This window comes from Glycine soja, chromosome 17, assembly GCF_004193775.1.
Source record: "Glycine soja cultivar W05 chromosome 17, ASM419377v2, whole genome shotgun sequence".
Taxonomy (NCBI): Eukaryota; Viridiplantae; Streptophyta; class Magnoliopsida; order Fabales; family Fabaceae; genus Glycine; species Glycine soja.
Genome location: NC_041018.1, coordinates 36,820,357 through 36,892,445, shown reverse-complemented (window position 1 = coordinate 36,892,445; position 72,089 = coordinate 36,820,357). Strand labels below are relative to the sequence as shown.

Genomic DNA, 72,089 nt, shown 5'->3' with positions numbered 1-72,089 from the left:
TGAATTTTTTTATAGATAATAGCTGAAACCTTGTGCGCAGACTATGGTGGATAGGATTTTCTTGCTATCTTCGAATGGGCTAGTCACTTGTTTATTAAAGTTTGCATGTGGGTAGGAAGGTGATAAATTTCAGATGGTGCAGAATTGTGATATGGTTGCTATTAATTGGATTTCTCTTAGCACCTAGCATTTTGCTTGAGAGAATGAGTGGGGCAGGCTCATGGTGAGTGTCTTTCAAACTGACTTGGCAGCGGGCTCACCTTAGCTTCCAAGTGCTTTTTTAGGAATAAATGGTACGGCTTGAAAGTGATTTTAAAAAAGAATGCAATATGGATCCCTGTAAATTCGATTGGTTTTGAAAGGACAAGGAAAAAGATAATATTAGGAATTCAAGACTGAAACTATTTCTATGTAATGTGACGAAATAGTTAAACTATTGTGTGATTGAAACTAATGAATGCTTGCAGTGATCCTGAAATTATGTTGCTCTATTTGTGGATTTTTCCATAAATGATTTTTCCATAAATTATGTTAGCCACGTAAGTAAGAGTTTGGGTGCAAACAACACTGTATCCTTCTATACAAAAGCACAAGACCAAAAAAGTACAATGCAAAACAGTGGGGTTACCCTAAGGGCTGAATCTCAACACTTCGCTAGTGTACATGATGACAATCCTTGTGTAGCTTTCATCCCTTACTTTGGTTTCATTGAAGAAATTTGGGAGCTTAACTATGTCAAATTCAATGTCTGTGTTTTCAAATGTAAGTGGGTTGACAGTAATACCGGTGTGCGGACCGATGATGTGGGATTTACGTTGGTGGATCTTAACAAACTCGCTTACCAGAATGATCCTTTCATTATGGCAGAACAAGCGAAACAAGTATTTTATATCGAAGACCCTTGTGATCAAAGGTGGTCAGTGGTTTTACATGGGAAAACAATAGGTGTCAATGTTGAAGATGATTATTCATACATTGATACTTATGTTAGTCCTTTGTCCACACAACTGTCACCTAATGTCGTCAGAGAAGAAACTGACGATGTTCATGCTAATAGTAATGATCACGATGAAGGAGAATTAATTAACATCGTCTAATGTAATTTTTTTTTATTTTGTACTTAATTTCAATTCATTTAATTACATTCATACGCATTTATATTTTTATAACATATTGAATTAATGTTTTTTTTTTGTTTACAGCCAAATGGCTACACAGCCAAACTCTCCTCCGCCTCCTCCTCCTTCTACTGGTGTAGCATCGCATTCGTCGTCACCACCATTGAAGTGGACTAGAAAGGCCTCACGCCTAAGATCATTGGCGACTAGACCAGTTGGGGCAGAGAGACCCCTTGTCCATGTGGATCCTGTTACTGGCAAAGCAGACGGTCCCCACAACAAGAAATTTAGAACATATTTAGGGATCGTTACTCGTGATAAGGTGGATGTCACATACGAAAATTGGAAGCATGTCCCTATTACTCAGAAGGATTTGATATGGGAGGATATTCAGGTATCATGTATTATTTCATGTTCCATATTGTTTGTTAGCCAAATATTTGAATTTAGTATTCATAAAACCTAATTTACTCTTTGTTAGGCTGAATTTGATATCCCTGAAGCATCTGATTTAAGGACAAAAAAAATACTTCAGACTGTGGGGGAGCGGTGGAGACAGTTTAAGTCTGATTTGACGTCGAAATGGGCACTTGCAGCTGACAAGGATAGTGTCGATGACACTGTATGTAAAATGTACGGCATTAGCAAGGAGAAATGGGCCCAATTTTGTCAGAGCCGTAGAGACCCTTCATGGGAGGTAACTAATTTGTGATTTTCATTTTTTTTAACTTTAAATGAACTTATTATAATACATTGTAATCATGAGTTTCATTAATGTTTCATTTTTACAGAATGTGTGAAAAAAAGCACAAGCCGTCCAAAAACAAAACACTGCCCCTCACGTTATGTCTCGTGGGGATTATGAATATTTAGAAAAAAAGTTGATGGATGAGAAGAGAAAGAAAAAACTAGAGGAAGCTACTCAATCCGGAAGCACTGACACCGTCATTGATCCTCCATCTCCCATCAAACGACACGTGAAGTGAAAGCTAGCCTGCACCAAGAAAACTGGTGACATGACATTTGAAGCAGCAAATGAAATTGCTGACAAGATTGTAAGTCACTTTCAATTCATAATTGTAATTATTTTTTTTTATTGTGTGATTAAGTATAGAATAAATGTGTTCTTCACAGGATGCGCTTGAGGAGCAGGCCTCACAGGGTTCCTTTGTTACCCATGGACGTCATGATATGCTGACTGCTGCCATTGGGCGACCAGAACACCCTGGTCGTGTGCGTGTTGTAGGAGCCGGTATAACCATCAAACAATACTTTGGATCAGCTTCAAGGACCTCCTCCATTGCTCCCGAATACCTGCAACAGTTCACGCAACAAATCAAGGACCAACTAGAGGATTCAATCACAGAAAAAGTCACTCGACGACTAATGTTATCCCTCAGCCAAATGCAATCACAGGGACTCGCACTGCCTTCTGAACTTGATGTTGGTCCTTCAGCTGCTCGTGTCAGCACAAAGGAGAGTTGTGTTGATCCCTCAGGAAACAATCCAAACATCGGTGACTCATACAAATGCAGGTTGTATATTGAAGAATATCCTTCTCGCCTGGTTGCCCTAGGAAGAATTTATGAGGGATCCACAACCATTCACAACATTCCTTTGCTGCATGATCAAGTCAAGGTTGGTGTTGAGGAGATTAGAGATGCAGATGCTCCCATTCCTGTACCCACTAAAGAGGTTAAGGTCATGGGACAGGCTCTTAACACATTCCTTGCTTGGCTGACACATCTTGTCAAGCGTTTATTAGAACAGGTATTTTAGTGTAATTAAATTCTTATTTTTCCAATTAAAATGTTTATTGTGATTAAATTATGTCAATTAATTATGTTGGATAAACAAGGAGCTGTGAGACCCGCGAAACCTGCAGATAGGCTAGATGATGAGGTCGATGATCCGCTATATCTAATAACATTGACCATCCCACAGCTTTTTTTGAAGCCATTGCTGGTTATGTGGGATGCTACCTTGTTTAGTCTGTTTAATGAAAACTTCCCCTTGTACATAAAGCATGAAGATTTGTCTGAAATTGCACACGATGGTCAATGTCTCAGCATATCTGTTATATAGTTGTGGATTCTGTAAGTCAATTTAGATTATTGTTAATTACCTAATTTATTGTTTTACCTTCATGCATAATTTACTTTGTGTTAACAACAATAGGCATATGACTGAGACAAGTATGCGAGCCGGGAATATTGATGTGTATGGATTCCTCGAGCCACAGTCTATCCAGAGATCTGGCCAATCACAATTTGAATCAGAAAATTACATTAAGAATTGGATGCAAAATTCAAAACAGGATGTGTACCTAGGAGCCTACCTGAATGAGTAACTTAAACTCAACAAATGAATTTAAATAATGTATAATAGTATAATAACCTATATTGGTCTCCACTGCAGTGCACATTGGCAAATGGTAGTCATTTTGCCTAAGGAAAATATTGTCATTTGGTTTTGTTCGTTGCATAATAAGCCAGACAACTACCTCAAAGGCATAATTAATAGGTCAGTGTTGTTTTTCAATACATTTGCATTAGCATTAGTCAAGTAAATCAAAATTTTAAATGTACAATAAGAATCTATGTTTGTATTCAATAGTGCTTTGAAAGGACTTGACGATACTCAACAAAGTAAATCCAAGCCTCCTGCTAGGTGAATTGTTGTTAAAATAAGTTATTTAAACAATATGTTTATACTTATATTTTAGTACTGTGTAGACTAATTTGTACTGAATGTTGCATATCTAAATTTCATAATGTATTTAGTGTAATAGACAAAAAGGAAGCACTGAGTGTGGGTATTACGTCATGCACTGGATGTCAACTATAATCTTAGGAAATTTCCAGAATAATTGGGAAATGTTAATTTTTAATTCACCAAATTTAATATTATTATGATTGCTAATATATTATTAACTTATGTTTTATTATATCATGCAGTATTTCACTGATCCTAGACCATTGGAACCAGAAAGATTGAAGGCGCTTCGCAACCAGTGGGCAAAGTACTATTTGAAAGTGAAAAATGAAACTTAGGATGTTTAGACAATTTTGTAATTGTAGTTTATATTTACTTACTTAATTTACAATTCATGTCTCAACATTAAATATGTTTTAAATTCATAGTAATTAGTAAATTTCTCATTGAATTTTCTGGTAAAAATTGTTTCAAAACGGAATGAAAATTATATGTTGTGTGGTCTGATTTTAAAATTTGCAGGTTATTCTTGGGATTTATTGAAAAAACAGACATCATGTTAAAAAAAATTCTAAAACAACATCGGTTTTTAAAAAAACTGATGTGAAATGTTACTTACAACATCAGTTTTTTTAAAAACTGATGTTAAATGTCACATACCTCAACATTTTTTATCATCGGTTTTTCAAGTAACCGATCTTAAATGTGACATTTGACATCGGTTTTTAAAAAAACTGATGTTGTAAGTAACATTTCACATCAGTTTTTTTAAAAAACTATGTGAAATGTCACCTACAACATCAGTTTTTTAAAAATCGATGTCAAATGTCACATTTAACATCGGTTATTTTAAAAACCGATGTTAAATGTCACTTACAACATCAGTTTTTTAAAAAACCGATGTTGATTTATAGATTTATAACTTTTTTTTCATAATTCGTATCATATAACATCGCCTATTTAAATAACCGATGTTAAATATCACTTACAACATCAACTTTTTAAAAAAAAACTGATGTAAAATGTTACTTACAACATCAGTTTTTTAAAAACCGATGTCACATGTCACATTTAACATCGATTATTTAAAAAACTGATGTTAAATGTCACTTACAACATCAATTTTTTAAAAAATCGATGTTGATTTATAGATTTATAACTTTTTTTTCATAATTCGTATCATATAACATCGCTTATTTAAATAACCGATGTTGTATTTATTAGTTAACATCGGTTTTGAAAAACCGATGTTAATGATACTACTTTGCACATCGGTACTTTTAACATCAATTAATAACCGATGTTGAAAGTCTTAAATAATCGATGTTAAAACCTTATTTTCTAGTAGTGGCTTTTGCTGCCTTAGACGTCATTTGGTCAATTTTCTTGGTGCAGGTCATCTTCCACTTCACATGTTGTCTGATAGGAGATGGAGGATCAATGATGATGTCAGTGCTTTTGGATTTAGCAGCTTCCTCTAGTTGTTTCTTTTTCTTCTCCTCCATCAACTTGTTTTCTTGAAATTCATAACCCCCACGAGACAACACGTGAGCGGAAATGTTTTGTTCCTAAATGGCCTGTGCCTTATTTTGCACATCCTTTAAAAAATTAAACATTATCCAAAGTTATTATTACTAACAATAATAAGTAAATTTAAAGTTTAAAACAATGAAAATCACAAAGTTACCTCCCATGAAGGGTCTTTGTGGCTCTGACAAAATTGGGTCCACTTCTCCTTGCGGATGTTGTACTTTTCGCAAATAGTGTCATCGACATCATCCTTGTCGACTGCAAGTGCCCATTTCGACGCCAAATCAAACTTAAATTATCTACACCGCTCCCCCACGGTCTGAAGTATTTTATTTTTTGTCCTCAAATCAGATGCTTCAGGGATATAAAATTCAGTCTGACAAATGAAAATTACATTTTATTGTTAGTAAATTACAATTTTATTGTTAATCAACAACATGCAGCATTTAAGTAAAATACTTGAATATCCTCCCACAACAAATCCTTCTCAGCAGCAGAGACTAGTTTCAAATTCTCGTATGTCACATCCACCTCATCAAGAGCGACAATCCCCAAATATGTTCTTAACTTCTTTTTGTGGAGACCGTCGGTTTTCCCAGTTGCAGGATCTACATGGACCAAGGGTCTCTTTGCCCCAATTGGTCTAGTAGCCAATGATCTCATCCGAGTTGCTTTTCTTGTCCTCTTCATGGTAGAAGGTGAATGTGATGTTGAATCAGTAGAAGGAGGAGGAGGGGAGCTGGGTGATGTAGACATTTGTCTGTTAAGAAAAAATATTAATTTTAAAAATGATCATAAACTATTTTATGTTATGTAACTGAATAAACTGCAATGAAGTACATACAAAAAAATTACATTAGACGATGTTAATTAATTCTTCTTCATCATGATCATTACGATTTGCATGAACGTTGTCAGCTTCTTCCTCTTCGACGACGTTAGGCGAGATTTGTGTGGACAAAGGACTAACATAAGTATCAATGAGTGAATCATCATCTTTAACATTAACACTAATTGTTTTCTCATGTATAACCACTAACCACTTTTCATCACAAGGGTCTTGAACATAAAATACCTATTTAGCTTGTTCTGCCATGATGAAAGGGTCATTCTGGTAAGCGAGTTTCTTAAGATCTATCAATGTAAATCCTACATCATCGGTCCGCACACCGATATTGTTGTCAACCCACTTACATTTGAAAACATAGATAGTGAATTTGACATAATTAAGCTCCCAGATTTCTTTAACAAAAGATGTTGTATAGTTTTGTTCCTTGCGTAAGAAGTTTGACAATCAAATCAAGGTTGCAGTTAACAAGTTAATTTTCAATTTGGATAGAATTTACTTTATTATTAGTATGGATACATGAATCTTTTTATCTTACAATATACACACATATTTTTTCAACCAACTCTTTGAATAGATTGCATGGTAACCCCTGACAGATTATCACAATTCAAAATAGAAACTAAATAATTTGGGAAAAGAATGAAATTTGATTTGTAGAATATTTGATTTAAAAAGGTTAGGATTAGATAGAAGATAAAAAATATATTTTGAATAAGATTTAGGTTTGAGAAATTTTGGGATTAATTAATCTAATAATTTAAGGTTCTTCATAATTCTTTTCTAATGACGAATCAATCTAAGGTAATCTTCGTTCTCTTTCAAGAAATGGAGATGTGCAGAATTGAATTAACTCTTACTATCGTGGTGCTATGTTCAATTAAACCCTTTACAATCTTTACTAGCTAATTTGTTTTATCCACCCAGGATTAATTTATTGTCATGAATTAAAACTTAAGCTCTCCTCCTATGATTCCAATTCGTTAAGTTCACCTCTCATTTCATTCCTAAGCGTCTAAAATCATGAAAAGTGATCAAGCGTCTAACATATATAAATTGCAATAACAGAAGAATTAAACAAAAAAATTAAAGAAAACCTCAAAATAATTAAATTAACATAGAACAATTGTCAATAAAAACATAAAACCAACGTAGAGGGAGGATATCATAATCTTTGAGGTGATTTTAGCATGGGACCTTTCTCTCTCCTCTTTCTCCCATGAACAAATGTGAAATAAACTAGAGATTAGACTCTACTAGAACTAATTAATAAATAGAGATTATTGATATAAAAAAGGTATAGATTAGACCGGAGAAACTAGAGTGTTTTCTGATTGGTGTACAATATATGCATATACTAGACTTTGGCTCGTGCGGATGCATGGGCTCATACTCCTATTTGAGTATTGAAAAGTTGAAATAATTAATATTGAGTTACATGTAGGTAATAAAGTATGATTTTAAGGCAACATGTTAATACTATATATTGTTTGATATTATTTAGAATAAAAGAAAGGATGCACAATAAAAATATGTGAATCAAACGATTACATGATTGGATAATATGTACCTCACTAAGTCATGAAAGATTAAGAACACTAAATCATGAAACATCAAGAGGCAGAAAAAAAGATTTGAGAAAAAATATAAATCAACGAAATAAGTTTATAATTAATCAAAACAAACTGTAAACTGTTTAGTCAAAATTAAAAAGAAATTGAAAAATTGTTTGATACCCAAAGGTATTGAACTTACAACATTAATAAAAATATCAAAAGAAGACACATGAAAGAACCTCTAGGATGCACATGACTACAATCAGATATTAGTAGTGTCATACCGTACCTTCAAATTGTTGACTGCATTTTTTTTCTCTTCTTTTTGATCGAATCCCCTCCATCATAAATTAAAGAAAGCAATACACACACAAAAATTACAGAGCATAAACCTTTCGTCTGCGTTTAATCCACAATTAAAATTCATATAACATTACAAGTGATAACCGAAATCTTACAATATTAATAAAAATATGAGAAGAAGGCACATGAAAGAACCTTTGGGATGCACATGACTACTTGTGTCTTCAAATTGTTGACTGTATTTTTTTTTCTTCTTTTTGATTGAATCCCCTCCACCATAAATTAAAGAAAGCAATACACACACAAAAATTATAGAACATAAACCTTTCGTCCACGTTTAATCTACAATTAAAATTCATAGAACATTATAGATGGTAACTGGAATCTTACAAAATCAATAAAAATGAGAAGAAGGCACATGAAAGAACCTTTGGGATGCACATGGCTACAATAAGATATTAGTAGTGTCAGCCCATGCCTTCAAAGTGTTGACTGCATGTTTTTTTTTTCTTCCTTTTCATTGAATCCCCTCCACCATAAATTAAAGAAAGCAATATACACAAAAATTATAGAGCATACACCTAATAGAATATGCTTATTAATTTGAAAATTATGATAATTTCCATAACAGAATATTTAAAATTCATTGTTAAGTACCTATTAATTTGAAATGAAAACTAACAAAAATATATATAAAATATGCTTATTAATTAAGCGTTAATAAATTGACAATGATTACAATAAAAACAAATACAAAATTGAAGTTGGTTTGAATAATATGTTAAGATTGATAGTGTAATATTTAAGATTGACTCTTAAGTACTTACTAATTAGGAATAAGTTAACGACTAACAGAATATGCTTATTAATTTGAAAATTATGATTATTTGTTGTTAAGTACCTATTAATTTGAAATGAAAATTAACAAAAATACAAATAAATATGTTGATTAATTAAACGCTAATAAATTGACAATCATTACAACAAAAACAAATACAAAATTGAAGCTAATTTGAATAATATGTTAAAATTGATAGTGTAATATTTTCAATTTATTGTTAAGTACCTACTATTTAGGAATAAATCAACGTCTAAATTGTCATCATTTCAATCTCCTAATAGAACTTTAATAAAGAAAATCAAAGTTGATAAAATGCAAATTCACCACAAACTATCACACTGTAGAATCTAAAACAGAACCAAAAATCCAACCTTTTCAAAAAATTCTTGTTAAATTCAAAACCAACAATATCAACCTCATGAAACAAAAAAAAGGGTCACAAATCACAAAAACTAACCAATTCAAAACACTATAGCTATGGCAGCAACATTAACACTACAACTATACTCATGCATTTGAAATGAAAATTAACAAAAATACGAAAAAAATATGCGTATTAATTAAACATCAATAAATTGACAATTATTATGGAAAAAACAAATACAAAGTTGAAGTTGGTTAACATTGACGAATTTGATTTATTTTGATGACGAATTTGGTAACAAATCCAAAAATCTCCCGTGTTTTATTTGAATAAATTAAACTATAGTTTAATTTTTATCTTTGACATTTTTAAACTATATTTATTAATTATTTATTTATTTTTCGTTTGAAACATTAATGTTATGTTAACATTTAAATTTAAAAATAAAATTAATTTATTATAATGATGACAAAATGTACTGATATTGATAATTATTTATTTCCATGCAAATTGATTTCGGTCATTTGATTTAAAATGCAAATCCATCAATAATCATTGAAACAAATATAGAAAATAAATATAAATTAAAAATATAATCTTTCAAAATCCAGAAATTGAAGTGAAAGCTCAACAAAATTCAAACAGCCCAAGAATCATTCATTCATGGGAAACTGAAGCAAGTTAAACGCAAAAGATCAAAAATTAATAAATGTTGATTGACATTGACGAATTTGAATTATTTTGATGACGAATTTGATAATAAATCCTCACATCTAGCGTGTTTTATTTGAATAAATTAAATTTTAAGCGTTAATTTTTTAGCTTTGATATTTTTAAATTATATTTATTAATTATTTGTTTTATTATGATGGACCGTAGACAATGTTGTTTTTTTTTATAAAAAAAAATAATTTTCTATTGTAAAACCCTTCGTAAAGTCATAGGAATGGTGATTTATTACCAACATTAGTGTAACATCTTAAATTTTCTACACGGTATCTATTTCAACTCTCAACAATCTTACATTAATGAATACCGTACTGCCTCCACAATTTCAATCCCATTTGAAAAATGACTTTTTGGTAAAGTACAACATTAAATGTAGCAGTTGAGTGTTAGAACTCAGAAATGAGCGTCCGACCATTTAGTGCTCATTCACTTTTTTCCTAGCTTGGGTTCAACTATTTAAGTGTTCTTCACATTCTGATCTCACAAATCCATTTCAATCGGAATAATATGTTTACTATTACTATTAGCATCAACATTGAATAAATTAAATAAATTTTTAATTGATTACATGTTACTAATTGAATAAATAAATTAATAATAACAGTTAAAGTATTATATATTAACCTTAATGATACAAAAATTCAAATTACATGTTAATAATTGAATAAATAAATTAATAATAACAGTTAAAGTATTTTAGATTAACCTTAATGCAGTAATTCAAATTCAAATTAGAAATTTTAAAATGTTGCATGATCTGAGTTTGAATTCTATAGACACAATAAACATAAAATGTGGAGGAAAAATCTTTAAAATTGCAACTAATATATTCCAGATAACGCTTTGGGTGGCAGTTTCTTTATTTGTTCAATTGAAGATCAAATCTTCAGCACCACCGTTAGCCTGTCCCAAAATTCAGACCACAAAAAAAACGAGAAAAAAATAAATAAAAATGTCTCCTTTATTCTTCAAGACTTTAATTGTGAATAATATTGTTGCAAAAAATCAGCAATAACTCTTGTAGCAAAAATGGCAGAAGATCATTTAAAAAAATGAAAAAGAATAAAGGAGAAACAAAAAGCGGAGAAGAATCAACAACAAAAAAAATAGATAAAAATTAGACAAAAAACGGGAAAAAATAGATAAAAATGACACATTTATTCTTCCAGACCGCCTTGTGAATCATATTGTTGCAAAAAATCAGCAACAACTCTTGTAGCAAAGATGGCAGAAGATCATTTTCAAAAAAAAAATGAAAAAGAATAGAGGAGAGTAGAGAAGAGAGAACGAAAAGATACCAATTGGGGAGAGAGAACTGAGGGAGAACAGGGAGAGGGAATGCGAAAATGGAAAACGCAAAAGGATAGTCTTGAAAAGAACCCAGAAATCATTTTCCAGTCAACCCAAGCAAAAAACTGACAAACCAAGCAAAAAAGCTTCGGCCTTTGGGTTTTCCTCATGGAAGAGAAAACAACCAAGCAAAAAATTTAAACTTTTGTATAAAGGAAGAATAATACACAAACACGGTCAAATAAGGCCGAGGATCACAAAAAAATCCAAGTTTTTGTACCGACAGAATCCACAAATCAATGGAGAAAGAACCATGCAAACGAAAAAGGAAAACACAAAAGGATAGTCTTGAAAAGAACCTAGAAACTGTTTTTCAACCAACCCAAGCAAAGAACTGCCAAACCAAGCAAAAAAGCTTCAGCCTTTGGGTTTTCCTCACGAAAGAGAAAACAACCAAGCAAAAAAATTAAACTTTTGTATAAAGGAAGAACAATACACAACCACGGTCAAATAATGTCAAGGATCACAAAAAAATCCAAGCTTTTGTACCGACAAAACCCAGAAATCAATGGTGAAAGAACCAAGCAAATGAAAAACCAAAACACAGAAGGATAGTCTTGAAAAGAACCCAAAAATCATTTTTCGGCCAACCCAAGCAAAGAACTGCCAAACCAAGCCAAAAAGCTTCGACCTTTGGGTTTTCCTCTTGGAAGAGAAAATAACCAAGCAAAAGCCTTTGGGTTTTTCGGCCAAACCAAGCAAACGGAAAACGAAAACGCAGAAGAATAGTTTGGAAAAGAACCCAGAAATCAATGGAGAAAGAACCAAGCAAATGAAAACCAAAACGCGGAAGGATAGTCTTGAAAAGAACTCAAAAATCATTTTCCGGCTAACCCAAGCAAAGAACTGCCAAACCAAGCCAAAAAGCTTCGGCCTTTGGGTTTTCCTCTCGGAAGAGAAAACAACCAAGCAAGAGCCTTTGGGTTTTTCGGCCAAACCAAGCAAACGAAAAACGAAAACGTAGAAGAATAGTTTTGAAAAGAACCCATAAATCAATGGAGAAAGAACTAAGCAAATGAAAAACCAAAACGCAGAAGGATAGTCTTGAAAAGAACCCAAAAATCATTTTTCGGCCAACCCAAGCAAAGAACTGCCAAACCAAGCCAAAAAGCTTCGGCCTTTGGGTTTTCCTCTTAGAAGAGAAAACAATCAAGCAAGAGCCTTTGGGTTTTTCGGCCAAACCAAGCAAACGGAAAACAAAAACGTAGAAGAATAGTTTTGAAAAGAACCCATAAATCAATGGAGAAAGAACTAAGCAAATGAAAAACCAAAACACAGAAGGATAGTCTTGAAAAGAACCCAAAAATCATTTTTCGGCCAACCCAAGCAAAGAACTGCCAAACCAAGCCAAAAAGCTTCGGCCTTTGGGTTTTCCTCTTAGAAGAGAAAACAATCAAGCAAGAGCCTTTGGGTTTTTCGGCCAAACCAAGCAAACGGAAAACAAAAACGTAGAAGAATAGTTTTGAAAAGAACCCAGAAAAAATCATTTTTCAGCCAACCCAAGCAAACAACTGCCAAACCAAGCAAAAAAGCTTCAGTCTTTGGGTTTTCCTCACGGGAGAGAAAAGAACCAAGCATCAGCCTTTGGGTTTTTCGGCCAAAACAACCAAATGAAAAAAGAAAACACATAAGGATAGGAGACAAAAGAACCCAAAAATCATTTTTCGGCCAAACCAACCAAAGAACTGTCAAACCCAGGAAAAAATCTTAGAGCCTTTGGGTTTTTCTCACGTGAGAGAAACCAACGGGCAAACCAAGCAACAACCTTTCGCTTTTTCGACCAAAACAATAGGAGAGTGATGGATTCCCTCACTCCTGTCCGGCATTTGGAGAACAACAACACCAAAACATTGTCTTCGATTGCACTGGAATGAGAGAGAATGAAGAACGGGTAGGAAAAAAAAGAAAGAGAATGAAAGAGAGAATGAGAATAGGAAACGGTGGAGAGAGAATGTGCATTTTCTATCAACTAAGATAATTGTGCGTTTTCAAATTCTGAATGGAGATAATTGGTACCGCATTAATTACGGTTTTTGAAAATGCAAATGTCTTGGAATGGGTAAAACATCAAGTAACTCATTTAATTTTTTTTATTAAGAAAAACATAAATATTAAAATTTGCTAGACCGATACGTCACCAAAGATTAATGTTGACATTTTTTAGCGAGAAATGGAAACACTACGTTGTGACAGCTGACCATCTAGAGTCTTGTTTATATAAGTATAGTAGATTTCTTTTGTCAATTAAAGGGACTTGACTGCGTACTAGATGTCATGATTATTTGATTTTTAAATACGGTACTAGATGTCATGATTATTTGATTTTTAAATACGGTACTGGTGGGATGCAATCATTTTTCACTTTTACTACCTAACAAGATTGAATAAATGAAAAAGGCTGTTGGATCTACCTCACATGTAATTTTGCTAAACTTGCTGCCATACTCTAATTACTAGTAGTGATATGTTAACTTAATTGGTGAGTTTGCATGATTCATTGATTTGGAAATCTGAAAATTTAAGTGTTTTACGCTATTTTAACTTGATGTCATGCTCTAATTAAAATGATAAGACAGAATTGATTTTTATTTGGAGGAGGCAATATTATAATTTAAATTGGTGAAAGACTAATGAATTAAAATATACAACCTTACATATGATTCCACGAGATTTTCTAGTCATTTCTATCTCAATTCTTACTTCACATTGTGATGGATTACATTCAAAAGATTGGTGTTGGACAGACATAAAAGGTAATTACATTAATACTTTTAATTAAATATTCATATTAATTATATATTTGAATGAACTTGCTGTCCTTTTCGGGTTCAACTAAATTGAAGGTGGACAAAATGTTACTCCAAAATGTGTTAGATAAAACAGAAGTTTATGATGTTAATATATATATATATATATATATATATATATATTTCAATTTTAACAATATCAATTATTAGTGATTTTAATTTGGATGTTTTTTTGTTTCATAAAACAAGTGGCCAAAGCGAGATTGCTGAAGAGTAAAATATCAATTGAAGAATGAAAATTAAAATTGAAGTTGTTTTTTATTATTATTTAGACTTAAAGAATTGAATTAATATTTTTAATGAACTTATGTTTTAGATAGATTAATTTTATTTTAACTAATGTTTTAAAGAGACTAATGTTATTTGAATTTATGCTTATGCAATATATATATATTTTAAAGAGTCTAATTCTCATTAAATTGTTGAACATTATATATTTTTCTTTGTTTACTAAAAAGAGTTTTTTTTCAGTTTTAAATTTTTTTAATATTCATGGTATCTATGGGTAGTTACATATGCAGGTACCCACAAGTTTACGGACAGACATGAACGGATAGTTTAGCATGCGGGACGGATAGCAGTTAGCTACTCATGTCTGCCGTGGCCATGTCCGTTGCCATTCCTAACCAATGCCCTAATTCATGCAATTGAAAAATTTGGACATCAAAATTGGTCCTACTGTGGAGCTCTTGATGTGGGTATTCATGGATTGTGTCAAACCGTGGCTTGCATTGGATGATCTTCCAATACATGCAGCTGCTACCAGTTGGCTTATCTACTCCAGGTTTTACCGTGGCACAACTTGTTTCATTTGCAGCTTCTTATGAGGGTGCGTTTTTGTTTTGGTTTGAAAACAAGCATCTTGCATGTGAAGTTTTGCAAACGCCTTGATGATGAGTTTGTCAAGTTGTCAAAAGCGAACACAGTTGGTTTTCCTATAAGAAAGGTCGATCAAAGTATAGATAAACTACGTGAACCCATAAGAAAGTTGAACATGTATCTAGTATATGTACCATATCGCGCGTGTAAGATGATAATATTTTAAAAAGTGAGGAATGAAATGTCTTAATTAATTTAAAAAAATAAGAGATTAAAATTACGAATTTCTTCAAAGATAAAAATACTAAAATTATGAATTTTTTTAAAAAAATAGAAATTACATTTTAGTCAAAAGATAATTGTTGCACATATACGATTTAAAGTATTGGTATGATATGATACGGTACGATGTGTTACGCAAGAATTTTTTTAAAAAAATGTAGGATTGAGTATGTAAGTTGTATTAATTATAAAAAAATTATAGGTATATAAATAAAATTACTGGTAAGTTTAAATTATAATATTTCCTAATGTTACAATATAAATTAGCAAAATATTGTAATTCATCATTTCTTGGTTAGAATTTCTATGCATGCCACCAGGTTTGCTGAAATTCAAGTGTTTCTCTATTTTTCTCCTTTGCTCTTCCTGCTTACCCTCAACCCTCAAGCCAAAGAGAATTGAAGTTCTTTTTTCATTAAAATGTAAAAAGAAAAAAGAAAGGAAAAAAAATTCCATAAATATGGTTGCTGCCATATGATTTGGATATCTATTTATAAAAATACGTGCATATGATATATATATATATATATATATATATGGGTATGAGATCAATTCTGGACTAAAGTACAAATCTTATGTTTTAAAAATAATGTATTTGCAATTGATTTGGAATCAAGGAAGTAACAACAAATCGAGTTCTTGTTTGTCCTTTCAGTGGGGTCTTAGAGATTTCTCAAGATTCATGCACAATTTTTCTACACCTAGTTCTGTCATTTCACCATGGTTTTTTAAAAATCTTCTTAGAAACTACCATTTCAGTCTTAAAAAATATTTGAAGGTACCATAACATATATAGTTATTTACAACAAGAGTTACTATCAGGGTACCAAGCTTCTTCTCCAACAGTGTTTCAATGGCAAGAGAAACTGCTAGCATCTCCGCTTCCAAAGCAGTACAGATTCCCATGTAAGGGCCAAGAGCACCAACCGCCACTCCCCTCTCATCCCGAGTGTACAGAAAGGGTGTTGTTGGCAAAACGTAACTGATTACGAGCTAGTCAAATACCCCACAACCCAAAAACAGTAGCTGATGCTCTTCTAACAAGCATTACCTTTTTGCTGTTTTTCTGTCCCACCAAAACCAATAGAGCATTTACATGTTGGGTTATTTACTCTAGTAATTTTTAAAATCAACGTGGCCCAACCTGCCTTATTAATTTGCATCTTCTTGTAATTAGGGTGCCTCTCTGTTTCCGTTTTAAACCAACCACCTTGCATGTTGAGTTTTGCAAAACACCTTGATGGTGAGTTAAACAAGCTTATCGAGTTGTTAGAAGTGGACCCATCAGTTGGGGTCATATCCATGCCATAAAATTAACAGGGTTGGACTCATTTAATTAGTACGTTTAATTTGAAAGTTTACGAGGAATATGAGTTGTTCATTGATATTGATTACCGTGAAATATTAATATGCTAGTGGGGGCTTTATATGGTGTAGTAATGAGAATAATGCAAAGTAAGTTTATATATAATTCATAAATCAAGAAGATATATATTGGTTTCTGGATTTACCTTTTCTTTTTTAAGGCTGAGCATTTTCAATCGTGCAAACTTGTGAAAAATAAAAAGGGAAATAGTTGTTTACTTCTTGTAATATTTTAAGGTGTGTTTGGTTTGTATTTTTATTTTTATTTTTTGAAAATTATTTTTATTTTTAAAAGATTAGAATTCTAAAAACATGTTTGGTTTGACTTTTTGTTTTCTGTTTTGTGGAAATAAAAACACGGAAAATTTATGACATATTGATTTCTTATCTTCTTATATTTTATATTTGCTTAAAATTATATTTTTGCCACCACATGAGATTTTATTTTTTTATTTTCTGGTTTGATTAAAAAAATATTTTTATCAAAAATGTTTTTAAAAATTCAATTAAACACATTTTCATCACCATTTTTTATTTTCAGTAAAAAATGAAAACAGGAGATCATCAAACCAAACACTCCGCTATCTTCCTAGCTTGAGCTGTATTTACCTAAGCATTAGATGACCTTTTGTTTGTAAACCACTTGAGTTGATTAGTTCTTAAATAATAATTCTTATGATAGATAGTGACAAATCCTTGTTGAGGTCGTGATACATAAATACTCGATGTCTTGATCTTTTAAGCTGGCCGGGCATGCTAACATAAGGTTAATTTTTACAAATAGAACAATACTATATTGATACACACATTTTTCTAAATATATATTAAGGTATTTCTCATTTTCTTATTGGCATCTAATGTGTATAGGAAGATGAGCAATCTAAGTTATTTTAAAAGTAATTTTTTTTCTTTATGATGATAATGAGTAATTAATTTATTCATTAGATTTCAAAAAGAAAAAATAATGAAAATATAAAAGAGTTCTCATGGAATAACTTGATTTCTCTTCATGTAAAAGAGTTAATTTAGTCATTCTATCTTTGACAATGTAAGTATTTAATTTGATGTATCTAGTTATTTGATATCCATCATTAATGCTTAAATTTATGTCTTCGAAGAATTCTGGATCGAGCTTAAGTTACTGGCTAAATTATTAAGTTACGAAAATAGCGTAGCTAAGATCTAGCGTAGAATTTGAAGATGGATGAAACCTGTTTGAAGATTTGAGAATATTATTATGTGTTGCTTTAAGCAAAAATAATAAAAGTTCAATGTGATATTTACTAGCCATAAACTTTATTCGTTAGTACGTATTGTTAAACTCTTTGGCGGTGAAGTGTTTTCATAACTTGAAGGAAAATATAGCACATAACATTAATATATATCCACGTAGCAACACGATGAAAGTGGTTCACTATAATTAGTTAAGCTGCAGTTCAATTATGATGTGTCAAAACCAAAGCTTTTTTTTTAAGGACTAAAACTCTTATTAATAAACATTTTGATGTGAATAATTAATTTGAGAATTAAGACAAGCTCCGTGAAAACCTGCGGTAAATGAGATGCATTTTCAATCTTCATTTTCTAGTTCTAGCTATCTAATTCTCGTTTACATACCTTGATCTTTTTACCTGGTGCTAATAATTATAGAATAAATAGTTAATTTAATCCTTAATTTATATCACGTTATTTTAGTCTTTAAAATTAAAGAAAACTTAAAACAATTGGTTGACTAGTTTGACTTTTTATTAATTTTAGAGACTTAAATGACAATAAAGTATAAATTCAAAGACTAATTATCTAAAAAAAACTATTTATTTAATAATTACATGAAGATAAAGAAGACACATTTTCAACTTTTTAAAAAAATTAAATATACATTCTCTCTCTATATATACTTAAAAAGTCTTTTGGCATTAAAAATATATAAATTTTGATGGATTTTTTTAAAGAAGAATTTTGATGAATTTTATTACACTTTTTAATATATGAAATTTATCAGATAATTTTATCCATATCCTTGAGATTTTGCTATAAAAGATATATTATTAAATAATTGTAGAAATTAAAAAGAAAAATAGAAAATCAACGTATAATTTTAAATTTTTGTTCAAATCCAAAAGTGAAAATGAGAAAATATTATTTCAAAAAAGGTTATTAAAGCTAAAATCAATATAACTATTAAAGATTAAAAAATTATATTAATTTTACTTTTTTTTTATCAAAATCTTATCATTTCTTATTATTTTTTCACTAACTCTTATAATTTTAAATATATTTCTAAAAATTCACATAATTTTTTTAAATCTTATAAATCTATAAAGTTCCATTCAAATTCTTGAAATTCTAATGATATAAATAAATTAAAATTTAAACTATCATAAAATTTTTGTAAAAAAATATGATATATTATAATATTCCTACATAATCTTTAAAATTAATAAAAAAATTTATATTAAAATAATCTTTTAAAATTCTAATCGAATATCGATCCTAAATATACATTTTAAACTTTCAACAAGAAGAGGAAGGAACATTTTCAACTTTCAACATAATTTGAAAACATCCCTTTTAAAAACATTAATTTTATATTAAATAAAATAACAAATAATTATTAAAAAAAGTCAAAATACATTAATTACTAATGTTAATATTAATAAATAATGTAAGTTGTCTTTTTCTATAAACTAGTGGACCAATAAGAAACTTAAACGTGTATGTCCAAGTCAGTCACACAAAAAATTCATGATAATTATTTAAAATTAGGACTGACTCATATTATTAATATTAATATTAAATATTAAATATATAATACTACCATAAATGTGAACCAATAGTGCTTTGGGCAGTCACATCATTTCACCACCCTGTTTAATCTCGTCACTTTTTTCTTCTACTAAACCACTGAGAGACTCTTTCAGACACACACATACCTTCTCTAGAAATTCAAATCTCTTTTTCCAGCAAAATCCCGAAGCTCTCGCACACTCAAACTTCTCAACATTCTCGCTCTCTACGATTCCCTTCGCTACGGTGCGTTTCGTTTTTTTTTTTTCTTTATTTTTCCTTCTCTTTGGTTCGTGTTCTTCTCCCTTGCTTTCAAAAACAACTGTTGTTGCCGCCTTATAAATTCTCCCGCGTTGCTCAAAACGCGTCACCGGAAACGGTGCACTGCTTCCGATTACGCTCTAGGGTTTCGTTCTCGTTCGCGGGTGCGAAACGGGAACTTCAAAGCGTTCTTCGGATAGCATACTTGTTCTCCAAGATTCCTCCAGTCGGCGCCGTGGTGGTTTATGGATTCGTTGCTTATTCCTTTCATTTCTTCGTCGTTTCGTAGTTTTAGCTGAATCCTTGCGTTTTTGCTTGTTTCGAATCGTTTTCAGTGTTCTGTTGCTGTTGTTTTGATTTTGTGTGTTGTTTTTTCTTTTCGTTCTTTGTCTTTTCGTGGTTTCATTTTTAATCCTTTTGTTCTGCTTGTTTTGAAATCGTGTTTAGTGTTCTGTTGCTGTTATTTCGATTTTATGCGTTGTGTTTTCTTTTCTTTCTTTATTGTTTTGTAGTTTTGTTTGAATCCCTTGTGTTTTGCTTGTTTTGAATCGTTTTTACTGTTCTGTTGCTGTTAGTTTCGATTTTATGCGTTGTTTTTTCTTTTCTTCCTTCGTCATTTCGTAGTTTTATTTAAATCTCAGTGTTCAGTGTGGTCTAGGGGGTATTGCTTGTTAAGAATTGTTTTAAGTCTTTTGTTTTGAATGTACGTGGTGTGTGCTGTTTATTTGCATGTTTCAGGATTTTCTTATGCTAAGCTTTATCGGAAATTAAAATGAAGTTTTCGTGTTGTTTGGATGATTATGCTTGTGAAGAAGTATGCTGTACGTTTGTTGGTTTGGTGTGTGTATTCAGTCATATGTGTCTGCACTATAGTTGATTTGTGGCTTCACTTGCTGCATTTGCTTTCGTATTTCATCCTAGGCATGTTTACGTTATTTTCCTACGATGAAGACTTCAGGGTTTATCTGGAATTGAAATTGAAATGAAGAAGTATTTAGTATTCGTGTTGTTTTATTGTTTACATTTGTGAAGAGTCTGATGTGTGTGTATCTAATTGTGTATTTATCTGGTGCGCGTATTTGGTTATATGTGTTTGCATTTACGGTAGATTTGTGGTTTCACATGCTGCATTTTTTGCTGTTGTATTTCCTCTTAGGCAATTTTTCATCATTTATGTTTCTAGAATGAAGAGTTCATTTTCTCTGTTAGGAAGTTTAGAAACCCTCCATACATGGGCTGAGCTGTGACATAGAACTCGCTGAACCTTGTTATTTATTGATCTGGATATGATATGAAAGTGTTGAATTAATTTTATGTCTGCTCCTGTGCTTTGTTTATTTGATTAGATTAGATTATGCTAAATGACCTATCCATATTGTTTTTCCTCCTTATTTCACCTGCATTACTGAAAGGAATGAATTATAATCTTACTTTTTATGGGAAAGGAAATAATTGCGGAACTCTATTAGGAGGTAATTATGGAAAGCTGGAAAACTTGACTTGTAATTTTTTCAACTAAAGAATGAGTTCTTAATTTGTGGCACAGAAATGGGTTCAAGTATGTATTTGGTACTTTGTGAAATGAATGTGTTGTTGAGGAAACTTTTTAAATTTTAGGATTGGGTATGGTAAGTTGTATTAAATAAAATATTTAAGATTCTCTGTATTTAAATAAAAATTACTGGTAAATTTGAATTATAATAATTCCTAATGTTACAATTTGAATTATAGAAATTTCTTCATTCCTCAATTTTCTACCCCTTCTCAACTAGAACTAGAAATCCTCTCTCATCAGGTGGGCTGAAATTCACTACGTGCTTCTCTATTTTCCCCCTTTGTTCTTTGGGCTTGTCCTCCACCCATCAGTCAAAGAGAAGCTTATTTTATCATGTAAATGCAAAAAAAGAAAAAAAAGCAAATCAGTCAAAGAGAAGCTTATTTTATCATGTAAATGCAAAAAAAGAAAAAAAGCAAGGAAAGAAAAACGAGTTTGCATAAATATGTTGCTGCCATACAATTTGCATACCTATTTATAAAAATGCATATGATATGGGGATGTGATCATGGTATAGTGCAAATCTTATGTTTTAAAAATAATGTGTTTGATTTGGAAATCAAGGAATTAACAGCAAAGCAAGTTCTTGTTTGTCTTTTCGGTGGGTCTTGGAGATTTCTCAAGATTCACACACAATTATTCTACACCTATTTGAGTCATTATACAGCAATACTTGAAATAGTAAATTTTAGACGTGTTTTCACTAGATTGAACTTATTTTTTTAACTAAATCTTGCTTGTCCAAGAAGTGCAATCTCCCCTTAAACTGTAGTGATACCTCATTACTGTCATTCCTTGGATGCACCTAAGGAATGGTCAAGCATATGTTCTGTTTATAAATGTAACAAGCTTGTTGGTTTATCTCTTTAAATTCTTCTTTTGGTGAGAAAAAAATACTAAAGAGTAATTATTTTATCATTGTACTTGTGTGTCTATGTGATTTGATCCGTGTTTCAGATTATCGGCTTATATCATAGTTAACTTGCTAGGCTTGTACCATTGTTCACCATGATCTTCTTCCTTGGATTAATGTTTGGTTTCTACGTAGGGTTTTGGTTGTTATTAAGAATTGATGTGGTGCTCTTTCTTCTTGCTTACGTGAAAATTCTTATTTTTAGCAGAAGATGAGTAGCTCAATTGGGCTTCGTGCAAGATCGAATCATAGACCCCTTTATACTATTAATGAGTCAGATGATGATGCAGATATTTTGCCTCGTAAAAAAGGGAAACCTAAGGAAAATATTGATAGAAGTGAGATTGTAAGTTTCTTTCCTTTTTGTGTTAACAATTTTAATTTGATTTTACTCTTTTCCTTGCATATTTTTGCTAAATTGTGTTTACATCTTCGGCATTATAGCATTGTGAGCAATGCTCAGTGGTTGATCGATAGTTAATGCTATTTTGCTTTAACCCAAGAAGCAAATATTAGACTCAGTCAAACTTGATATGTTCTTGATAAATTTTAAAGAAGTGGACAATTCTTAGACATACTATGTACCCCTTTAATTTTTTTGTTCTAATATTGTGTAGTTTGGTATGTAATATATAATTGCTGATAAATTAGATTTCATAGAAAATATTTGCAACATAAATTTATCCCTTTGATAAATAATGTGGAGGCATTTTTTTTTTTTTAATTTTGGCTTATATGCACTTTTGGTTCCTATTGTGAAAAATTTAAATCCCACATTGGTTAGAGATAAGATCAATATAAAGTATATAAGTGTGGGACAACTTTCATTGTATAAACTAGGTTTTGGGTTGAGTTAGGCACAAATCTACTCTCTAAGACTCCCCAAATATTTGGTCTCCTAAGCCATCACAATTTATGTGATTTTGGTCCTTCCTATATGTGCAAATAACATAATAAATTGTCAAAATGTTAAAGAATAAATTAAAATCCCTAATCCTAAACTGTAACAACACTTAACCAGAGGTTCGTGATAATAGATATACCTTAAATGGTAAACAAAATTGTGCATACATTTACTACTAGAAAAAGTTATATATATATATAATTTAGTGATTAAATATGTAATTTAGATGCTAAATATTTAAATCATATCTTTTATAATGTATATTATATTTTTTAACTTATTAATTTACCTATTAATATACTAATAAAATTATTAATATAAATTTATCTAGCAATAAAATTATTAATAACCCTCTTTTATCCTGAAACATTATTTAGGGTGTTTTGCCGTAATATGCAAAATATATTTAATATTGTAGTAAACAATATTATGAGATTCCTGAGAGTACATTTGTAGAGATGAGAGAGAGACACCTTAGAGAGAGAGTGACTGAGAGAAAGAGACCTTGTGAGAGAGAGGCTGAGAGATAGAGTGGGAGATAGAGAGAGAGGGTGAGAGAGCGAATCACTGAGAAGGATAGAGTTTGTAGGCGAGGAAGGGAGAGATGGAGAGACGGAGAGACAATGGTAGGAGAAACATGGAAGAACATTCCCTGCGTCGTGGCAGCAACTCGAGACAGAGGAGGCATGGAGATATGCACAGAAGGAGCTTCAATGGTACTTTAAACAGAAGGTGGAATAGGGACCAAAGGGAACACAAACGAGACGACAAGGAATGCTTTAACAAGAACGCGAAGGATGTTAGCTTTGATAAAATTGAAGAATGGACAAAGGTGATCAGCAGGAGGAAAGCAAAGGAAAGGAAGAAGATTACCTCAGAGGACAGAACACCCCATAAGTAAGACACACGGGGTAATCCTTCAAACTATCATCTCAATTGGAGAAATAAAGAGGATATCACGTCCTTCTATTTCACCCACTTCACAGATGAGGTCAATGAAGTGTGGCTTTGGGAGAAGTTTAAGGTATGGGGTGACGTGCGTGAAGTTTTTATCGCTAAACGTCGTAACAAGGAAGGTAGAAGATATGGGTTTGTGCGGTTTAAGGGAGTTTCGGATGTAAAGCTTCTGGAGGTGCAGCTGGATAATATCTTCATCGATGATCAAAAGCTGTTTGTCAATCTTCCTAGGTTTGCAAGATCAGCTTGGAACTTAGAGGTGCAGTCAAAGGTTGGTAAAGGAGGGGAGCCAAACAAAGAAATTATCAAACGTCCAGAAGCTATCAGCAGACCTCAGGTGAGATCCTACGCGGAGGTGATGGCCTAGAGACGAGTCTCAGGTGGAAGGACGAGCTGCGAAGGAGATACACCAATCATTTCGGTCACACCCCATGAAGGTCGTGACTTCTGGTGCAAGGGGGCCTGGATTGGCAGACTAAAGAAACCTATGGTGTTGGAGAGAATGGAGGACTGCATATCGTGGGAGTTAGGGTACAATATTAGTACCAAATTCCTTGGTGACGATATGGTCCTTCTCACTGGCCTGTCGGAGGACAAGGCTCAACAGATTATCAATTCGGAGATTGATGGCGGCAGCTCTCTTTTCTACTTCCTTGAGAAATGGCAACCGGGTTGCAGGCCAAACAATCGGGTTTTTGGTTGCAACTATGGGGATTTCCGATTGAAGCGTGGGATGTTGACCACATGAAGCAGGTTGTCTCCATTATTGGAGACATTATTGAACCTGATGAAGATACCGACGACCTTCGTCGGTTGGATCGTGCTCGATTGCTGGTCCGGACACCCCTCCCGTCGGCGATCATGAAGGAGGTTACTGTTCGTACTGGGGTCGCTGACTATAGGGTGTGGATGGTGGAGGAGGTTGGAGACGATGGAGTTGTGAGGAGAACGAGAACCCCTTTGTCCGAAGAGTGGACGGAAGAGATAACGTCGATGGAGGACGGCGATGTAGTTGACGACGATGATGACACAACCTTCTCCTACTCGCCAGAGCTGTCATCCACCAAGATCCAGCTTCGTTCGAACCATCAGTCTCACGCTATACCCAGTGGTTACTGCTGCCAAACATCCAACCATCCTAGTCCGTTGGATGATACCCTTTCTGATGATGAATGCAGAGACAAGTCAGGAGACAGAGGGGAGCATACTCAGGGTTCTATTTCGGCAAAGGTTGACCCTGTGGTTTGTTTCGCAAAGAAGGCTCAGGGAAATGTCTTAACAGAAATGGTAACCTTGGACCCTGCAAAAGCTGAGTCTCGACAGCCTGCTGATGACCAGATAGGAAATTTTTTGAATCGTGAAGAGTTAGCAGAAAAGGAGCAAAACCTTTACGAGATAAGCGCGGGATTTGTAACGGATATGGGATCACAACCTGGTATGCCTTCTATACAGTTTCAAAAGGCTATTGGGTCAAGCTCTAATTCGGGCCAATCTAATTCGGGCCAATAAGGAAGATGGAGGGGTGTAAAAAGGAAAACTACCCAACTTTGGCCCAAACATCAAAAGGGAGCTCTGATATGTTTTCTAAAGTCTACGTTAGACAAAGAAATGGCCCATCTAAAGCTGCCCCTCTTGAGCCTGTAGTAGAAGAAGATATCTTGCTAAGGGAGGACAAGGGTCTGGGTGGTTTAAATGATTCCTCTCGTAAAGGTCCAAACAATAGGACACCAGAGGCTATTGAGGAGTTCAAGAATACAGAAGAAAACTCTATTGAAGACATGGAAGAGGCTAAGCAGTAATGGCTTCTTGCGAAATCAATAGGCCTTCAACATGAATCAGATCAATATGAGTGTATTCACAGCTTTACAACCATGGAGTCTCGAGATAGGAAAGAAGCTTTGAAGTTGGGGAATAAGAATATTCAGACATGAATATTCTGTCCTACAACATTAGAGGGTTGGGTAGAGGCCTCAAATGGGCTTCTATCAGGAATTTGGTGGGGAAGTTTAATATTGATCTACTGGGTCTTCAAGAAACCAAAAAGGAATTTTTGGATAAAGCTTAGTGTCAATTTTTGTGGGGGCAATTTGATGTGGCTTGGGAATGGCAGCCTGCTGTGAATACTACTGGGTCTGCTTTGTGTCTGGGATAATAATAAATTCCAGGTTGATTTTCGGTTTTCTGATAAAGACTACATTATGCTGGGTGGGGTTTGGCTGCCTCAAATGCAAAGGGTGGTAGTCATTAATATCTATGCCCCTTGTGATATTGCTAGGAAAAGACAGTTATGGCAGAATCTCAGCATCAGAAAGTCTCAAGCTCAAGACACTTGTCGGTGTCTGGTTGGTGACTTCAACTGTATTAGACACCCTCTAGAAAGAATGGGGAATAACCGCAGCAACTCAGACTCTCAAATCATAGCTGATTTCAATGAGTGGCTTGCTGATATGGAGGTGGAGGACATTCCTTGCATGGGTAAGCCTTTTACTTGGGTGAGGCCTAATGGAACCTGCAAAAGTAAGCTTGATAGAGTGCTGGTTTCTGATGGGTGGCTTGAATTATGGCCTGATAGCTCTCAACTCAACCTTGAGAGGAATTATTCTGATCACTGCCCTATCATCCTCAAATCTAAGACCACTGACTGGGGCCCTTAGCCTTTTAAGGTCTTTGATGGTTGGTTAAAGATCAAGGATTATCAGCAGGTGGTGAAGGATTGTTGGTCTGCTTATCAGCCCATGGGGTGGGGGGGATTCCATGAAGACCCTCTCTTGGTTAAGGATTGCTGGTCTGATTGATGGTTCTTGGATTGAAGACCCTCTCTTGGTTAAGGCTGAGGTTTTACAGCACTTTCAGAATAGATTCCATGAACCTCAACTTCATAGACCTACCCTAGATGGGGTATCTTTCAGTGTGTTATCTTCTTCTCAAAGAGATATTATGGTTGAACCTTTTAAAGAAGAGGAGATCACTTGTGCTGTGTGGAGTTGTGGTAATGATAAAAGTCCAGGGCCTGATGAGTTTAATTTCAGGTTTATTAAGAATTTTTGGCAGGAGTTTAAACCTGATTTTCTTAGGTTTATTGCAGAATTCTTTGTTAATGCTTCCTTCCCCAAAGGAAGCAATTCCTTCTTTATTGCTCTCATTCCTAAAGTGAAGGACCCCCAAGCTATTAATGACTTCAGACCAATATCCCGCATAGGTTGTATTTATAAAATTATTGCTAAATTGCTGGCTAGCAGGCTGAGAAAAGTCATGCCTTATCTTATAGATGAAAGGCAGATAGCTTTTATAAAAGGTAGACAATTGCTCCATGGAGTTTTGGTGGCTAATGAGGTGATTGAGGAGGCTTGAAGATCCAAGAAGTCTTGCATGATTTTTAAAGTGGACTTTGAGAAGGCTTATGATTCTGTATCTTGGCATTTTCTCCTATATATGTTGAGGAGAATGGGGTTCCATGAGAGATGGATTAGGTGGATAAGGGCTTGTCTCACCTCAACTTCCATATCTATTCTTGTTAATGGTAGCCCAACTTCTGAATTCAAACCTCAAAGAGGGTTGAGACAAGGGGACCCTTTGGCACCCCTTCTTTTTGATCTAGTGGCTGAAGGCTTGACAGGTCTAATGAGGGAAGCAGTATCTAAAAGCTGCTTTATAAGCTTCTTGGTGGGGAATAACAAGGTTCCTGTGGATGTTCTCCAGTATGCTGATGATCCTGTGTTTTTTGGAGAAGCTTCCATGGAGAATGTCAGAGCTGTGAAGGTCATTCTCAGAAGCTTTGAGATGGTATCTGGTTTGAGGATTAATTTCGCAAAGAGCCAGTTTGGTGCTATAGGCCAACCTGAGGATTGGTGCATTTCTGCTGCTGCCTACCTCAATTGTGCTCTGCTCCAGCTCCCTTTCTGCTACTTAGGAATTCCAATTGGTGTCAATCCTAGAAGAAGGGTGGTCTGGGATCCGATTATAAGGAAGTTTGAGGCTAAACTGAGCAAATGGAACCTGAGAAATATATCTATGGCTGGTAGAACTACCCTTATCAATGCTGTCTTAACAGCATTACCTCTGTTTTATCTGTCTTTTTTTAGGGCCCCCTTAGCTGTCATTAATAGGCTTTCTGCCATTCAAAGGCAATTTCTTTGGGGTGTTAATCGAGAAGGGAAGAAGATTGCTTGGATATCTTGGAGTCATTGCTGTACTCCTAGTGACATGGGAGGTTTGGGGGTCAAAGACATTAAGATCCTCAATAAGGCTCTTTTATTCAAATGGAAATGGATGCTGTTCCATCAACCAGACCACCTTTGGAATAGGATTCTGGTTTCTAAATACAAAGGATGGAGGGGTTTGGGTCAGGGGCCTCAAAAGCAGTACTTTTCTACTTGGTGGGCTGACTTAAGGATCATTATTCAACACCAGAGCATGAATGCTGCTTCTAACCAAATTTGCTGGAAGAAGGGTAGGGGTCACCAGTTCCTCTTTTGGGAAGATCCTTGGGTTGATGAGGGAATTCCACTCAAAGACCAATTCCCTGAATTATTCAAAATCTCTTCCCAAAGAGATCTCAGGGTGGCAGATGTGGGATCTTGGTCTGATAATGGGTGGATTTGGAACATGTCTTCGAGAAGATATCTATTTGATAATTCGCTGGAGATAGCTTCCAAATTTATTGATTAAATCCATGCAATTAGGTTAAACATCAACTTGAAGGACACCTGGGTTTGGAGAGCTGAAGCTAATGGGATTTTCTCAACCAAATCTACTTACCAAGTCATTAAATCTGAGTAGTGCGATGAAGGTCAGCATTTGGGGTTCCAACAACTTTGGGAGATTAAAATCCCTCCTAGAGCCTTATCTTTTGCCTGAAGATTGTTATGGGATAGACTTCCTACTAAGGATAACTTAGTTAAGAGACAAATTCAGGTTGACAATGACCTATGCCCATTCTGCCATAGCCAACCTGAATCTGCATCCCACTTATTTTTCACTTGTGCTAAAATTATGCCTTTGTGGTGGGAATTCTTCTCCTGGGTGAAGGAAGACAGGGTTATCCACTGCAGGCCAATGGATAATTTCTTTCAGCACTATTCTTCAGCAGGATCAAAGGCTTCTAACAGAAGATGGAAAATGTGGTGGATAGCAGCTACAAATTCGATTTGGAAGCTCAGGAACGATATGATATTCCATAATCAATCCTTTGATATCACTAAGCTGGCAGATAAAACTCTATTCCTTTTGTGGACTTGGTTGAGGGGTTGGGAAAGGGACTTCAAGGTTCCTTTCCATTGTTGGTCTTCAACAATGTCTATAGTCTTTAGTTAATGTTTTTCCTGATGGGTAGGGTGGTGGCTTGTTGTAGGGTGTTTTCTGTTCCTGTTTTTACAGGATTTTATTCTTTGTATCTTGTAGTACCTCTGGTACTTTGCCTTCTATAATATAAATTATCTTTGCTTTCCAAAAAAAAAAGGGTGTTTTGCCGTAAAACTTTAATTTCTCCTTCTTTCTCTAATACTTTTTTCTTTTTTTGCTTTAGAAACATGATAGGATTTGAGACCTTTCTTCCTTGACCATTCCACAAAAAGCTACCTCTATTTTGACCTTTGTTCCTTCATACTACATGATTAATTTTTTCCTTGTATTCTATGCTTTCTTCTTTGTTTAAATTTTCCAATTCACATTTTGCTAATTATCTTATTTGTTGTGTTTTTCTTTCCTATTAATTTCACTATCATCTTTTCTTTCTTTATACCAACTTGAGAAGAGAAGAACTTGAAAAATAAAAAAACTGACTATTATTGAGTGTGTTTTGCAATACAAGCACTAATTCTATTTATAGTCTAAACTTATTAAAGGAAATAAGGAAACTAAACATATTGAGGGAAAGAAGAAAAATAGGAAAAAAAATTGATCATAATAATCACAAATATATTTAAATATATACAGGGGGATTCTATCTTTAATTAGTGCCTATTTTCAACACTTTTTCCTGTACCATCTTCAGTCTTCATGTGTTGCAAATAATATAATCCACCCTACTTCTTAACAATTCCAATTGTCCTCTATGTGGCAAGGTCCTATAATACACAGGGTGTGAAAAAAAAAAATTACTACTGATTTCAAATCCTATGTAAGCTTTTTTTTTTTTTTTTTTATCAGCAAAGATAGATATTTATATATAGATAAATGAGTACCAGGGGTACTGAATTACATGTGATTGGCTGGCCGTGTAATTGGTTCTGAAGCAGACTTAATAGAGTCTAAAAAGGAACCAAAACACAGGCTGCACCAAGGTAGAACACTATTGCTAATCTATGCATATATTGTTTCCTAGTACAAAAACCCATCTCTAAGGTTACTAGACCACTGATTAAAATGTGTTGAGACAAAATTATTAGCAAGTTTGGGAACATGGAGGACATTGTTCAAGGATATGAATGGTTGAAGTTGAATTCTTTAGCATCTAGTAACAAGAGCATGATATCCATTAAATATAGCAATGTATTTATTTCCAGACAATATGGAGTAGGATGATAAATATGGGGTAGAAGGTGTCATAACATGAGTAGCACCAGTCAGTTATCCAATATCTTTTGGAAGACTACTAGAGATTTCAAAATAACTTTTACCCATCATGGTCAAAGAATAGGTGCTAGAAGGCTTACTAAAAGAGTCACTAAGAGCTCATAGTGACTGGACAATAATGGATTTGTCTTCAGCCATGAGAAAACAAAATCTTTAGTGCGTGAAAGTCAAACAAATGAAGGTTATTCAATAGTCTTGAAAGTCATGAGGGTTTGACCAAAATTGTGTGACTAACATGGTCATAAGAGGTAGGTGATCCTACTTGTGCCAACTGTGTTGATAGCCGTGAGCATTCTCTAATAGTCTTGAAAGCGTTGAGCATTTGTTTGAAATTGTGAGGATTTGTGGAATGCGGGTAGAAGAGATAGGTGATCCTATATGAGCAAGCCGTGTTGCTAATGCAAACAACACCCTTAATGACAGCGCTTGGATTGCTTGTGCTAGAAACAGGTACTGGTTGTATCTGTGCGTGAAGGCACTTGGAAGCTCCGAATGGCTCGAGATTGCTGGTCATGGTTGGTTGGTGAATACTGGACAATGTTGCAGATGGTGGTGGGGTTGCTGGAAACCTCTCTAGTGTTGAGGGATGACAACTGTAATGCTTGAGCACCAATGAGGGCTGCCTTAAAAAGGGTTTGATGTGGAAGTAGAGTCCTTTGTATTTGGAGCTCTGATACCATTAAATTTAATCTTAAAATACAAGCTCAAATAAATTTATATAGCATTACTAAGTCATCATATTTGCTGTTACTTCTAGCCCATCTTTTTTGTGGTCTCTTTGGAGGCTGCTTTAAAAGCCCGTTTCAAGACAATTGGAGGTGCTTTGAGTGTTTTAGTCTACAATACTTTTAACCGATGTTATGTTTGAGTGATGGCTTTATGATTAGGGTTATAATATCTATTTCTTTTGCAGGTTAGCTCACTGAATAATATTGATAAGATATTAGATTGTGAGAAGCGTTCTGGGGTAGCTTGTGAAAGTGATGCAACAAAATTGGGGTCAAAGCAAAACTTTGTCAAACAATATCTCGTTAAGTGGAAGGGACTATCATATTTGCACTGCACATGGTAAATTAATTGAAAGTCATCGATTATTTTGTCATGTCCATGCTTTGCATGGTATCTTGTGAACCATACTTGACTTTCTATTCCGGACTCTGATGCTTACAGTCTTGCTCTCTTTTATTGTATAACTATAATTGTTAGCTTTAAATATCATGTTCTTTAATTTTCGCTTTAAAAAATGGCATGTTGAGCTTATATTTGCTCTGAATTTATTTATAACTGTCATTATTATCTGTTTACCAGTTACAATTTTTTTTCTTTAGGGTTCCAGAGGAAGAGTTTCTGAAAGCTTTCAAGAATCATCCAGGCCTAAAGACCAAAATAAACAACTTCCATCGTCATATAGCATCAGCCAATAATCCTAATGAAGATTTTGTTGCCATTCGACCTGAATGGACTATGGTTGATCGAATACTTGCTTGCAGGTTCATCTTTGAGAAAATCTATTTTCCACCTCCCTCATTTGAAAAATAGTACAAGATGATTACTTTTCTAATTATTAGACATGATTTTGAACATTATAGTGAGTTGAAATTCATTTACTTCAGAATGTTACAGGAATTCTTGCAGAAGAGTGGGTGCTAGGTTTTGTTTAAACTATTGTTCTTGACTTTTTGTTCACTTTTACAATTCAGAGAAAGTGTGTGTGAGAGAGAGAGAGAGATTGAGAAACAGATTGTTGTATTGGTGTCCTTTGGTTAAATTTACTGGTTATATGTATTGGTGTCCTTGTGGTGGATTTTTGTTGGGTTTTGTTTGTTTTTTGGAAGGTGGCACTTTTGTGTCTTGTATCTGTTATTTTCAGTACCTCTGGTACTTTTCTGTTTATTAATAATATACATATTTTTGCCTTCCAAAAAAAAAATTGAGAAACAGATTGTTACTCAACCTCACTGAAAACAGTTACAGGAAGAGTTTATATAGTTGACAGTGAGAACTGTCAACTATCCTAACTGACAACTAACAACACCTAACTGTAGTAAGTAAAAATACTTGAGGTACAGTATACACTTATACACCCCCCCCCCCCCCCCCCCCTTGCAAGCTCATGAGGGGTGGGAAGAATGTCTTTCAACCACTCCGAGCTTGGATCTGTACAAAAGAAAAGTGGCAGGAGATAAAGCCTTGGTCAAAATATCTGCCAGTTGATCAAGAGCAGGCACATGCACCGCATTGATCTGCTTGGTGAGGACCTTTTCTCTGACAAGAACAGATCCAACTCCATGTGCTTAGTTTTGGAGTGAAGAATAGGATTATGAGCCAAGGAGATAGTACTGGTATTGTCACAAAGAATGACAGGAGTGGTGTGAAGAACTTAAAGTTCTGAAAGAAGGGATTGAATTCAAGTGACCTCAGCTGCTATGAGAGTCATGCTCCTATATTCTGCCTCTGTACTAGAACAGGCAACCGCTGACTGTTTCTTGGACTACCAAGAGATTGAATTAGGTCCAAGAAAAATAGCAGCTCCAGATGTAGACCTCCTATCATCCGGATCAGATGCCCAATCTGCATCGCAATAAGCATGAAGAGGAAAGAGTTGCTGTAGGGAATCAGCCTGGAAATGTAACCCTAATGAAACTGTACTCTTGAGGTACCTCAGAGTTCTCTTCACAACCAGCCATTGTTGGTCAGAGGGCTTAGCCATAAACTGACAAACTTTTTTGATAGAAAAGCTAATCTGTGGTCGAGTGATGGTAGCATACTACAAGGCACCAACAAAAATTGAGTTGGATCAGAAAAATCCTTAGAACCAAACTTTGTGAGTTTACATCCTCGAACCATAGGAGAAGATATAGGATTAGACTCATCCATGTTGGTCTTGGTCAAGAGATCATGAATATACTTGGACTGAGTTAGAATAAGAGAACCATCTTGCTGCCTCTGAACTTCTATTCCCAAGAAATAGTCCAATTCACCAATATCCTTTAGAGAGAACATAGAATTCATTTGAGAAATCAGAGAATGAATTAACTTGCAGTTATTGCCAGTGATGATAATATCATCCACATATACTAAAATGTATACAACTGAGGTGGAATCAGAAAACTAAAAGGGATGGATGACACCTGCTAGAAGAGAATCCAAAACTGAGAAGAATGGCTTTCAGCTTGTCAAACCAGGCCCTGGGAGCTTGCTTCAGGCCATAAATCGCCTGGTGAAGTCTGCAAACTTGTTGCTTGTTGGAAGACACAAAACTAGGGGGTTGAGTCATGTTAACCTCTTCCTCAAGAACACCATTGAGGAAGGCATTATTGACATCCAGCTGCTAAAGAGGCCAGTTGTTTGAGACATTAAGAGAGAGAATGAGTCTCATTGTGACAGGGGAAAAGGTCTCCTTATAATCAAACCCCAATTGCTGATGGAAGCCTTTGGCAACAAGCCTGGCTTTGTACTTATTAACAGACCCATCTGGATTTTCCTTGACCCTAAAAACCCATTTGCACCCAATTGCTGTTCTGGAAGCAGGAAGATCAACCAAGGTCCAAGTGCCATTTCTCATGAGTGCATCATACTCAGATTGCATAGGTGAGAGCCAAGAAGGATCAGTTAATGCAGCTTTGGTTGACCTAGATTCAAGGTGAGCCAACAGGAGATGTATAACCTTCAGAGGTTAACAAAGCTGGTTCAGGGAAAAGAGAAGGATAGGGAAAAACTCTTTAATTAAAGGTAACATCTTTAGAGATGTATAACCTGCCATCAGCAGCAAGGCACTTGTAACCTTTGTGTGAAGGAGAATAGCCCAAGAATACACATTCTTGAGATCTGAACTGTAACTTATGTTTGTTATAAGGCCTCAGCAAAGGGAAACAGGAGCAGCCAAACACCTTGAGAAAGAATAATCAGCTTGCATGTTGAACAATTTCTGATATGGAATCTCATTGCCAATAGCAAAGGAGGGCAATCTGTTTATAAGATACACACTAGAGACAAAGGCATGATCCCAGTAATGAAGAGGCAGTTCTGCTTGAGACAAAAGAGTGAGACCCAACTCCACAACATATCTGTGTTTGCGTTCCACTACCCCATTTTGGTGATGGGTATGAGGACATAAGTCTGTGCTGAATGCCATGATCAGTTAAGAACTTAGTGAAAGGTCTGAACTCCCCTCCCCAATCAGACTGTACAGCTTTAATTCAGGAGTTAAACTGATTTGAAACCATAGTTTTAAATAGTTTAAAGACCTCTAAAGCATCAGATTTGTTCTCGAGTAAGTACAACCAAGTGAACCTGGTGTTAGCATCAACAAAAGAAATATAATATCTAAAACCAGAGGATGATTGTTAGTGCTGCGTATGGGAAAACTGGTTTCAAGGGTCTAACACCTCCTGAAGAAGAAGAGAAGAAGATAACACTTGGAATTCGAGGACCAAGCTACCTCCTAAGAACTGAGAGAGAGAAAAGGAAATTCTGGGATTCTTCTTGCATTCTGGAAGTGTAAATTACATACGTATATAGCAGCTATAGAGGGGACAAGGACCCCACAACCAAAAAGGAAAAGATATACGAAATCAGAAAATATCCTAACAGCAAATATTCCTTTATTCCTAAGCATCTTCTAGAAGACACGATACTAGCATATTGGTTGCGCTTCTCCTTACGTACAGTGCATGCTTGCATGAGACCTTGCTACCCAATCTGCACGTAGTCCTTCAAGTGGGTAGGGACAGTGATTTGTCTTTTGGGCCTTGCTTTCTGTAGCACCTGATTGCTATTCGTAACATTGCACAATGAGCAGGGCCCCACAGATCAGTGTAAACAAGGTCAAAAGGTTTATCATAAACAGTAAGGGAAGAAGAAGCAGGAAGTCGATATTACTTTCCAAGACAACAGTGATTGCAAAAATCTGTTGAGTTTTTATTAATATTTGGAATATTACAAAGTCCGAGTACAATTTTCATAGTGGCAGCACTAGGGTGACCAAGCCGAGAGTGCCAGATGGAAAAGGAATTGGAATTATGAGTAGCTGTATTTACAACACCATCAACTACAACAAATTTATTAGAGGAAAAATGACTGAAAATCAGATTTACTAGACATATTAACAAGAGGACTTTGTACAACACCGGTGAAAGACTCAAAATCATTTGTAGGAAGCTTGTACTTTGGCACAAACAAAAGGAGTTGAGGGAGCTGATAGAGACCATCACTCCCCACAAGCCCTTTTAGAAGAACATGTTTAGAATCCTGTGATTTAACAAGACAAAAAGATGAGTGAAACTCAAAGAAGACATTATTATCTTTACAAAACTGACTAACACTAATGAGATTCTTAGTAATGGAAGGAACAAACAATAGATTACTAAGAGGAGAAGAAAAAGAGGCAACACCTAAAGAATTAATGTTGAGACCTTGACCATGACCAATAGTGATCTGATCAGGACCCTCAAAAGGTGTCACTTGGTGTATATTCTACAACATATTTGTCACATGGTGAGAAGCACCAAATTCAAGGTACCAACTCTGCCCCTGAGTTGGAGTGTGAGAGGAGCTAGCTAGATAAACCTGAGGATGTTTAGAAGCTGGTTGAGTGATCTGAGGTGGTTGAATGTACACATATTGAGGCTGTACAGTAGCTTGGGAATGTGCTGGTTGAGCATATACATACTGAACACAGGCTGAGAATATTGAACTTGCACAGGAGCAGGTTGCACAATAACAGAAGAAGTATGTGTATAAGCAGGAGCAAGATAGGTTGGTGATGGAAGGGTAGGAACATAATTTTCCTCCAATCTATGATAACAATACAAAGCTCCATGTCCAAACTTATAGCAAATCTGACATTGCACATCAGCAAAGCGATCACCATTGCAGCCTCCACCACCACGATTAGGATTCTGGCAACCACGATTATTCCAGCCAAAACCCCGACTACCAAGACCATTGAAAAAATGATTTCCAGCGTAATCATTGGTGAGTTATTCTCCGACGCGGACTGGGTGGTCAGATTGACTTGACCTTGAGAATTAGGGTTCACAGATTGCACAGAATTGGAAACAACATCACCTTCATGAGACAAACTTCCAGAACAGCCTTGAGAAGGAGTAACAGAGCCTAAGCTTTGAGTTAGGTTGATAGAACCTAAAGCACATTTGCGAGAACGATCATTACGCACCTCTCGCGCAGGCAACAAAGTTTCAACTTCATCTATAGAGAATGGATCAAATCTGCTGGTGATGAGCAAAATTGACGATTCATATTCATCAGGGAGTCCATCAAGAATCAGATTAAGATGCTTAGAATTGGATACTGGTTCACCAATGGAACTGGGCACATTGACTAGAGTTCGCACATGGAGAAGATAATAAGAAATGGAGCGATAATCAAGAGAGATTCCAAAGCTCATCGTGAACTTGATGACTCTTTGCGTAAGTGAGAGACTGAGAATGTGACTGAATGCGATCCCATAACTACCATGACGATCGGAAACCAACAATGCAAGGAATAATTTTACAAGAAATAGTGGATTGCAACCACGCAAGAAGAAGTGGATCCTGTTCATACCAAACAAGATACTCTCTGATGACTTTATCTGAATTTGAGGATTAATGATATAGCCTTCAAGATGATGACTGCATAACAGGTTTCACCTGTTGAATCCAAAGAAGATAGTTTTTTGCATGCAACTTTTTGAGAAATTAATTGTGTGAATATTTTGGAAGAGCTCACCAATGACAATGGCGGCGGTGGGGAGGAAGGAGGAGTTGATGCGGAAGCCATGAAAAAAAAAACGCTTGGTTTCAACCTAAGCTTTGCATACCATTTTACAATTTAGAGAAAGTGAGTGAGAGAGAGAAAGAAGAGAAGAGAGAGATTGAGAAACAAATTATTATTCATCCTCAATGAAAACAGTTACAGGAAGAGTTTATATAGTTGACAGTGAGAACTGTCAACTATCCTAATATGGCATCCTAGGAACAGGTTGGTTTTCTCCAATGAAGAATTCGATGGTCAGAAAGTGCTGGAGGAGGCGATTTTCTTTTGTTGGTTGTGGCTGAAAAACATGGAAAAGGATTTTGAAATACCATTTCAGGTATGAACCAGCAATATTATAGCTGCGCTTTTGTGTAGCGGGGGATAAGGTTCATTTGTGGGTGGGATCTAACATGCTTTACATCACAGGGATTTGTCACTCTAATATATACTGCATACAGTATATATTTGACTCCCAAACTGGAGTAGTGATGGTAATAGCTTGGCAGAATGTATAGAAAACAGTACCAAAAGGTACTGTTAACAATTATTATTCAATATTAATACTATATATACATATTTTAGCTGATAAAAAAAAACTATCCTAACTGACAACTGACTACAGCTAACAAACTAACAACACCTAACTATAGTAAGTAAAAATACTTGAGGTTCATTATACACTTATATTCACTAATTGTTGACACAGGAAGTGAGCTTGGGTTACTGATTGCTAGAAAACTGCTGCTGTGGATTTAATAGTTTTAAATCATTTTATGAATTGTGGTTGAGATTTCCAGGCAGTAGAGATTTTTTCCTCATTGCCATTATTTCATCATCAAGTTTTTCCTTTTGTCTTCTACCTCTTATGTTTTGATGAATCATAAATTCAGTGTTCCTCCTCTCTGTAATTCTATCATTGTATACTTGTTATTGACTCATGAGAGAACACTGACACTGAACTATGCTGTTCCACCTGAGTGTTTTTAAGAATTATTTATGCTTCTATTCTCTGAAAATGATGACAAATTCATGGAATATGTTGTTTACATGATACAGGGGTCATGATGATAAGAAGGAATATCTTGTGAAGTGGAAAGAGCTTCCATATGATGAATGCTATTGGGAGCTCAAGTCAGATATCTCTGCATTTCAAACAGAGATAGAAAGATTTAACACCTTTAAGTCTAGATCAAGGAAACTTTTGTCTAGTAAGAAAAAGCGTAGTGTTGAGGATGATGCTGAACTGAATAAGCAGCAGAAAGAATTTCTACAGTATGAACATAGTCTTCAATTTCTTTCAGGGGGTATGTGTTTTGACCTTATTAATTCTTCCGACAATTGTATGCTTATATTTATTTAATCAGATTCGAATAATCTTGATCACCTGATTTCATCTTTGTATATGAAGGTGCACTGCATTCATATCAACTTGAAGGATTGAACTTCTTGCGATTCTCATGGTCCAAGCAAACTCATGTTATACTTGCTGATGAAATGGGACTCGGTACTTAGTCTCTGTTTCTCTTTCTTATAATCTATCTATTTATTCCCACCTCTAATATTTGCCTCCCATCCCTTTCCTTTTAGTTTGGAGTTTTAAGCAGTAGTTTCACCTTATTGGCTGAGTTTTTCTTCTTCAGGCAAAACCATACAGAGTATTGCTTTCCTAGCATCCCTTTTTGAAGAGAATGTTTCTCCACATCTGGTGGTTGCTCCACTTTCAACATTACGAAACTGGGAACGTGAATTTGCAACTTGGGCTCCTCAAATGAATGTTGTATGTATATATGATTCCTTAGTTGCATTTCCATTTGTATATTTACTCTTCTAACTGGATGTTGTTTTTTGTAGGTTATGTATTTTGGATCTGCCAAAGCTCGTGCTTTTATTAGAGAGTATGAGTTTTACTTTCCAAAGAATCAAAAGAGGATCAAGAAAAAAAAATCTAGACAGATAGTTAACGAAAGCAAACAAGAAAGGATAAAGTTTGATGTCCTTTTGACATCATATGAGATTATAAATTCTGATACATCATCATTGAAACATATAAAGTGGGAGTGCATGGTAAACTTCTTCTCATCATTCAAGTAGTAGTACTCGAACCATAAAAATAAATTCGCTGCATGCCTCTATTGCTTACTACCTAATTTCATTCTCATTTTTGCTTTTGTGCATAATGTGGACAACTGGACATCTATATCTATGTGCAGATAGTTGATGAAGGTCATCGTCTCAAAAACAAGGACTCTAAATTATTTTCTTCATTGAAGCAATATTCTAGCAAACATCGTGTGCTTTTAACAGGAACTCCACTTCAGGTTTATTTAAAATTATGCCATTGTTCAATATATGATTTACTTCCTGATGAGGTCTTAAAACCATAAAAATAACATCCCTAAGAATTTGATTTTTGATCAAGCCTAATGGCATTGTGTAATCCATATGATTGACCTCACCTAGTGGGATAAGATTTTTGTTGTTAAGTATATGAAGAGGTAGATCTATCAAGAGGTTGGCCTTTTCATCATAAGATGCACATTGAGATTCACATAAATTATACTAGTGAAGTGAATTTAAATTCAATTCTGTCAAATAAAGCTCAATAAGAACATTGGGAGATTGATGAGAACCCCATTACAAAAGCTAGCCATTCGTAGTTGGAGAGCACAATGCCTTATAAACCCCACACCTTAAACTTCCATGTGGGACTCAAGTCCCATGCCCTGCAATTGGATCCCAACATCTCACTATGCTCCACTTCCCCAATGCCCATGCAGTCTAGTTGTGGACTGGCCCTTTGATTAGTTTCTATCGGACATTGCAATGTTGGCATAACCACCTGTGCCACTATTTTACTGCTGAGAGGCAAAGCGAAAAGCTTTTATACAAATTGATAAGAATCATGGGAGAATCACACCTCAAAAGTTAGCTGTTGTAGTTGGAGAGTCTAATTCCTTGTAAAGTTTACACTAGATTCCCATAGTTCCAATTGATTTCACTGGAGGCAACTTTTCCTGATTTTCACCTTGAAGGAGGGGGGGGGGGGGGGGGGTTCTATAGAATAAAACAGGAGAGTGAACCTGGGACCAATCAAGCTCAATTGTAAATAAAGCAAATTTCAATTTATTTAGAGGTTGTTACTTTGTTAGAGGCAATTTATGAGAGCCTTATTTATAAGGTGGCATAGGGGGACTCAGGGGAATTCACATGCTTGTGTTCATCTTGTTCAGTCTGTTCTGACACCAGCTTCAGTCTAGAACCCTTGTTTCTTCTTGAATAAAAATATTCTTTTCTCTCATTTCTCTTACCAGAGTAACACACATAAACACAATTACATAACTTTACATTTTGAATCATGTATGAGGACTAGATATTTGTGGTTTTGCACACTAGGTTCTGTTCCCATAATGGTGTATTGGCATGTTCTTCTCCATTTTCATCTTTTACATGAATTGTATATTTAAAGTGTTGTTCTTTATGTAGAGCTTTTGATTTCTGTTCTAGTTCTGGATCAGCAACTCATCAAAAGTGCCTGGCTAAATTTTTTTAATTTTGTATTAAAAGTTTCTTATGGTGACTTGTCTAGCAGATTATTGATTTAGATATCCTGGTTACTTGTATTGATTTTTTATTTTATTGGAAGTTGAAACCTACTTGACAATTTGTTTGATGTATTTCAGAACAATCTGGATGAGCTTTTTATGCTTATGCACTTCCTTGATGCTGGAAAGGTTGGTACGAAGACTTGTATTTTAAGAGAACGTATGATTGTTAAGTTATATAATATACTCATGAAGGCCAAGATTTTTTTATAATAAGCCAAATAAATAAATATTATTAAAAGACATGAAGGTCAAGAGTATACTACTATCTTATGAATTTTGTTTGTTTTCTGGTAGTTTGGAAGTTTAGAGGAGTTCCAGGAAGAGTTTAAGGATATCAATCGAGAGGAGCAGATTTTGAGACTACATAAAATGTTGGCGCCACATCTCTTGCGAAGTATACATCTATCTTATTCTTGAATAAGTTGCTCATTTCACCTGATTTGAATGTCAGGATTGGTGCCTATCCTCAACATTTGTTATATAGCATTGACTCTATTGATTGAGCTTATTTCCTAAGTTAATGTTGTGTTCCTTGCATTGATGATGGTGAACCTGTATTTCCGGCTAGTGGTGATTATCAAATTTTGTAATGGCTGCAATTTGTCTAATTTATCAGATATTTAAGTATAAATGAGAAAGAAAAGAAGTCTTTGTTTATCATATCTATGACCTTTTTACGTTTACTTTGAGAGAATGTCAATGCGAATAAAGTGTCTGGTTGTTTGTTCAGGAATTGGATGATATTGTAAATTATTTATCCTATGTGAGACCTTTTTCTCTTTATTACTATTTACTTGTGTATTTTAGTTTTTCTGTGAGCTGTTATTTGTTGTAAGGCAGTTACAACTATCTCAATAGCAGTTGTAACTGTCGCAACTGACACTAGGATTAGATGTAGCTTCTGCACTATAAATAGACGATGTACACAGAAGCTCATTACCTTTTGTACATCTTACTGATTCAATAACAGAAAGATCTATTCACCTTTCTCTCTATTTTTCTATTCTCAACATCCTTTCTAAACTTAGGCAGGCGATGTGGGACTTCCTAACACTCCCCTCCACAAATGCCTGCCAAAACAGGTGAGCCTACTAGAATAGGCAAGAACTAAGATGAACTATAGGTTCTAATACCATGTTAGATTTCAACTTAAAATCAATTGACACTAAGTGAAGTTACCCAACAATACTGGGGATGAATTAAGGTGGCATAACAAGTTACACAACTTCTATTTAGTCTCTATGAGAACCTAAATTCCTCCCTGACTAACTGAAACATTGGAAAGCTTCAACTTGATAGCTTCAAACTCTGCATTTTTCCATCTCTTGGCTAGACAAATGATCAATCAAGTCCTGTCCACAACTCAAGGGTGAACCTCCCTTAAAACTACGGGTTCTCCCAAACCTAGTAATTGTTGCTAGGTTAGAATCAGAAGGCTCCTCAGCATAACACTCTAATATCTCCCTGATGGCATTGCACCAAATAGGCCGAGCTACCTTAAGGAAGTCATGCAACACTATCACTGGAAGGTTCACACTTCCCAGCTCAGATTCATTGTGCCCTCCTGTCCCATGATAGTCTGACCCTCCAATCTTTAAAAGCCCATAGGCATCAGCCAATTTACTATATGCTGCCAGCCTTCCGTCACTTTTGTAGACCTCCATTCCATGAAGACCAGCTTCTTTTAACCTTCTAACAATGGGAACTGGATTTTTCAATGCCCATGGATGAGCCAGAACAGCAACATCCCCAGTATGACTAATCATTTTTATTGCTTCTTCTGCCAGAGGCTCACTTCCCGTGGAGTAAGCTGGTCCACCGTCAAAAAGATACTGAGCTAAGGCTTGTCTGAGATTCTCTACATAACCTGCCTCAAGCATGGCATGGGCGACATGAAGCCTCCCGGGGGCAACCCCGTTGCCGGCAAACCTGCAAACATGCTCCCATTTAAGAGGCAACTTGAGCTTGTTCAGTTTTAAGACAAATGTTCTGCGCATGAAGAAAACATCCATCCCTTATATTTGATAGAAACTTGTCCAGCTCCTCAAACCTTGATGGTCCAATACAGCTGTAGTATGCTAAAATGTGAACTGGTTCCTCTACTTCAGAGTCTCCTCTTGGAGAAAATATGGTACTAATTTCAACACCTGGGATTATCTTGATGCCATATTTACAAGCTGATTCTACAGCTTCAGGAATGCCTGACATAGTTTCATGATCTGTCAAAGCAAGAACTTTCATGGCGTTGATGTGAGCTCTTTCAACAACTTTAGAAGGGGAGAAGAAGCCATCGCTGAATTTGGAGTGCGAATGCAATTCAAAGAGGAGCTTTTCCCCGCCTCTCCCTAGAAGCTTCTGAACACCAAAATCATCAACAACACGGGGAGCAGCAGAAGAAGATGAAGATGAAGACGAAACAGAAGGGTGATCCTAGAAAACCCACTCACTCACTAACTTGAAGGCCAACACCTGTTTCTGGGTCATCTTCTTCTTGCTCCCTCCCCTGTTCTTCTTCTTCTTGTTCTTCTTCTTATTGTTATTATTGTTATTGGAATTGGAATTCCCCGTGGTGCCCTCAACCACGCACCCATCTCCCATCACTGGCGGTGCAGAAAAGAGTGAAAATTTAAGGGAATGTTTGATTCTTTTTTGGGTTTGTCAAAATTGTTAGGGTAGTAACATAAACAGAGAGAGAAGGGTAGTGTTCACGTCACAGGTGTCCTCAAGGTTATGATCGGACAGAGACAGGTGTACCCCAATACAATACTCTCTGCTTTCTTTCTGCAATATACGGCTTACCCTTTTTATGGAATCCCACATCGCTTGTCTCGGTTCTTGGGGTGCAACTTATATATCTATTAGGCAACTTCACTTAGTGCCAGTTGGTTTTAAGTTGAAATCTAATAATTTTGGTTTCTGATCACTTGTGTAAGAATTGGTAGATCGTAGTACTAGTTGTAGATCTCATTGTACATATAGACCAATATATCAACTACTTAAAGAATGATTAGCTGGAAGTTGTTGGAATTAGAATTTTGTATGTTTAAACTGGCACAAGAAGTTTGTTCAAGATATTGACTTTTATTGAAGAAAGAAATTGATGTTGAACTACGGAAAAGATACTAATATTGTTTGGCTTCCTTTTTCCAAATGAAGTCCAGGAGTTTAAGTAAATTCTGAAAAAAATTATTTGGTTGATGTATTTTTGGTGTTCTAGAAGGTTGTTTCTGAGAGGCTTCATTATTCTACAGTTATGATGATATACTTACTAGTCTGTAATTTGTTTATAAAAGATGAATATCTAAAATTTGGATTCAAATTTATGTCCATACAGGACTGAAGAAAGATGTCATGAAGGAACTTCCTCCAAAAAAGGAACTTATTTTGCGTGTTGAGTTATGCAGCAAACAGAAAGAATACTACAAGGCAATTTTGACCCGTAATTATCAGATATTAACCCACCAAGGTGGTGCACAAGTAAGATTCATGTTTTGGTGAACTTCACTCTTTGGTGTTCTATTCTTAACCTCAGCTTCATAGGAAAAGGAAATAAGCATGTCAATAGTATTGTTCTTATGTATTTGGGATGTTTCTGAATCAGATTTCTCTTATCAATGTTGTTATGGAACTGCGTAAGCTCTGTTGTCATCCCTATATGTTACAAGGAGTTCAACCAGACCTAAAGGATGAAAAAGAATCATACAAGTAAGCTTTTATGCTTCTCTTATGCTTATTATCTGAGTGCCATTATGGCTGCCTATTTGAACTTAGAAAATTGAAACACTGCTTGCTCAGCTTATTTAGTGCCAAATCCTGCTTCTGTTTTTATATGAAATTGAAAATTGTGAACTTTTGTAACTTAAATAAAGCATTTAGTATTCTGATGTTTAAAGTCATTATTGTAATATTTACTTCTTTTGTTGGTTATTATTATGATTGTGTTACTATATTTTTCTTTTTCATTTCTATTTGATAGGCAATTTCTTGAATCGTCTGGGAAGTTGCAATTGTTGGATAAGATGATGGTGAAGCTTAAAGAGCAAGGACATAGAGTTCTCATATATTCCCAATTTCAGCACATGCTGGATTTGCTTGAAGATTACTGTGTTTACAAGGTAGTCAGTCATTTGACAACATGCTATGACATGAGATCAAAGGAGATAATATTTTAGTGACTGTTTGTGAGGGAAAAATAAAATGCACTTGGTCTCAAGAGATTTATATGCATGATGGTTGCAAACCTATTAAATATAGAATGCAATTTACAAGAAAAATATAATTATTCTTGTCTACTTCCCAAATAACAAATTACAATGTATCCAAAGCTAGCTAAGTTAATGGAACAACTATAATTATGCAATTTGCTATGGTTTATTCCGAATCTGAAAAAAGTTGAATTTTTGGGTGATATATAATTTGCTTTCATTTTTTTTTTAAACATTAGCATTGGCAGTATGAGAGGATAGATGGCAAGGTTGGAGGAGCTGAAAGACAAGTACGGATAGATCGGTTTAATGCTAAAAATTCTTCAAGATTTTGTTTCATACTTTCTACTAGAGCTGGGGGATTGGGAATAAACCTAACAACAGCTGACACAGTTATTATATATGACAGGTGAAGTGAAGCTTTACATTTTTCAATTTTCTTTTTTCTTTCATTTTCTTCTCAAATAACAATAGCCTGATAATCCATATGATACCAAAAGATTAAGATTTTGTTGTGTTATTTATTGTCTAATTTAATTCAATAATTTTTAACTATAATTTTCTTGTCCGACTGTCACTGTAGTGATTGGAATCCTCATGCTGATTTACAAGCTATGGCTAGAGCTCATCGACTTGGACAAACTAACAAGGTTGGGTCTTTTTTTTCATTAATATGTAGTTTATTATTGTTGACTACTTGACTTGAAAGGTCACAGTAGCTCTTGTGTTGCAGGTGATGATTTATAGGCTTATAACGAGGGGAACAATTGAGGAAAGGATGATTCAGATTACAAAGAAGAAAATGGTGTTAGAACACCTGGTTGTAGGGAGTCTAAAGGCTCAAAACATTAACCAGGTAAATATTCTTTTTTAAAATAATGTCTTATGTTGTCAAAATTGATGACAACAGTTTTCAGTTTCATTGCCAAGGTCACACGTATGTTATTCAGATTAATTACTTGCTACCTTATTACATTTTGTGCTTATTTTTTTTAAGGCTTCAATATGCTCTCGGTCCCTCAAATTTCAGGTATGTTTGTTTTTGCTCTCCCAAACTTAAAATTGATCTTTTTAAGTTCTGTAATTTGAAAAGAGCTTGTTTTAGTCTCTCTGCCATATAACAACCTACTTTGATTTTACATTCTCATCACCAAACAGCCTACCACATGTTTTTTTCCTTTCAAAATATTCATTATGACAACATTTAGGTAAAAGGCGTTTGGGCAGAGGGACTGAAACGATTTCATATTAAAATGACTAAAGATCAATTTTAAATTTGAAGAATTAAAAAAAAACTTATCTCAAATTTGAGGGGCTAACAAATTTAAGCCTTTTTTTTAAAAATAAAACATGTTGATATTGACTAAGATAGCAGAAAATGGATGGCATCTGTCTTAGGAATATCAGAAGTATCTTCTTTTTTGTCAAATGAATATTCATGTATGCTCATGCGTTGTCATCGTCTCAATATGTTTGAACAGGAAATATCAGTGTTACTAAATACCACATCAGCCATAGTAAATAGTGGTATTGGATTTGAGTCTAAACTGACATCAAAATGCAATTGTGTGGTACCAGTGCCATGGCCTCCCTAATGGTCATGCTTTCAAATTGATATTGATATTAAGAGGATGTTTGAGAATTGGTATGGATGGGAGGGGTGGGAACAAAAAGGAAATTAAAAAGAAGAATGTTGGAGGGGGGGGGGGGGGTCATGAATTCCTTTCATGTCTGTGAGATATGCATACCATCTTCTTCATCAATGTTTTTTTATAAAATACCCACAGCAAATGTTAGTTAAACGATTTCAATTCTTAATAATGAATTGAACTATATCCAAATTAGTATTTATGATGATTTGATTGTTAATGATGGTTAGGAAGAGTTAGATGATATCGTAAGGTATGGCTCAAAGGAGTTGTTTGCTGATGAGAATGATGAAGTGGGCAAATCTCGCCTAATTCATTATGATGATGAAGCAATAGACAGGTAATCAAGAACTTTTATTCGTCAAATAACAAGTTAAATTTCAGGATTTTATTTCACGTGTTTCTCTTCATAATAGACTGCTGGATCGAGATCAACTTGGAGATGAAAAGGCTGCTGTAGATGGTGAAGATGAAGATGGATTTTTGAAGGCCTTTAAGGTTGATTCTATCATATAATCTTGCACATGCTTTTTTGTGCTCCCAATCTTTATTCTATCTTAATTGCTTCACTTTGGTTGGTGGTGCTTTGAGGTGTAATTGATTTCCGCTCCATCATTTATTATTTTAAGGTAATAATATAATAAACGAATATAGACATACGAAGACACATGGATACACTTAACTCATCCAACACAAAATCATAGTGGCCTATGCCTGCATAAGAAGTTTTCATGATCACTTTGATACCAATGTACTTTCTCCTACAAAATGCTTATTTTGGATTAATTTTTTTTTATCAGCAAAAATAGATTTTATGTATGCTCTAGCCATATTCTAAAATCAATTGGTTCATCATCATAATTTTATTTCAAAGGTTAACTAAGTATTAGAGTATGTGCTTGTATAACTGTGAAAACAGTTTTGTAGAATGATGGTAAGATCTGTTAGTTTTTGCTAACAGCACCCCTCTAGTGTTAGACAGCAGGTAATATGCTTGTAAGGGCTGTTAGCTTTTGTTAACAACACCTCACTAGTATTAGGAAGTCTCAAATTTAGAAGGAATAATATTATTTTTCTCATAAGAATTATGAGGTCATTGAACCTATATGTACATGAGTCTGCTGGCTATTTTAGGAAATATGGAAACTAATTCTAGGGACACAAATCCCTATAATTATGGAATTTATTCTAAATACATAATCCTAGTATTAATAGCCATATACAGCTGTGATAGAGAATAAAAATACAATCAGGGATAAAATATAAACTTTCCTAAAATACACACTAAATAACACGATTTTGACAGGAAGTTAGTTTTTGTTAGTGTTAGTTATGAGGGTTAGAGGTCTATATATATCTCTATTGTAACTAACTCTAAGTAACTTTTTAGATTGGAAAAATATCAGGTTTCTTTCTAATTTTCTCTCTTTCTTCTTCTCACTTTATCAAATATGGTATCTAGAGTCAATTTTTTGTAGTTATTGTGCCTTCACGAGTTCCAGATCTGTGCATCCATGGCTTCCGCTCCTTTAGAATTTCGTCTCTCAATCGTTCCCTAACTCCATCGCCGAGAAGCTCGATGATTTGAACTATCTCCACTGGCAACAACATGTAGAACCGGTTATCAAGTCGCATAAATTGCAGCATTTCGTCGTCAATCTTGTCGTTTTGCCTCGCTGTCTCACAGAAGATGATTGCATTGCTGTTCATGTGAATCCTAAGTATCAAGCTTGGGAAGTTCAGGACCAAACACTTCTTGTTTGGCTCCAATCTACTCTCTTGAAATCAGTTTTGTCACGCATCCTTGACTCGAATAACTCCTATCAAGTTTGGGAGAAGATTCATGAGTATTTCAATCTCATGCTCAACAGCTTCGAACTGTCGTGCAAGTGGTTGTGGCGGTTTTCCTGACCGTGGTGCCGGACGTGGTGGTGGTGTCTCCGGCAGAGGTCGTGATGATGGCTGATTTGCCAACTTTTAGTGTCAAATTTGCCTTAAGTATGGACACACTACCGATGTTTGCCACTTTTTGTCTGATATGAGTTTTCAGCCTCATGAATCGCTTACCCTTCTTTGATCCTGCCACACTTCAACCAATTTCCTACTCCTCTGGTTTTGCTAGAGCTTCCGATACCTGGATTAATCCTAATTCCAAGGCTGTTGTTCCAACATCCAATCAACCTAGTGCTATGCTCACAAATTCCTCCTATCATGTGAATGGTCCAGCTAACTCCACCTGGATTCCAAACTCTGGAGCTAGCTTTCATGTGACTAGTGAATCATAGAATATCAAATAGTTCACTCACTTTGATGGACCTGATCAAATTTTCATAGGCAATGGTGAAGGTTTGAGTATCTTTGATGTTGGTTCCTCTTCTTTTGTGTCCCCTAATGATTCTCACATAACATTTTGTTGGAATTACACACATTGTATGGGTAGTTGTTCCACACATTGCATGGGTACTTGTTCCAATAAAGAATAGTTATTAATGTACCTAGATAGTCACATATTCATATATCTAGGAATTCACATGCATGTACATAGGTTCTAGAACTTCATTAATATTCTTGTAAATTTCACATTGTATTTACTCCCTAAGTCTATATAAACATAGATCAGCTGAGTGGGTTTAGCACTCAAGCATTTCACAACCTCTAGTCTCTTCAATATGGTATTAGAGCCACTTTATTTGTTCTTTAAAGGTTTCTGCATCTGGTTAGTAGAACCTAAAGTCCTGTCTTTGTCCCTTTGTCCAAACAGCAACCTTACTATCCAACAGTCCAAATAGGAGGAAATTCAGTTGATAGTATTGAAGCTTCTGCCATGGTATCTAATCGAGGGGGACGAGTTGGAAGAGGAGGTCGCCCTCAATGTTCTTACTGTAAGAGAGTGAGCCACACACAAAACACTTGTTATTCTATTCACGGATTCCTCGAAAAATCGGTGAATATTTCAAAGTCTGAAACATCTAAGATAAAGTTTTCGAAGGCTGACTATGAAGAGTATCTCCAGCAAAAAGCTGCCAAAGAATCTCTAACATCATCTACTATAAGTGGTCATAACTCCACTGCCTGCATTTCCCAATCTGGTAATAATCAAAGTCCATGGATAATTGATTCAGGTGCTTTTGATCATATTGCTGGTAATAGTTCTTTATTTTCATTCCTCTCTCCTCCTAAAATTCCTCATTTCACTACTTTAACCGATGGTTCTAGAGTTGCAGCAACAAGAATCGGCCATGTATCACTCACTTCTTCTTTGTCTTTAAACTTTGTTTTGCTCATACCTGGTTGTTCTTTCAATATAATATCTCTTAGTCAGCTTAGATCAAACTTCCATTGAGTTAACCTGGATTCATGCTCTTCTAACAGAGTTGCAAGTTTCATTCACTACTCCTGTTATCTTTTGTGATAACCATAGTGCTGTATCTATTGCTTACAATCCTGTGTTTCGCAGTCGTACAAAACACATGAAAATTGATGTCTTCTTCGTAAGAGAAAAGATTCTTGCCAAGCAGCTTTCCATTGTGCATATTCCAGCTCTGGATCAGTGGGCTGATGTGCTGACCAAGCCCCTTTCAGCAGCAAGATTTGAAGTTCTCAGGGGCAAACTCAATGTGACAAACTCAATGTGAAGAGTGTTTCTTCTAATAACTCTTTCCCTTGAGTTTGTGTGGGGTATTAGAGTATGTGCTTGTATAACTGTGAAAACAGTTTTGTAGAATAATTGTAAGGGATGTTAGCATTTGCTAACAGCACCCCTCTAGTGTTGGACAACAGGTAATATGTTTGTAAGGGCTGTTAGCTTTTGCTAACAGCACCTCACTAGTATTAGGAAGTTAGTTTCTGTTAGTGTAAGTTCAGAGGGTCAGAGGTCTATATATATCTCTGTTGTAACTAACTCTAACTAAATTTTCAGATTGGAAATATCAGTTATCTCTCTCTAATTTTCTCTTTCTTCTTCTCACTTTATCAAATACTAAGCAAGATGATATGTTTTCAATCTCCGTGTGTCTTATTGCCTTCATGTGGGCGTGATTTATCAAAAGTACTAGTACTTGCATTTCTTCATTGGCTATTTCTTTTTCTTGTTTTATTGAAGACCTTACTCTAGGATTCTTATTTCAGATATTTTGTTCTCTTTTCTTCTAAAAGTTCTCCCCTTCTGTTTTTTATTTTAATGCTTTGATTGCAACATGTTCCTTTTTTGCATAACTGCTGAATCAGGGCACATCTGAATTTCTTGTTGGAAATAAAATATGTTTTTTTGCAATCTTGGTTTTCACTTAGTGGTACTTTCTTTTCTTCCCTTCATTATGTTTGTGAAATGAAAATTTTCTTAGCCTTGAACTATGTGTAATCGTTACTGCAAGTTGAAAATGTGCTAAATAAAAAATGTTGAATATTGGAAATTTAGCTAATTGATAACTTAAGGACACAAGTGCGAGAGTGAACTTGTCACATTCTTAATACTTATTTTGCGGTCTTTTCAAATGTGAATACTGCCGAATCCAGAAGTTTAATTTTCTTTTAATGATTTCTATGGAAGCAAAATTATTCCTGATGGTACTACTACATACTTCAAGGTCCAGGAAAAAGTCGTGACTAGTAAAGTGGCAGAAGTTTTTGTTGGAGGAGCATTCAACCTCTATTACTTTCCCTTTCCTCTTTATCTACCAACATTAATTTTGCTTTTATAACAACAATTGCTCAGACTCTTTGTTCCCATTCTTTCAGATTCTTTGCTTTTCATTGACTAAATGTATTATTATATGTTCTAGGTGGCAAATTTTGAATATGTTGAGGAAGTTGAGCCATCAGAGGAGGTGACACAAAATAGAGCAAAGGAGAACCAATCCTCTGTGACTAGTTCAAAAAGAACAAATTACTGGGAAGAGTTGTTGAAAAATGCATATGAAGAGAATAAAGTTGAAGAGTTAAATGCCTTGGGCAAAGGCAAGCGAAACAGAAATAAATGGCTGGTATGTCAATCTGGTGTTTATGCTGCTTACAAGTATTAATTTGCTAGGAAAATTGTTTCTTTTTCTTGTCTTTAATGATTTAATGTGTGATTACATTTAACTGTTCTAATACATATTCCATTCCTGTGCAAATGTTGGTTTCCATCTTATTATGGTCTTAATGGAACTCGTTCCTTTTTATTTTCCTTTGCTAATTATTTATCTAAATAAAGATCGATATATAGAATTTTGATACTGAGGAATTTTGGGGGTACATTTCTTTTTTCCTTTTCAAATGTGTAGTTTTTTTCATCCTTCTTTTATGTGTTTAAGGTTGTGTTTATCTGTGATTTCCTGACTTGATGATTTCTTTAAAGGGGGGCGGTTTTAGTGGTTTGGAAGATGTAAGCTCTGATGATGAAGATGACAGTTACAAAGAGGATCTTACTGATGATGATTCAAATTCAACTGAAACTACTACTACTAGAAGGCCTCACAAAAAGAAAGCTCGTGGTACATATCATTATCATGTCCATGATAATAGTGATCGACTTCAATTATCTGTCCTTGACTGTGATGTTAATATTCCTTCACTCATTTGCAACAGATAGCATGGGGCCACTTCCTTTAATGGAAGGTGAAGGAAGATCTCTGAAAGTACTTGGTTTTACTCAAAATCAAAGGGCTGCATTTGTTCAAATTTTGATGAGGTTTATCCTGATTGTTAGTTTATTGTTATGTCTAGTCTCTTCTTTTAACCTTATATGTCTAGTACCTATTTGTTGGATTATTTCATTTGCTGAATCAATTACAGGTTTGGGGTTGGTGATTTTGATTGGAAAGAATTTACTTCCCGCATGAAACAGAAGAGTTATGAAGAAATCATGGAGTATTAATCTGACATTTTCCATTTATTTGTTGCGTATAATTTTTTAATTTAACGCTATGCTTTTTTTTAATGCTAAAGACCTTGAAGCTTTTTATTTATTTATTTTCTGAGGTGGGATTAGATGACGATTTATCTCATACATTTTGTGATTGAACGTGATATATATATATATATATATATATATATATATATATATATATTTTGAACAGGTATGGAAAACTTTTCTTGTCTCATATTGCAGAAGATATAACAGATTCCCCTACATTCACAGGTAATAGATTCTTATTGCTCTATTATTATGACAGTTTCTTTTGTTATTTTCCCCTATTGTTTCATGAGAAACCAATGGGGATGCACCGAGTGAGAGGGTGTGTTTTTATGTGAGTGTGAGGAATAAATATTGATCATTAGATCTTATCATCAATGATTAAGATTAAAGCACATAAGTCGTAGTATTCTTTAAATAGTCACATGACTTTTAATAAAAATTAATCTTAACCATCCATGTATGCTGTAGGGCTGAAATTTGTAACTTTCAATGTTATAAAGGCCTAAAGCCTAAAGGGCTTGGGCTTCTTCTCCAGCCCCATTCACAGCATAACAAAAACTACAATAATGAAAAGTGATACAAAGTAATTTATAACTCTAATACTGCTTATAATGTGTCTTTAGATGGTGTTCCAAAAGAAGGACTTCGAATAAAAGATATACTTGCAAGGATTGCAGTTCTGCTCTTGATAAGGGACAAAGTAAGTTCTTCAAATAAAATGTTGGATTTTAAAATTTTAACTGCTTGTGTTTAGTATATTATTATTTTGGCATTATTCATTCTCTCTCGTTGGCCCCGGTAGACCATATAAAAGAATTTATGAAAACTTACAATTCTTGCTTTTGCAGTTCAGGAACAGTTAACTACTTAAAAATGTCAACGTTGTTAGGAGAGTGGATAATGAGTAGCTACTGTTGAATATTTTAGTATTTATCTATGTTTGGTAGCTTAGTTGGTAAGCTTTATTCAGAAGGCAGCAGTGTATTGTCATTGTCAATAGTCCTTCTCTCTCTTTTGTCTTGTATATATATGTATCATTTTGAAATCAATAAAGCAAGAGAGAAAGTGAGAATATTTCTCAACTCACCTCAGTCTTCAAGTCGGCATCAGAGCGGGTTCTGTCCACTATCCGCCGCCGCCGTCATTTCCAGCGGCCATTTTCTCCAGCGAGACTAGGGTTAGGCTCGCCTTGAAAAGCGCAACCCAGCCCCGGAAAGCGCGTCGCCAACGGCGCTGCCACACACCGTCTTTGTCCCGTGCGATCTCCGGCACATGAAGCCCACGCGCCACCGTCCCGGCACCAGAATCGCGTCGTGCCGCCATCGTTCTCTTTGTCGGCCTCTTCTGAGTCTGTTCCAGCCCTCAGTTTTCAGTTTTGTCACGTGGAACGTATCAGTCCTATTCTCCTCTCCTTTATACTCTCTTAGGGTTTCATCTTGTTGGTCAAAATGGCTTCCACTGGACCTGTTTTCTCCTTCTCTGGGACCCCAACCATCACGACTGCTAAACTAAATTGGAAAAATTACCCATTGTGGTCTGCTTCCGTGGAACTATGGTTTCTTGGTCAAGGGCACCATGACAACTTGGAGAAAGCTTCTGATTCTGTTCCAAACGACAAAAGACCTGAATGGGAGAAGCTTGACTATCAACTCTGCGCTGTGTTATGGCAATCAGTTGAGCCAGATAGTTTGGAGATTCTTAGATCATTTAAAAAGTGTCGTTCTTTTTGGAAGAAGGCCCAGGAAATTTTTGCCAATGATATCCAAAGCTTGTTTGATGCAACCATGAAGGTTACAGCCCTCAAGCAAATTAGCCATGACATGATTGCTCATGTGGGTAAGGCTCGGGTTGTCGTGGAAGAGCTGAGAAAGTTCCTTGTGGCTGACTCATTGGAAAAAGTGAACAGAAAATTGGACAAGTTCTACATGGTCCTCATCTTGAGAAGCTTACATTCAGACTTTAATCATGTGCGTGATCAAGTACTTGCTGGGGACCAGGTTCCATCAATGGATTCCCTCATCACTAGACTTCTCCGCATGCCTCATGTATCGAAGGATGAAAATCCTACTGATGGTGTGGAGACGTCAGCCATGGTTGCATCTCGTGGTAGAGGAGGCGGCCGCAACATTAGAAGAGGTCGCAGTGGAAGGGATGGACGTCCTCATTGCACCTACTGCAACAGGATGGGTCACACCCAAGAAAATTGCTATTCGTAGCATGGCTTTCCTGACCTGGTTGCACAGGTTTCTAGATCAGAGAAAGCAGAGTCTAGATTCTTTGATGAGGAGTATCAGGAGTATTTGAAGCTTAAATCTAATAAATCTAACAGCCAAGCTCAATCCTCATCTGTACCATGTTTTTCAATAGCATGTATCTCAATCCATTGAAGGTCCTAGTCCTTGGATACTCGACTCAGGTGCCTCTGATCATATTTCTGGTAATAAGTCCTCCTTTTCATCCTTTTCCTTTCCAAAAATTCCTCACCTTGTTACTGTAGCTAATGGTTCCAAGGTTGCGTCTCAAGGAAGTGGTCAAGTTTCATTGTCTCCCTCTTTAAAATTAAATTTTGTATTATTCATTCTTCAGTGTCCCTATAATCTAATCTCATTAAGTTAGTTAACTCGTTCGTTAAATTGTTCAGTAACATTTACTGCTAATTCTTTTGTTATTAAGGAACATGGAACGGGACGACTGATTGAAGAAGGACATGAATCACGAGGACTTTACTACTTGGAATCTAGTCCACCTGGGTCTTGTTTTGCAATCTCAAGACCCAAACTTTTGCATGATCGTCTAGGTCACCCAAGTTTACCAAAATTGAAGATGTTGGTTCCTAGTCTTAAGAATCTTCGAGTCTTAGAGTGTGAGTCTTGTCAACTAGAAAAACATGTCAGGTCATCATTTCCTCAAACTGTACAAAGATGTAACTCGGCTTTCTCTACCATTCATTCTGATATTTGGGGACCAAGTCGTGTTACATCTTTTGGTTTTCGATATTTTGTAACCTTCATTGATGAATTCTCCAGATGTACTTGGGTTTATTTAATGAAAGACAGATTTGAACTTTTGCCTATATTTATGTCATTCTATAATGAGATTGAGAATCAATTTGGAAAAACAATTAAAATTTACAGAAGTGATAATGCTAAAGAGTATTTCTCTCATGATCTTTCTTCTTTTTTATCTTCTAAAGGTATTCTACATCAGTACACATGTCCTCACACACTACAACAAAATGATATAGCAGAAAGAAAGAATCGTCATCTTCTTGAAACTGCACGTTCCCTAATGCTAAATTCTAATGTTCTTACACATCATTGGGGAGATGTAGTGCTTACTACTTGTTTCCTAATTAATAGGATGCCCTCTTCTTCTCTTGAAAACCAAATCCCTCACTCAATTGTCTTTCCTCGTGATCCACTATTTCATGTTTCTCCTAAAGTGTTTGGTTGTACTTGTTTTGTCCATGATTTGTCTCCTGGTTTAGACAAACTTTTTGCTAGGTCAATCAAATGTGTCTTCTTGGGTTATTCTCGTCTTCAAAAAGGTTACAAGTATTACTCTCCAACCATGAGACAATACTACATGTTTGCAGATGTAACCTTCTTTGAAGACACACCCTTTTTCTCACCCTCCTTAGACCATACTTCTCTCTCGGAAGTTCTTCCTATTCCTTCTCCTTGTCCTCTAGGTAACTCAGACCAACATGTCAGTGTTGTCCCATCTTTCCCACCAAATTCACCTGAAGTTGTCTCTCCACCTCTGATTACAGATCAACACAGGACAAGGCAGATTGAATCTTCAGTACCTGAAGCTTCTCCTCGTGATCCTCGTTCTTCCTCAACCAGTCCTCCACTCATGGATCCTTTCTCTCCTTTCACTTCTTCTCATCATTCTGACTCACATTGGCCCATTGTCATCAGGAAAGGTACTCGCTCTACTCGTAATCCTCATCCTATTTATAATTTCTTAAGTTATCACCGTTTGTCTCCTTCATATGGTTCCTTTGTTTTCTCCTTGTCTTCCCTTACTATTCCTTCCACTATCCATGAGGCACTTGATCATCCTGGTTGGCGACAAACTATGATTGATGAAATACAGGCTCTTGAAAATAATGGTACTTGGGAGCTCGTTACTCTTCCTCCTAGCAAGACAACTATGGGTTGTAGATGGGTCTATATTGTTAAAGTTGGGCCCAATGGTAAGGTTGATTAGCTTAAGGCTCGTTTGGTAGCTAAAGGCTCGCTTGATTACTGTGATACTTTCTCTCCTGTAGCCAAAATCACCATTGTTCGTCTATTTCTTGCTATGGTTGCCATCTGTCACTGACCCCTCCATCAGCTTGATATTAAAAATGTCTTCCTCCACGGTGATCTTGAGGAGGATATTTATATGGAGCAACCTCCTGGGTTTGTTGCTCAGGGGGAGTATGGCCTTGTGTGTAAGCTTCACCGATCTCTCTATGGGTTGAAGTAATCTCCTTGAGCTTGGTTTGGTAAATTTAGTCATGTTCAACTTTTGGACTGAAACGAAGTGAAGCTGATCATTCTGTTTTTTACTGTCATACATCTCCTGAAAAATGTGTTTATCTAATGGTCTATGTTGATGATATAGTGATTACAGGGAATGATACTACTAAGATTGTCCAGATAAAAGAGAACTTATTCAGTCATTTTCAGACCAAAGATCTGGGATATTTGAAGTATTTTCTTGGCATTGAAGTGGCTCAATCAGGAGATGGTGTTGTGATCTCTCAAAGGAAGTATGCTCTTGATATTTTAGAAGAAACAGGTATGCAGAATTGTAGACCTGTTGAAAGTCCTATGGATCCAAATCTGAAGCTTCTGGAAGATCAAAGTGAAGTTTATCCTGACCCCGAGAGATATAGGAGGCTTGTGGGAAAACTCATTTACCTCACTATCACTAGACCTGATATCTCCTTTGTTGTGGGAGTGGTTAGCCAATTCATGCAGAATCCTCATTTGAACCATTGGAATGCTGTCATGCGTATTCTGAGATATGTTAAGAGAGCTCCTGAACAAGGATTGTTGTATGAAGACAAGGGTAATACACAACTATTGGGATATTGTGATGCTGATTGGGCTGGCTGTCCCATGGATAGGAGATCTACATCAGGTTATTGTGTCTTCATTGGCGAAAATCTTATCTCTTGAAAAAGCAAGAAGCAAACTGTTGTCGCTCGGTCCAGTGCAGAAGCTGAATATCAATCTTATGGCTATGGTTACTTGTGAACTCATGTGGATTAAACAATTTCTGCAAGAATTGAGGTTCTGTGAAGAGTTGCAAATGAAGTTGTATTGTGATAATCAGGATGCTCTTTATATTGTCTCAAACCCAGTCTTTCATGAAAGGACTAAGCACATAGAGATTGATTGTCATTTCATTCGAGAGAAGCTTCTGTCCAAGGAGATTGTCATTGAGTTCATTGATTCTAATAATCAGTCAGTGGATATTTTGACTAAGTCCTTAAGAAGACCCAAAATTCAGATTATATGTTCCAAGCTTGGTGCATGTGATTTATATGCTCCAGCTTGAGGGGGAGCATTGAATAATTTAGTATTTATCTATGTTTGGTAGCTTAGTTGATAAACTTTATTCAGAAGGCAGAAGTGTATTGTCACTGTCAATAGTCTTTCTCTCTCTCTTTTGTCTTGTATATATATGTATCATTTTGAAATCAATAAAGCAAGAGAGAAAGTGAGAATATTTCTCAACTCACCTGAGTCTTCAAGTGCTACTAAATGACTTTGGGCCTGTGTTGATTACTATCAAAATCAATATCGTACACTTACAGACGTACCCATGTCAAATAATTGGCTGAGACTAATATGGGTGCACATCCTAATCCTGTTCAACAGTTTTAAAACAATTCACCAACATTTAGAAAAACATTTAATCGCTCAATTAACTATTTTTGTGTTTAATTGTTTCTAAATTAGAAATTCATTTATCAAGAATCCCATCTTGCAATGTTCCCAGTAAATTTTCATGCCAAAGATATATTTCATGAGAATCTGTTTTTTTAGTTTGACCATTCTAGAAAAAATTGGAATAGCATCTAGATGAATAGTCAACTATATTTAAATACTGCTAGGTTTTCCCTTCTCAATTGTGCTTGCTAGTCATGTTCCAGTTTGTTTGTGCCTTTGTCTCCAGCAGAACCTAGGCTTAGGGATGTCAAATCAGTGGTGGGCCTTATCAATTTATGTGATATATATTGACTAAAGATCCATTGACATAAAAATATTTGATTTCTCTTCTTAAACTGGTGGAAAGGTAAAATAAAGTTAATATTTTTAACCTGTTTTTATTGATCATGAATTGCTAATAATCAAATATGAAAAAATATTATTCATTTAAACTTATTATGCGTACATGGAAATCTGTGATGATTATATTATTTCTATACTTTACAATATTTTGTAGTGAAATTAAACTTTATGCATCTAATTTTATTCCTTTTCTGTTTTCTATTTTGTTGAAAGGGTAAGGAAATGGGAATATATGTTTTTGAAGTTAATATTTCCTCCAGCTGATGAATGTTTTCTTTATCTTGAAATGTGGAATGACAGGTGAAGTTTGCTTCAGAAAATCCTCGAACTCGGGTTTTTTCAGATGATATCTTATTACGCTATGCAGGTTTGAAGGGGGCAAAAATATGGAAGGAGGAGCATGATTTGGTGTTACTGCATGCTGTGCTGAAGTATGTCTTTTAGTAGATAATTTTGTCATTCTATGCATGGTCAATTGAATTGTATCTCTTTCTCTCTTAATGTACATAATTAATGTAAAAGACGTTCCAAGTTCCAACAGCATGTTATTGTCCATGATAGATTTTTAGGCTTAGATTCCTTAAATTTCTATTGTACATTTCTACTTAATTTGTGTTCGTATGTTGATATTTCTATTTCATTGTCTGATTTGTGAAAAAAGAATTTGAAAGAAGGTAGTATGCTCTGCTGTAGTGGTGTAACCTTTTATTTATTTATTACAGTAATGGTGTAACCTTTATTGATATAATATTTTAACTTAATTCTTTTCTATTAAGGCATGGCTATGGAAGGTGGCATGATATTGTTGATGATAAGGATCTGAAGATTCAAGAGGTCATCACTCAGGAGTTGAATATTTCATTTACAAAATTACCAGTTCATGGACAAGTTTGCTCTCAAGTGTACAATAGTGCAAATATGACAAATGTGGAGTCCAGCTGCAACCCTTCTGCTGAAACTGATAAGAGTGACATAGCAGATGATGGTGCAAATATGACAAATGTGCAATCGAGCTGCAACCAATCTAAGGAGAGTGGTGTGAGTAACATTGCTGCTGAAGGTGCACATGGTTCTGGTGATTCTGGGAATCAAGCACAGTTTAGAGACATGCAGAGAAGACATATTGAGTTTATAAAAAAAAGGTTTCTTCTCTTGGAAAAAGGTCTCAACGCCGAGTACCAGAAAGAATACTTTGTAAGTGCATTAGTGTTCCATGGTACACAGTTTTTTTTAATACTCAAATTTCTTCTCTTTGGAATGCATGATTCAAGCTCAAAATGTTAGTTGATCTTATGTTATTTTTGTTTTGGAAGTTTCCTTGTTTGAGATACTGTCAATAAAGGAATCTAGTAGTTTAATTGTGCTAGGAAACGGAAAAGAAAAAAACTTGGCTGTTTTATTATTTTTTGGGTTAGGTTAGGGGATGAAACAAGTTTTAGAATGCCTAAGGACCTATTCTCTGGGCATTGATGCTCCCTTCTTTAGCAGTTTAGCCGAATACAATAGATAATACCAGAGTCCAACTGTTAGTAATTTTTGTCCGTGTCCACTGTCCAGATACTCTCCCTTTTGTCTCATGGACACAATTTGGTACATCTCTAGCTCAATGAATCACATTAGGAAGGTGAATTGCTTCTAGTCATTTCATTTCTAGAAATCAATTTACACCATGTGTTATTGTGTTAGTTTTGCTAGAAGTATCTTTTGGTATCCTTACACCCTTGTTAGAGTATATCATTTTTAACTTTTATGCTTTTAGATTGAAATATGTTTTATTTTCAATTATTACCATAATTTATAGAACTTGTGAACTGACTACCTTATGAACTTCTGCAGAGTGATTTGAAAGTAAATGAGGTGGAAAATGATGAACCTAAAGCTGACATTCAAATGATTGGTCAACTGCCTCGAATCGAAGCAATAGGTACTATGCTATGCTATGTTATCCATTGTTAGCTTCATCTCATGTTCAGACTATAGCAATTGTCTATTTTGCATCAGATAATGCATCGATGTGTTCTCTGTATCTGCATGCCCAAGTCAAAAACTTGATTTTAGCTCTTCCACTTTTCTGCAGGTTCAGAAGAAATTTCTATTTCTGCATATGATTGTGATCCTGATCGATTGCAATTAGTTTGTCTTTACAACAAGGTAAAAATATGTTTGTTTCACTGGCAATCATCAGCAGTGCCTTCTTTATGAAGGATCGCTGCATGATGTTACAGAGAGTGGGAAACATTTATATTCTGAGTATCTATATCAATTATCTCATTCTCTCCCTCTGTATTGGCAGATGTGCAAGACTGTGGAGGAAAACACCATGAATTTAATTCAGGAGTTATCGGCAAGAGAACTAACAGAAGTCAACGTTATTAAGAACTTCCATCAACTGGAAATCATTTCAGCGGATGTCAACAGAATTCTAAATCAACAAAATAAACGTTCAGCTGAAACGCAAGTACTAAATTCTAACAAATCGAATACTTTATCACAGACTGAAGTTGTGGGCTCTGGATTGCTGTCTAGTTCTCAAGATAAATGCAAAGCTGAAGATGTTGTAATGGTGTGTGAACCTAAAAAAGAAAGTGATCAGGTTACCAAGATTTCCCAAGACATGGGGAACTGATGTCGAAATGGACGGATCAGAATTAAGAACGATACAAACTTGAATGTGATCATTTTTAGATGACTAAAACCGATACCTTATAGACAGATATTTGTCATATTTGTATCATAAAAGTCTCAAATATCAATATTTTTGAACTCATTTGTAGGAATATAGATATAGATTAAAAAGAAAAGGCACCGTAGCATATACAGTGTTGTAAATCCGTTGATTCACAATACATTGGAATTTAATTGTGTTTTAAGTTGCTAGTAAGAGCTCATTTTTCTTAAATGAATTCCAACAGTTCGATTCATCGTATAGTTAATTTTTGTCTGGGGATGCTGTTTTTCGGGTCTTTTGTGATAGCTTACATCAAGTAGTGTGGAAGTCGGCTTTGTAGACATTGTAGAAGGGGCGAGGGAGAGAGAAAACTTGCAAGAAGAAGGGTAAGATGGGAACTTTACCAATTTTTGGGTGTACCAAGCAAAAAATAGGATGCATTAAATAATTGCCCTTATATTAAGTTAAACAAGGTAAGATGGGAACTTTACCAATTTTGGGGGTGTATCAAGCAAAAAAATAGGATGCATTAAACAATTTTGGATTTTTGACAGTTCTTAATTTTACTATTGAAACTGGTCGAATTTAATCATTGAAACCTTTTTTTTTTTACCCACTAACCTGCACGAAATCACCCAAAATGTAATTTTTCTGGAGTACTCATTTTTGGATTGGGTTTGGTTAGGTCACCCTATACACCCTTAATGAAGGGATATTCTTTTTGTACTGTTATAGGGATGGAAATGAGTCGAGTCGCTTGTCAAGAGTCTATGACTCGGCTCGTCTTGGCTTGTTTACTATAAAGGTCAAGCTCAAGTTTTTTAAAAAGTTTTTTTAGATAAAAAGGTCAAAGTCAAACTATAAAAAAAGTTTGTTAAGCTTGACAAGTCGACTTATTTAAGTAATAATAATAATAATAATAACTATTATCTATACCATTTTTATGGTATTATGAATGACATGATGAAGTGACATAAAGTGCTTAGAGAGTTTACTTGCATGTGGAAAATTTTCAAAAAGAAAAAGACTTAAGTTAAAAGGATAATGCAACCAGATTAATACTTCCAAAGAAAAGAATGTTTTGTAAAGACATTTTCAGACAATTTAAATATTTTTATTTGGCTATATTAGTATAAATCATCTCTAATCCATATATTTTTTAATATTATGTTCTTTTTTTTCATTTTCTTTTGATATACTTTGTGTTTTAATAACTTGAATTCAATATGATTTTGTTTATCAATTATTTTTGGATTTGTACATTACTTATACGAAATTTTATAAGTTTCTTTTTTTGGTTAGTATTTCCCTAGGTTTTAAAACAATTAATTGGTTAAAGACGTCTTTAAACAAACTTTTAAATAGGCTCGTAGGCCAAGCCAAGTCGAGTTGAGCCTTTAAAAAAAGCCTATGACAGATAATGAGTCAAGCTCAAGCCTTGCGTATTCAACTCAAGTCGAGCTCAAGCCTAATAAAGCTTGGCTTGACTTGGCTCATTTCCACCCCTAACTGTTAACTTTTCTTCTACACCCAGTATTACTTGCAACATTCCAATTTTGTCCTTCACTTAAAATAATGTAGCTTCAAATAGAGTTTGTAGGTCTTGGATCTTCTTCATCAATGGAGTTCTTTGCTTCTTGGAGATCAATGACAGCGGAATGGAGAAGGAGAAAAGGCACATCATAAACTTCAAGCAAAAGATGAGTTAAGAACAAGCTCACCACCATAGGAAACCATGAATAAGAGCTTGAAGGTAGGAGAAAATGAGTGGAAGGAGAAGGAGAGAAGGAGCACAAAATTTTATGCCTCAAATGAGGTCTGAACTTTGAAGTATAATTCTCATATGATCAAAGTTGAAAAAATGCACACACATAACCTCTATTTATAGCTTAAGTATCACACAAAATTGGAGGGAAATTAGAATTGTTATTCAAATTTTACTTGAATTTGAAATTGAATTTGTGGAGCCAAAATTTAACTAATTATGATTAGTGAATTTTAGCTATGGTTCAACCCACTAATCCAAGATCAAGTCCAAGATTCTCCACTAAGTATGCTTAGGTGTTATGAGACATATAAAGCATGAAGGACATGTACAAAGTGTGACTATATGATGTGGCAATGAGGTGTAGCAAGCAAATGCTCACCTCCCCCACTAATATTTAATTGAATTGGGCTTCCCAATTCAATTAAATTTATTTTCCAACACACATCAAATACTCACTTAATGTACATGAAATTACAAAACTACCCTTAATATAAAAACTAGTCTAGGTGCCCTAAAATACACGGGTTAAAACATTTTCTATTTCTAAGGTACCCTACCTACATTATAGAGCCCTAAATACAAGGCCCAAAAATAATGAAATCTTAATCTAATATGTACAAAGATAAGTGGACCCAACCTTGGCCCATGAGCTCAAAAATCTACCCTGAGGCTCATGAGAACCCTAGGACCTTCTTCAGCAACTCTAGCCCAATTCTCTTAGAGCCTCTTGCTCATGGTTCTAGTGACTAGTCTCTTCCTAGGGAGGATTGCATCATCCCCTCCCCCTTGAAGAGAATTTGACCTTAAATTTGTTGGTTCCTCCTCCACAATATCAGCTCCACCTGCAAAAGGAATTAAATTAGAAATGTTAAAAATGATGTTGATTCCATACTCTTCTGGGAGGTCCAACCTATAGGCATTGTTATTGATCCTCTACGAGACCTGAAAAGGTCCATCCCCTCCAAGGCTAAGCATGGATTTCCTTTTAGTGGGGAATCTATCTTTCCTAAGATTGAGCCAAACCCAATCCCCCTCATTAAGAACTAGCTTCTTTCTTCCTCTGTTGCATTTAGTTGAATACACCTTTGTTTGGTTCTGTAGTTGGTTCTTAACCCTCTCATGCAACTTCTTTACAAACTCTGACCTAGAATCCTCTTCTTTATATATAAAAGAAGTGTCAAATGGGAGGGGAATGAGGTCTAAGGGTGTTAGAAGATTGAACCCATAGACAAACTCAAAAGGGGATTGTTTGGTGGTTCTATGAACCCCTTTGTTGTAGGCAAATTCTACATGAGAAAGATACTCATCCCAAGATTTATGGATGCCTTTCAGAAGAGGCTTTAAAAGGGTGGATAAAGACCTATTCAGTACCTCTATTTGCCCATCAGTTTGTGGATGACAAGTGGTAGAGAAAAAAAAAGCTTAGTTCCTAGCTTAGCCCATAAGGCTTTCCATAAGTGGCTATGGAACTTAACATCTCTATCTAACACAATGGTCCTAAGCAAACCATGAAGTCTCACAACTTCCCTAAAAAAAGAGTTTTGAGATATGAAAAGTATCATCCACCTTGCGGCATGGTATAAAGTGTGTCATCCTTCTAAACCTATCCACCACCACAAAGATAAAGTTTACACCTCTTGGGGTTCTAGGAAGTCCAAGGACAAAAGGCCATACTAATGTCTACCCAAGGTGCCAATGGGATGGGTAAGGGTGTGTATAGCCCATAAGGCATCACCTTAGACTTTGCTTGTAAACAAGCCACACACCTAGTGCAATGCTTATGGACATCTTTCTTCATATGGGGCCAATAGAACTTTTCTTTGAGTAAGACAAGGGTCTTGTCTATCCCAAAGTGGTCCATGAGCCCACCCTTGTGGTTCTCTTTCACAAGTAATTTCCTGATGGATCCTTGGGGTATGCAAAGCTTTCCCTCTTTGAACAAATACCTCTCAGCCAAATAGAATCCATCTTGGGCCTTTTTCCCATAACTTTCATATGGGAGAGAAATGTTCATCTAAAGCATACAAGTCCCTAATGTTATCAAATCCTAAAATTTGAGCTCCTAGGGAGCAAAACAATGTGTGCCTCCTAGAGAGGGCATCAACTACCACATTCGTTTTTCCTTTTTTGTATTTGATAACCGTTAGTCGTCTTTTACGATTAACTTTTGTATAGAAAAGTTCTCCAAAATGTATATATTTTCCCCAATTTATGGTTTTTTTTTTTAGGATTGTAAATACTTCTTGTTTAGTTTTTATCTTGCCCAGTAAAGGCCTTCCGCAGGGAATTAATGTAAATTTCACTTCAATTTCAGGTAAAAAGGAGAAAATTGGGAAGGTGCTAAAGTTGTTGTCTCGCTAAGCGAGGTCAATGCACTTAGCGAGTCTCATCCGCTAAGCGAGACATCAGCCCGCTTAGCGAGTAAGAGGAATCTTGAAGAGAATCTGTCACGTCAGCATGCGCTCAGCGCGTCATCAGCTCGCCCAGCGAGAAGTTTGTCTCTTCTGGTGGTCAGCGCGTCTGGCTCGCTAAGCCAAAATTCACTTATTCGCACTAAGCATAAAAATGGCACTAAGCGCACCTTCGAGGTCAGAAAGCCCTTTTAAAGCCTGAAGTGAAGAGAAAAAGAGGAAGGTCTGAATAGACTAGGAGCTTGGTAGAAGAACAGAGGCGAAAAAGGAGAGCAAGGAAGCAAAAACCTTAGCTTTTAGGAGGATTTTAGGTTTAGGAGTAATTTCTAGGTTCCTAGAGGTGGATGAGACATCCCCACTACTTTGTAATCTGATATTTTCTCTGAAACCCTTCTCCTGCTTGTGAAAGGTGCTCCCTTGTAATAGAGGGGTAAAATCATTTGTTGGAAAATTCTGCTGAGTACTTGATGTAAATACTTATCCTATCTATTTCAAGTTTCTTTTATGTGTTCATTGTTTCTATCGGTACTTAATTATCACATGCTTGTGGCTTGATCATTCATTTGTATGTGCTGTTAGGAGCTTTAGCATTGGAAAATCTATTGCGTCCTTAGAACTGGATAGAACAGGGCTAGGTTATCGTATAGTCTAGACACAGAGTGCTGTAATTGAGTTTTTATTATGTTGTAACCCTAATGATGTTCGGTTAGGCTAAGTTCAACAAGAGACATATGAGAACGAAGCTTAATTTGAATTAGTTCAAATTCATGAGACATCAGTGTTTGGTATTTTAGCTCTCAGCATAGAACACGAAAAATAACCTTAAATAGAGAAATACATTTAATTACATCAAATATCTCAGTAGGAGGACCCAACGCTTTTATATATCTGTTTTCACACTTACTTGCTCACATTTATTGTTTTAATTAGAATAGAAACCACAATTGTTTTTAATTCATGATAATCAATTCTTTGTACAAATGTCTGCTTACTGAATGATGCTTTGCCAAATGAAACAAGTTTCCTGAGTTCGATACTCAGTTCTTATCGTTTTATTATTACTTGCACGACTCAGTACACTTGCTGGTTAGATTTACGCATCCATAAATAACAAGTAGTACACCGGAGCGTGAACAATAACATATGGAAATTGCTCTAGGTACTCTACCCATTTTGCATGCCTTTTTTTAATTTTCTTTACCCTCTAATGTACTTAAGTGATTCATGATCACTATGAAGGACAAATTCCTTGGAAACAAGGTAATGTTCCCAAGTTTGGAGGGCTCTTATTAAGGCATAAAGCTCTTTATCATAGGTGGGGTAGTTGAGGGTGGCACCATGAATTTTTTCACTAAAATAAGCAATAGGGTGCCCACCTTGTAACAATACAACTTTCACTCCCACTCTAGAGGCATCACATTCTAGCTCAAAAGTTTTAGAAAAGTCAGGAAGAGCTAGAACACATGCCTTGGTGAGTTTTTCTTTGAGCAAAGCAAAGGCTTGCTCTTGCCTTTCACCTCAAGTAAATGCCACATTCTTCTTCACCAACTCATTGAGAGGTGAGGCAATTAGAGAGAAATTAGGAACGAACCTTTTGTAGAAGCTTGCTAACCAATTGAAGCTCCTAATATCTCCTACACTTTTTGGGGTGGGCCATTCATGAATGGCCTTGATTTTCTAAGGGTCCACTTAGACCCCATTTCTACCAACTACAAACCCTAAGAAAACTATATTATCTATGCAAAAGGTACACTTCTCTATATTTGCATATAGGGTGTTTTTCCTAAGGATTGAAAAAACTTGCCTAAGTTGTCCTAAGTGATAATCTAGGCTCCTACTGTAAACTAAAATATCATCAAAATAAACAACTACAAATCTACCTATGAATGTAGACAAAGGATCAAGCTGAATGTTTTGATGATGCCAAAGTTTCACATGCGTCTCAAAGCTTTATTCAAGACAAAGAAATTAAAGATATTCAAGATGGATGATCAAGACAGTCTCTAGAGTCTTAGAGAGGGTATATTAAATAGGAAGGGAATTCCAATTGAAGTAGCAAAAGGTTTGGCCAAGAATTTTAAGTTAAAAAGTCTTTTTCTACAAATTTACTCTCTGGTAATCGATTACCAGAGTATGTAATCGATTACCAGTGGCCAAAACTGATTTACAACAGCCATTAAAATTTGAATTCAAAGTTTGCATTGTGTAATCGATTACACATATATGGTAATCGATTACCAGCAGTTTCTGAACGTTTTAATTCAAATTTTAAAGCCTGTAATCGATTACACACATACTGTAATCGATTACCAGAGGAGTTTTTCAGAAAACATTCTCAACAGTCACATCTTTTTGTGTGGTTCTTGAATGGCTATCATAGGCTTATATATATGTGACTTGAGACACGAATTTAACAAGAGTTTTTTAGAACAAAAAGGTCTTATCCTCTTATAAAGAAAAATCGTTTTATCCTCTTACAAATTCCTTGGCCAAATTACTTGTGATTCAATAAGGAATTATTTGAGTGCTCAAATTGTTCAATCTATCTCTTTCAAGAGAGATTTCTTCTTTTCTTCTTCTTCATTCTGAAAAGGGATTAAGAGACCGAGGGTCTCTTGTTGTGAAAGAATTCTAAACACAAAGGAAGGGTTGTCCTTGTGTGTTTAGAACTTGTAAAAGGAATTTACAAGATAGTGGAACTCTCAAGCGGGTTGCTTGGGGACTGGACGTAGGCACAAGGGTGTGGCCGAACCAGTATAAATCTGAGTTTGCATTTTCTCTTCCCTTAAACTCCTTTATTTATTATTGTTTTATATTCATATTCAAATTGTTCTATTTGAATCAATATTTTAGAAATTCATTATTAAGGGAATTTATAACTTGAATAGAAAGTTAAATAGAATTTTTAATTGGGGAAATAAGCTGTAATATCTTAATTCATCCCCCCTTCTTAAGATATCTGAGGCCACTTGTCCAACAATGAAATCCCTTAAGACATGATGCATAAGTCTCATAAAGGTGTTTGGTGCATTAGTGAGCCCAAAAGGCATCACTAGCCATTCATACAAACCAAACTTGGTTTTGAAAGCGGTTTTCCTCTCATCACCTTCTTTCATCCTGATTTGGTGATAATCACTTTTAAGATCAATTTTTGAAAAGATATTGGCACCATGCAACTCATCAAGCAAACCATCAAGTCTAGGAATAGGTTGTTTATACTTTACAATAATGTTATTGATGGCCCTGCAATCTGTACACATTCTCCACTTACCATTCTTTTTGGGCACCAACAACATTGGCACAACACAAGGGCTTAGGCTCTCTTGGACTCGGCCCTTTTCTAACAATTCTTTAACCTGAGACCATGGTTATCAAACTCTCGAGTAAACTCGCTAACTCTTATGAGTTTACGAGTCCACTTGTTCTCTATGAGTTGACTTTTGAGTAAACTCTTTTTTGGTAGACTCTGGGCAAACTCTATAAACTATAAGTAAACTCAGTAAACTGTCGAGTTTATCACCGAGTCAACGAGTTACAAGTTAAAAAAATTAGACCAAAATATAAGTAATTTTTTGTTGTTTTCTCTCTATATAACATTCAACATACCTTCATTTAGTGTATTATTCTCAAATAGAAAATTATCACCTTTAATAATATCAAACATTTGTTCTCTAATAACATCAAACCCTCGATGAGAATGATCTACCACTACTATAACCTTTGCAAGTTATTATCTAGTAGTGATGTATCATTACTAGACTTGGTTAATTAAATATTCTGAACTTTATGATTTACTATTTTGCTTTATTATATTGTTGAAATGTTTAATTAGTATGTTATTTATAGATATTTTATTATTATTTTTATATGAAGTATACTTTTATGAGTTTACGAGTTGAGTCACGAGACGAGTCTATGGAACTCTCACGAGTATGCGTAAACTCTTGAGTTTGATAATCTTGTCTGAGGCTCTATCTCCTTAGTCTCCTGAGAGTTAATCCTATAGGTTGGCCTATTAGGAAGGCTTGTGTTTACGCCCCGGTGTACTACTTGTTATTATGGATGCGTAAATCTAACCGGCAAGTGTACCGAGTCGTAGAAGTATTAATAAAACAGTAAGAATCGAGTATCGAACTCACGGAACTTGTTTCATTTGGCAAAGGATCATTCAATAAGTAGGCATTTGTATAAAGAATTGATTATCATGAATTAAAAAAAATGGTGGTTTCTATTCTAATTAAAAACAGTAAATGTGAGCAAGTGGGTGTGAAAATAGATATGTAAAACCGTTGGGTCCTCCTACTGAGATACTTGATGCAAATAAATGTATTTCTCTATTTAAGGTTATTTCTCTGTTCTATGTTGAGGGCTAAAATACCAAACACCGATGTCTCGTGAGTTTGGACTAATTCTAATTAAACCTCGTTCTCAGATGTCTCATCGAACTTAACTTAACCGAAGAGCATTAGGGTTACAGCATAATAAAAACTAAATTACCAAACTCCGTGTCCAGCAATACGATAATCTAGCTCTGCTCTATCCAGTTCTAAGGATACAATACATTTTCCAATGCTAAAGCTCCTAACAGCACATACAAATGGGTGATCAAGCCACAAACATGTGATAATTAAGCATAGATAGAAACAATGAACACATAAAAACAACTTTAAATAGATAGGATAGGAGTTTGCATCAAGTACTCAGTAGAATTTCCCAACAAAAGGTTTAGCCTTCCATTACAAGGGAACACCTTTCACAAGCAGGAGAAGGGTTTCAAAGAAAATACTAGATTACAAGGTAGTGGGGATGTCTCCTCCACCTCTAGGAATCTAGAAATTACTCCTAAACCTAAAATCCTCCTCAAAGTTAAGGTGTTTGCTTCCTTGCTCTGCTTTTTCCTCTGTTCTTCACGCTATATCCGCCAAGCTCTTAGTCTATTCAGACCTTCTTCTTTTCTTTCTCTTCACTTCAGGCTTAAAAAGGGCTTTATGTCCTCGAAGGCGCGCTTAGTGCCATTTTTGTGCTTAGCACGAGTAAGTGGATTTTGGCTTAGTGCCATATTCGCGCTAAGCGCCAGAAGAGACAAACTTGACGCGTTGAGCGCGTGCTGGCATGGCAGATTCTCTTCAAGATTCCTCTTACTCGCTAAGCGAGCTGATGTCTCGCTTAGCGGTTGATACTCGCTAAGCGCATGGTCCAGGCTTAGTGAGACTGCAGCTTCAACACCTTCCTAATTTTCTCCTTTTTACCTGAAATTGAAGTGAAATTTACATTAATTCCACATGGAAGGCTTCTACTGAGTAAAGATAAAAACTAAACAAGAAATATTTACAATCCTACAAAAAGAACCATAAATTGGGGAAAATATATACATTTTGCAAAACTTTTCTATACAAAAGTTAGTCGTAAAAGACGACTAACAAGTTGCTCTCGGGACTAAGTTTATTTGGTGTTCTATTCCCCTAATAGGAGGTAGCCCAGGGGGTATCTCTTTGGGAAATATATCGCCAAATTCATGTAAGTGTTCTTGGACCTTTGGGGGTAAGGTCTCAAATGTAGGAATAGTGGCAGTGCTAAAGGAGGTTTCCCTTGATAGGAGAAGGTAGAAGGACTGCTTAAGAAGGAGTTCTCTTTTGATATCATCTTTTGTTGCAAAATGAATTTCCTTCTTAACAATCTTCTTGGATCTTTTTCCTATTTTTCCTTACCCTTGGCCTTTGAAGACAAGGCCTTACTATCCTTCTTTTTCTTTTGTTTTTCTAGTTTTTCTTCCTCATCCCTCTTATTTTTCATAGTTAGTTGATCTTTGGCCACCTGCGAAGGTGTTTGAGGATGCAACATAAACTTTGTTCCAAGGTGGGTGAGGGTTATCTCATTAGTTAGGGCATTATAGATGATTTTCCTATCATATTGTCATGGCCTACGTAAGAGAAGGTGTCCTGCCTCCACAGGAACTACATCACAAATTATTTCATCCTTATGTGTTCCAATGGAGAAGGACACTTTCACTTGTTGATTGACTATAATCTCTCTTTACTCATTGAGTCATTGAAGTTTGTAAGGCTTTGGATGGGAAGTGATAGCAAGACTCAACTTAGAGACTAATCTTGTGCTGCAACAATTGCAACATGAACCACTATCTACAATGAGAGAGCATGTGTTATAAAAAATGTTGCACCTTGTGTGAAAAATATTCTCTTTTTGAGATTGGGTCAAGTCACAAGATTGACCTCCTAGAAGCCTTCTGACCATTAGA

At 35.4% G+C, this 72,089-nt stretch overlaps 4 protein-coding genes across 4 annotated transcripts; 3 read left to right on the top strand and 1 right to left on the bottom strand.

Annotated features, from left to right (window-relative positions):
* The first annotated feature begins 1,920 nt into the window (after window positions 1-1,920).
* Window positions 1,921-3,182, top strand: LOC114392193. The gene is made up of 3 exons (XM_028353245.1): window positions 1,921-2,173; window positions 2,253-2,888; window positions 2,977-3,182. Exons 1-3 carry the CDS (start codon window positions 2,135-2,137, stop codon window positions 2,983-2,985), a joined length of 684 nt encoding a protein of 227 aa, XP_028209046.1. The 5' UTR covers window positions 1,921-2,134; the 3' UTR covers window positions 2,986-3,182.
* A 16,305-nt stretch (window positions 3,183-19,487) lies between these two features.
* LOC114391719 (CHD3-type chromatin-remodeling factor PICKLE-like) lies at window positions 19,488-32,343 on the top strand. Its single transcript, XM_028352683.1, has 5 exons — window positions 19,488-19,659; window positions 22,351-22,488; window positions 31,490-31,644; window positions 31,905-32,066; window positions 32,277-32,343. The coding sequence occupies exons 2-5, from the start codon at window positions 22,354-22,356 to the stop codon at window positions 32,341-32,343; spliced, it is 519 nt and encodes a 172-aa protein (XP_028208484.1). The 5' UTR covers window positions 19,488-19,659; window positions 22,351-22,353.
* A 5,953-nt stretch (window positions 32,344-38,296) lies between these two features.
* On the top strand, window positions 38,297-61,861 carry LOC114391717 (CHD3-type chromatin-remodeling factor PICKLE-like). Its single transcript, XM_028352682.1, has 27 exons — window positions 38,297-38,301; window positions 38,392-38,639; window positions 38,744-38,839; window positions 38,976-39,112; window positions 39,187-39,399; window positions 39,546-39,653; window positions 41,016-41,066; window positions 41,235-41,334; window positions 44,275-44,417; window positions 44,542-44,645; window positions 44,917-45,055; window positions 45,385-45,554; window positions 45,729-45,795; window positions 45,879-46,001; window positions 47,025-47,134; window positions 47,211-47,292; window positions 51,576-51,776; window positions 52,133-52,268; window positions 52,363-52,465; window positions 52,570-52,644; window positions 52,854-52,915; window positions 53,317-53,393; window positions 59,287-59,417; window positions 59,763-60,180; window positions 60,823-60,910; window positions 61,064-61,137; window positions 61,280-61,861. The coding sequence occupies exons 1-27, from the start codon at window positions 38,297-38,299 to the stop codon at window positions 61,610-61,612; spliced, it is 3,594 nt and encodes a 1,197-aa protein (XP_028208483.1). The 3' UTR covers window positions 61,613-61,861.
* On the bottom strand, window positions 42,242-42,872 carry LOC114392864 (3',5'-nucleoside bisphosphate phosphatase-like). Its single transcript, XM_028354109.1, has one exon. The coding sequence runs from the start codon at window positions 42,818-42,820 to the stop codon at window positions 42,242-42,244; it is 579 nt and encodes a 192-aa protein (XP_028209910.1). The 5' UTR covers window positions 42,821-42,872.
* Window positions 61,862-72,089: the final 10,228 nt, after the last annotated feature.

Coding starts and splice junctions, on each gene's coding strand:
- LOC114392864 (XM_028354109.1), bottom strand. CDS start 42,820: ATGCTTGAGGCAGGTTATGTAGAGAATCTCAGACAAGCCTTAGCTCAG.
- LOC114391719 (XM_028352683.1), top strand. CDS start 22,354: ATGAGTAGCTCAATTGGGCTTCGTGCAAGATCGAATCATAGACCCCTT. Junction 22,489..31,489: donor ATATTGATAGAAGTGAGATT/GTAAGTTTCTTT, acceptor TTTCTTTTGCAG/GTTAGCTCACTGAATAATAT. Junction 31,645..31,904: donor TCATATTTGCACTGCACATG/GTAAATTAATTG, acceptor TTTTTTCTTTAG/GGTTCCAGAGGAAGAGTTTC.
- LOC114391717 (XM_028352682.1), top strand. Junction 38,640..38,743: donor TCTTCAATTTCTTTCAGGGG/GTATGTGTTTTG, acceptor TTGTATATGAAG/GTGCACTGCATTCATATCAA. Junction 47,293..51,575: donor GATTTTTGAAGGCCTTTAAG/GTTGATTCTATC, acceptor TATATGTTCTAG/GTGGCAAATTTTGAATATGT.
- LOC114392193 (XM_028353245.1), top strand. CDS start 2,135: ATGACATTTGAAGCAGCAAATGAAATTGCTGACAAGATT. Junction 2,174..2,252: donor ATGAAATTGCTGACAAGATT/GTAAGTCACTTT, acceptor TGTTCTTCACAG/GATGCGCTTGAGGAGCAGGC.